Source organism: Trematomus bernacchii, unplaced genomic scaffold (genome assembly GCF_902827165.1).
Source record: "Trematomus bernacchii unplaced genomic scaffold, fTreBer1.1, whole genome shotgun sequence".
NCBI lineage: Eukaryota > Metazoa > Chordata > Actinopteri > Perciformes > Nototheniidae > Trematomus > Trematomus bernacchii.
The window spans coordinates 7,141,404-7,213,492 of NW_022988066.1; the positions used below are offsets into that span (position 1 = coordinate 7,141,404).

Sequence of the window (72,089 nt, forward strand, 5' to 3'; positions counted from 1 at the left end):
TGCTTTTTCTGTAGAGTACACAAGCAAACATGCACACAGACAGACAGACCGAGTCACAACATGCCTTTCCTCAACTTCAGGAGGAGTTCCTAGAAACAAATGCATGTCTATGTTTAAAATATTGTGTACCGTATATTACCATATGCTTGAAACCTCATATCAAGCCTGCAGCAAGTGACTGGCATGTTTAGACAGGAGGTAACATTTACGCCATTGTTAAAAGTATGGCTGGGTACAGTATGGACTCGTGTGCGTGTCAGGTGTCAAACACACACACACAAAGGTGTGGAAAGAATATGAAATGTATTTTAAAGTACAATATAACAATAATAGACAGGATGAAAAAAAACACATGTGCAAGGAGAGTCAAGAGTGAAAGCAAAATAACTTTACAGTGTAAATGAACAGATTTGTTGCCATCAGTGACGTGCACAAGCACACAGGAACACACATGTAGACACTCACATACTCAGGTTGAGGGATTTCAGTGTGTTGAATACAGTAAATGACTCATGGCTGACAGACTGTCTCAACAGCAGAGATTTCCTGTTTGAAGTTTTAGACAAAAGTGCGTTTTGAAGTTAATCATTGATCTGTACTTCCCCTCACTAAAAAGGCACATCTACCGTTTAGAGTTTTCGGCTGAAACTGTATACATTTCCCTTTCTATACAGACAAATCAACATTTATGCAAAGGTAAAAAAAACAGGATGTGAAATGGATTGGATTTATTTTGTTACTATTCCTTTGCACCACTGTACTTAAAGTTTAAAATGGAAACATAACCGGTGGAAGAACAAAAATACGAAGCAGAAATGTCAAATTAGTTGACCTCTGAATATGATCACCACTATCCAAGAGCTAACACCATTTAGCTTATTTAATCTTCAACTTATATAACAGAAAACACTTTGTCATGAAGTTTATTTCTTCACCCGTCCCTTCATCTCACTTTCTTGTCACATTTCTCTTATATTTCTTTGGAAACATTTCGTCTTTGTGTGATCAACAACATGTTATAGGATCTTTGTTCGAGCTTGTTTTATATTAATAATGACATTCTTTGGCCATGTTAGCCTTGTTGCATCCCACACAGGAGAATTAAAGACACAAGTGCAGAAACTCACAGACATTCAAATATAATAACATACATTCGAGTACAGGTGCAAATGTAACTGTTTTGTTTTTACAGTAGAAACCGAGCGGGACAGTGCTTACTCTGGGGATTGTTGTTTAAATCACATGCTCATTTATATTTGTTACAGAGTTGGAAGTGTGCTTTTTGGGGTAGTACTCAAAATACAGGCGCCATCCTTTATTTATCTTTAAGCTCATACCCATTTTTGTTCTTGTTCCATTCTTCTCTCCATTTAGGTAAAATGACCTCTGTATATTTTATTTCTATTAAAACATTTTGAATCCTTGAACAGGATAAAGGTCAAAGTAGGGAGCCATTTTAACGTCTCACCAACCTTCACTTTCTGGGCCCTTCACAAACTGCTCCTCCTCCTCCAGTCCACATTATCATTTGGAACATATTCTGATGTAGTTATGAACCCTCTGGAAGAACCAAAGGGTGGGGAGGGGAGTCCACAGTCCTGTTCACGCCCCCCTCTCTCTCTTCCACCTTTTCTGTAGCCGTGACTGTGTCTCTTTCAGAGGGCGGGGGGAGTGTTTGTCCATCGGGGGTGGAGTGCATGCCCAGGCTGGTGAGGATGTCCTGGAGGAGTTGGACGGTGCTCACTAGCTGCTTCTTCTCTTCTTCCAGTGCAGAGACGTGCTCCGTCAGCAGGACCTCTGACTGGGACAGAGCCTCCACCCGACCCTGCATGCTGCAGACACGAGCCTGGGACACCTGAGGGATGGTGGAAATGAACGGAGGAAAAGACAATAACATTCATAAACTTTATATATTAAGCACATTTTGAGAGCAGCTGTTCTCTACAAGGCCTAAATCATGATTTAGGCCTTGTATCTTAAAGGGGACCTATCATGCAAAATGCACTTTTATACGTCTTTTATACATGAATATGTGTCCCCGGTGTGTCAGGGAACTCACCAAGTGTCAGAAAACACAACCCTCTCTCTTTTCCTCCATACCCAAATCTCTAAAAACGGGGCTGCAACAGAGCTGATACAGATTTGAATTTTTCTGACGTCAGAAAAGGGGTGCTCCGCCTATATGGGCAACTCTCCACCTATCAGGGGAATGGGGGGTTGGGCCACGGCCATTGCCGCTCAAAAGCGCTGGAGACGCTGTAGTACATATGCCAGGCCTGTAAGTGGCGCTGTAGTCTGCCACAAAAGCAGCGAAGAAGACTTCTTACAGAATCAGCCCTTGCAAAAACAGGGCTGGAAAAGAGCAAATAGAGCGAAATGAGGCATGGCTAAAATGCATGATCTGTTTGGTATTTTGAAAAAAAAACTTCACAGACATGTTTTATATAGGTATGGCCCTACAATATATTATTCAAATATAGCATGATAGGTCCACTTTAAATCATGATTAAGAACACAAAACATAAAAATGGAGGACAATCAATGGAAAAAGACATTGGAAGTGTCTTGCACCGAGCAAAAGGAGTTGGAGGTTGTTGCAGAGAGCGGGGAACTGAAAGATAAGGAGATTGAAGACAGAGATTCTCTAATGGCCCCCAGAGGCTTGCTCCAAAAGCGAATATTTGTCATTAAAGGTAGGGTAGGTAAGTTTGAGAAACCGGCTCGAGATACACTTTCAGGCTAAAATAACTGGATGGCCTACCTGCCTGTCAGCCTTCCATCTGTGCACAAACTTATCTCGTGCCCTCATTGGTCATGTGCGCGTTCGTGTGTGTTGGAGGAGGGGCTCTATAAGGAAGTGGCAGATTTTCTCCGGTTGTGTATTTTCAAATTCTAGCGATCTCGAGCCGGTTTCTCAAACGTACCTACCCCACCTTTAGTGGACCAACCAAGTTAAAATGTCCAACATTATATCAGAAATAAACATCTTTAGAGCCTTGTACAAAAAGTGTCTTCATTCATGACACAGTAAATAATATTGAGGTTTAAATTAAGGACGAAGCAAATTTGAGTGACAGGTGAGTAGCATCACAGGTTGCTAGCCGCTAGCTGCTCTTCAGCTCTGGTCTGCCTCATCTCTAACGATGGTCAAAATCTTTGCACATATTTGCATTAGACGGTAGTAGGGTAGAGTCAGCCCTGCCAAGATGGCATTGGCCGGAGCCACACACATTGAGATTCACAACGGCTCTTTACAAAACATATGGGTGATGTCAGAGAAGCAGCCTCCATGTTAAACTGTCAATAGTCCTCATCCAAGATTGCAGTATGGCAGAGCCTTGTATGAGGACCTTACGGGTCCAAACATTCTGAGAATGTGCGTATGTACCTGCAGCTCCTCGCGCAGGTCGAGGTTCTGCTGTCGGAGGCTCTGATTGGTCCTCTCCAGCTGTGCTGTTCTCTGGTGTTGGTTGAGGGATGGAGGCGTGTCAAGCAGCTCATCTTGCAAGACATGGTACTCCACCTCGTAGGCCTGCAGCTGCTTGGACACATCCATCTGACAAACCTAATAAAAGTAAAAAACACATAAAGTGTTTACAATGTGTAGCAGCAATCTATAAACCCTGACATTTGACCTCATTGAATGAACATTAAACCGTTAATGTAGTCTTTGTCAGGGGTTTGGCTTGGTGTGCACCATCTTTTTATACTCTGGACTCAAGATTTTACATTTTTCCTTCTTCTATTTTTTCAAAATAAATAAATGTCAACATGAGCACTCCAGAAATGTTGCAAAACCACAGATAGGTAGTAATAATAAGGTATCAGGATATGCATTTCCTTTGGGTTTTCTTCCAAATAACACTAGGTTTTTGTACAACTTAATCGTCTGACTATTTCTGTTTCTTTCCTCCTCAGACTTCCCATTAGCAATGTCACAATGCTCTTAGATTTCTGCACTCTAACTTGCTAAGTACAATGTTATCATATCTGTTAGTAATAGTGGCCAAACCATAAAACTATCCCTTGTTTCCTTTATTATGTTACAAATAACACAGATTGTTGTTGACTGCACCTACAAATTCCATATGACTACATAAGAGAAAATAAACCACAGAGACATGTTTAACATACGTGGCTCCAAACATCCTGTAGGTCGCTCTCTGAGTCACACCCCAGGTAACATATATAGACATCCTGACATGGATAAGTGGTACTTGAGGGAAAGTACCCTCAAGCTAGAGCATGACTTAACGCCCTTTTGCTATTTCATGCAAATGACATGTTAAATGCAAATTTTCGAAACTAGAGAGTACCATGATAACACCTCTCTGCATGTCTTTGACTCATCACACACTCATGTCAGCCCTTCCCATCTCAGGTGACAGCTTATTATACTGTAGTTGAGGAAATTGCTCCATCTTGACACCAGTTTACACGAGAGTGACACATAACAAAGTACAACAAGTTAGTCTGATCATGACTGTTTTTTTAAAATTGTTAAACACATGTTCCTTATGTTGAAATATGCTAGTTTCATGTTCTTTCACCACAAACACTGACTCATGAGGATATGGTTAAATCGCTTGACCAAACTCCACCCATCAGCTGTTTGAAGGAGAGGGTGTGGTTCACTTTGATAACATATGTCACTCAAGATGAATATAGTTTGAATGTTGTTGTTGCTCATAAAGCAATTATACTGCCGCTTTATCTGCCATGAGTTGTATAAAAGGTCTTATAATGAAACACATCTGTTAAGAGAAGTGAGGAAAGTTTAGTGATGTCACTTATTCACACGCAGACATATGACAAGCTGAAAAGTCACTGATCCAATAGTTATGTAACCTATGCAAATACATTGTATACATTTATTTTTCAATGTATGTCGATATGTATACAGCTCAGAAAAAAAATCAAGAGACCACTGCCAAAATGATCAGTTTCTCTAGTTTTACTATTTATGGGTATGTGTAAAATGAACATTTTTTATTTTATTCTATAAACTACTGAGAACATTTCTCTGTGTTGGAATTCAACAGAACTGGAATAGAATGGCTTCCATACATGCAGCGATTGAGATTTAAGAAACATTTGGAGTGTCTCTTACATTTTTCCAGAGCTGTATATATGTTTCAAACTAGCCTGCACATTCATTTGATATTTAAGGCATTTGTTTCTACATTTAATTCTTTACTATGCTTCATATTTTTCAGGGTTTCATCCATCCAATTCTATTCTATTCTATATTTATTGAGTCACTGTTCAATTCATAAATTGAAGGGACTATCCTTATAATCTTTGGTCGAAAATAGTCCTTAACAAATCAACCATTTACTTCAGTTAGAGTAAAATGTGTTTAAAACTGCAGTACACAATGAAAATAAATAAGACCAGGTCCATAAAAACGTAGTATTTGATTCCAGAGAGGCAGTCTAATGATAAAAGGAAGAGCTACACATTACTGATGGTTTCTAATCCTAACCTGGTTGATGGTCTTCTCCATCTGCACCAGGCCCAGGTTGGGCAGCGTGGTCTTGATGAAGTCCACGATGGACTCCAGGCTCTCGTGTTGCAAGATCAGAGGCTTGTGGCTTCCCAGCAAGCTCATGGCCACCTTGAAGATGACCTCTGACCCCTGCAGGAACAACATATCTGACAGGAGGACAAAGAGGCGCCGAAAGGTTATTGAAGAAAGAGAAATAACCGGTTAGAAGGGCCCTGACGTGAGAGCTGTTAGCAAAAATTAAGCAACATTAAAATAAATAATGACAGGCTCTCACAGATCAACCTACTGTGTTGAATGGTGACTTAAAGTGTTTTTTAAGTGATGAATGCTTTGACGTCAATAAAAAGATTTATGCAAACATAAATATAGTTGGGAGACTGAGTAGGTGTGTGTATTTGTGTTCGTCCTTTGAATGTATCAGGGTGGGGTAAGGGTTAGGCAAGATTGCATGAGATCATTCAACAGATTAAGGAATGGGCGCGGAGTTGTAGAGCCCCACATGCTGTATGATATCAAAGACTTCACTTTGCTATGATGATGCCCCCACACACATACACACATATACTCACACACACACACGCACACACACACAGCGTTATGCTCAGATGAGTACGAGGAGCCAGAGAGTCTGGTTCACTAACTGAGCACCATGTAAGAAATTAGGCATGAAAACAACAGAAGGGAAGGACACAGAGGGGCTGTGGGTATGATGGTATTTACACAAACGATAAAAGGTCATTTCGGGAGTAAAACAACAGCTTGTAACAGAAAACACTTAATCTTAAATGTGTCTGTGTGTACGTGACTCACTGACTTTGTTCATAATAATCAACGGCATAAAATGTTGGTTTATAATATACAATTCAAAAATGCCACTCCCCTCAAATTTGCCCCATTGAAAAACGTTTTGGATAACTTATCTATGTATTAAGTACTTATCTAAGTACTATATTGCTTTCTACACCTTTTATATCCTTCTGTTTTTAACCCGCCTCCCTGTTTTGATCAAATTAGGTTTAAAATCAAATTAGAATAGTTGATTGGAGATAAACAGTATGGTGACCAGGTAAAATAAGAGTGTGAAGTATGAGTGCAGGTACAAACACAAAGCTTACCAAAGACTCTGGCCACAAAGCCAAGGGGGAAGTGCGAGGCGAAGGCGGTGAGGAACCAGGGGGTGGCGTACAGGCTGGGTCCGATCTCCTGCTGCTCCAAGTGGCTGTAGAGATCCCGGTGGTAGTCGTGAAGCAGCCGCGACAACTGGTACATCTGAATCTGATGTGAAAAACAAACCAAAGATTGTTTTTCTTAGTCTGACTGAAAGCGTTAGGTTGATTGTACATTATGTGCACATTGATGTGTGTACTAAAAAGCAAAATTATACACAGAAAAAGATACAAATGTATTTTTAACAGCTTAGTTAGGGAGGAAAAATATGCCATTTGGTTCGGAATCAGCAAATACTCAAGAAAGTGGTTTTAATATTGGTCATACAAATATGTACTGAGCTATCCCTTTTTGTAAACACAATAACTGTCTAATATATCATTCATGACTGGTATAACCTGATCATGTATGTCTAACATTGCAGCAGTTCTATCAAAGGGCTGAAATCTGATGCTAAATCATCATTCAAAACCTACAGTATAAGTTTCTCTGGCATGACTCCAGTTAACAGCTTGCATCAAATCTCAACCAAACTAATGGTGTCACATTGTTAAGACATGTAATCTGATCGCAATAAATGTAAAAACAATGGGAAAAGGAGGGGTGAGATGCATCACATTTCATTTATATATATATATTGTGAGGTGAATAGACTGATGGATAAATGGACATATACTGTAAGAAGAAAGCGACCAGCAGTCCTCTCTTTGATGTAATTCAAGTATGCGAGTAACTGTGAGAAGATTCTCAAAATGTGAGCTACTGTATATTCTGTATTTGGGACAAAAAGACTCAGTGTGAGAGTGTGTGACTTTTACCTGTAGGATTATCATGTCAGGCCTGTATTGTTTGCGGAGCCCCACGTCATACATGAGAAACTTAAGCATGTAGAAGGCGTCCTCTTCCCCCAAGTGTAGCAGCAGCACCCCCGCAATGAAGGACAGGCCCTGGCAGTAACCCACCTACAATCACAACAAAAATAAACTGGATGACCTCACAGACAAGGAGAGGGAAAAAGGCTTAAGCGTAAAATGTAGTTGAGAGTTCCATTTAGTCCATCATCGAGAGGTGGAGAGACACACACATAAACAAAGTGGAAGAAAAATAGCTATAAGAATAATTCAATTATACCTCAGGGTCCAGCAGCGAGTAGGCTTTCAGTAAATTATACAGAGACAGCTGTCCTGCTCCCAGCTGGGCTTGGAAATAAGGATGTGTGGGAAAAGTGCGACCTGGGACAAAAACAAAAGAAGAGTGAGAAATGATCTAGTTTGGAAAATAATCTACACTGTTTATATTTATTATAAAATGCTACGCCAGACATCGTCTCTATTTGATCAACCTAATACATTTGGTTTATTGGATTGTGTCTGACATACCTCTGTGAAAAATCCCAAGTGAACTATAAATAAGACCTCTGGGTGTGTATGTGTGTTTGACAGATGCATACAAATCCTGCTAAACTTCGCACTTTCCTGTTGATGTAAACAAAGGGGATGCATGAGCATGTGCCGACCCATTCCAATAGGTTATGCTCACACACGTTCATGTAGACAAACACCTTTAAGCGGAGACCTCGTACTCTATGTGGCGGTGGATGGGCAAATGCCGGACGAAATAATGACCCGGGATCAGAAAAAGGACATTCTTAACGTGGAGGGGCCGGTAATTTGTCAGGTACGGTATGTGTGTTTAAGGACTGAGGACTTCTCACAGTGTGTGATAGTGAGGCTTTATAGAAGAGAATAATGATCTGAATGAGTGTGAATGCGTGGAATGTGCTGTGGGGGGTTTGTGTGTTTGTGAACATAATGCCACGGGTCCCTCCCCTGCCTGAAGGAACGAGGTTTTGTGAAAAGGCTGTTGTGATGAACAAGCCTAAATTCTTATTCCTCTTGGCTATAGATGTTAACCTATGACTATAACGACACATTTGCATTCTCAACCTGCAAACCTCTCTGCTGCTCCAGTATCATAAACACTGTTTGCTTTTGTCCCTCGACACATAACACCTTCATGTTTTCCACATTAGCAAACTGTCACTGTCACATTCGTCCACACCCTAGTTGATGTAGACTGAATAAAATGGTTGATGTGTATCTGTATGTATGTGGGTGTTACATGGGTGGGGTGTAGGCACTGTGTGTGTGTTTTGGGTGGGAGGTGTTGGGTGGATTTGAGGGTAAAACGTTGGAAGGAGGTTTTTAGACATTTTAAATAACATTCGCAGTGTTTCTGCAGTTCACCAGAGGTTACCACATTTACTTTGAGACTTTCTAAGACCTTTTTGAATATCACAAGAGAGTCAGAGACTGAGAAAAGAAAATTCTTGACATGTAGTTTTCATATTTGTTTGTGCTTTTCAGGCGTATTTAACAATAATTATTAGTGATGGACGCAAACGAAAAATTAAAGGAGGGATCAATTGATAAAAAAGTTATTTGGTTAATGTACATTTTTGGTCAAATCTTGTACATGTAACAGCTTCACAGTTACTATTTCTGTCATACAAGTAAACATATTAAACCCAATTTGAAATTAAATGTAAGACTTTTAAAGACCTTTAAGGCTTTCTGTTGAGGTAACTTTGTTCTGTGCTTTAAGACTTTTCGAGACGAGTAGATACCCAGTCTGCAAAATGTAGGAGTTATTATTTGTGTGCTTTGTTAAGGGTGGCCGCTATATTTAATATACTCAATGTACTGCAGCTTTTTCTAAGTGGGAAATAGTAAATGACTATATGCAAAATATTAATTGTCACGTCTAAACATCAACATGTTGTTTATGAGACTTATCACTAAGCCCTCCGTTGGGTAAAGACTAAAATGTACATCCAACTGTGTTTTACTGATCATTCCATATAGTAAAAATGCATCAAAATACAGCAACACAAAATGTGTGTGAAAATGAGTATTTTCTACGTGTGTCTGAGCTACCCAGGTCTATGAGGATGGCGTGTTGCTGTGTGGTGAGCTGTTTCAGCAGATCTTTGTATGGCGTGTGATTGGCAGGTGGTCGGGACGGGACCGTCTGCCTGAGTAGGTATTGTTCGGACAGAAACTTCCAAATCTCGCCTCGATGTTGCCTGGGGACACCTGTCAAAAAATAACAAGAGATTAAGGAGTTAAAGAGTGGGGTAGGGCAGAGGGGGATGACATGTCAGAATGCGTTTACAGTAGACATATTTCTAACAGTAGTATACAAATCTAAAGGACATCTGACGTCGGGTTGTGAGAATGTGTCAAACTTCAGGGGCCTGAGGAGACTCAAAAGAGCCTTACCTTCCTGTAAACATACCATAGTAATTATTGTGACAGAGATTTACTTTCGGGCTAATTTTACATCATTACTAGCTACTTTAGTGGCTACTTCAGTTCTAAGACTACTATTTATTGTCCAGTGGCATTTCTCAGTGTGCAGGTGTGTTCTGAACTTGATATCCCCCTGTTACGTTTAAGGCAGAAGAGATAACCTTCAAGTCCTCTGAGCATAACATGCTGATACTAGAAAATAGACAGAGCAGAAAGCGATGACAATGTCTGAAAGACACTGAAGGTCATTCCTTTTGATGTATATTGAAAAAGGGCCCAAGCAGATTATAAGGACGAAAATGTAAATGTCCTCTGTCAATTTTGAGCTTTATACATCAAGCTTTGGTCAATCTGTTGAGATTAAAAAAAAAAACATTTGATATACAGTATGTATTTAATCCAAATACGTACCTTGTGCAACAGCAGCATGTATGGTGTCTGAGTCAAATTTGACCTTTGCCCTCCCAGGAGTTCCTAGCATCTTTTCCCACACCAGCGTGACGTCCTTCAGGCACGGAGTGATTTCCTCATAGTCCAGCTTCAGACGCTTGTTCTGCAGATCGCTCTCTGTGGCTACGAATATAAAAGCAAAGACAGAATACGTCAGTAAAGTAACCATCCCAGAATCCTTGGCGTTGGTCCTGTGGTGTGTGTATTTGGAGCTGAGGTGCTGAACATGTTGCTGAACAGATGCCAGTGTGTGTCTCTCTTCACATAGCACCAAACCCCGCACATTTAATGTTATCTCATTACATGTTACTTGTCTTTGGTTTAGGTTTTGCACTAATTTACTTTCATAAATAACTGACAGGCCCTCTTTGTTAAGGCAAACATTACATGCCTGTTATTACATGACATCCGTGTAAAGGAGACTTGGACTTTAAAGCTCAACTGAATAACCTTGTTCGCTAAGATCAGAAGAAGAAATTAATTACATTTCTTTTAAATAAATCCCCAACTTTGAAGATGATATTAAACAAGCAGGCCAGGACAAATACACTGTATGAGTAAAGTTGTGATTATGTAGTGGCTACATTTGTTCATCAGAAAAGAGGCTCACCAGTGCTTATTCATGATATTAATCAGAATTGAGTAAAGCACCATGTTTAAGGTTTCAGTTGATTATTCAAACTTGCAATTACTGTTATTTTCTTCTTACACTTTTGGTCTGCAGAAACCAGTTGCGAACACAACATGGATATATCTTTTTTTAAGTTGATGTATCAAACAGTGGCCTGTCCACACATCCAGCCGCTACAGTGCAACATTATCAGTCATTTGGAGTCGTGTTCCTGGCCACCTGGTGAATATAAGTCCAATATTAAACTTAACTCCACTAACTCCTGAGGGAAATATCTGGCTCTATCGCTGCTAAATATTTTAACAATGTGTTCACCAGAGGTTAACACGCCTGTATTTGTTAATCAGATCACATTCTAATGTGGGGGGTGTTACCATGTTGTATACAGTATGACCCACAGAGAGTAAACTGAGCAATACCAAAGATACTTTGGACATTACTATTAAAAAATCATCCTGCTCTGTTGTAATAAGATATTCTTTTGCTTAGCTCAATACATTTCATGACCCTCAGGTTACCACGGGTTGTAAACTGAACAAAAAAACACAAACTGTGAATTCCGTTGCAACATGTTGACACCAGTGATCAAAGAAGGTGAGGGCACACCCAGCGCCCCTCGCCTGTTCCTCTCTTTTCTGACAACACCCTTCCTCTCTTTCCTCGCTTATATCTTAAACCATGGCCTTTCTTTTTCTCTTTTCTGCCTCCATTTACAGTCAATCTTTCTTCTTATTCAATCCCACATTTTTGTTGTCCGTGAACTATTTTCCCATTTCCTCCTCCCTCCCCTTATGGACTTCCCCTCCCTCCCCTCTCATGTGTGGTGTCCACCCAGTGACCAGCTGCACCTTGGTAGAGCCTGAGAAAAAGTGACATCATCATTACGGGACAGGAAAGTCCTTTTCCTGTTACATCCTGCGATGACACTTTTCAGGAAACAGAGGCAAACTAAGGTGTTTTCCAACATGTGGAATGCATGTATTTGCATCCAGGCGTGTCGACCCCTGTTATCAAGTGGTTTCTGTTTACCACAATTTAAATTCTTAGGATAAGACAATCTATTCCTGTCTGCTGTGCGCTAAAAAAGGAGGTGTGGAAATTGATGTCATGAAAGCAATGTTGTCGGTGTTTGAGACAATGGAGTTTTTGTATTCAAAAAGGTACTATGTACTGAATGCAATAATGTTTTGAAAACTACAAAAAAAATTTTTTCAATTATGTGACTTCAAATATAATAAGATCAATAATATATATATATAAAGAAAATAACAATTAAAAACGATTTCAACTCACACATGAATGCTTGACACTACGTTGGCTTAGTGTGTATGGTTACTGTACACCAGTAACACTGACAATATGTTATTTTGTAGAAAAATAAATAAATAAATGTTTGAAGTTGTGATTTGATTTTAATCTATGAAGGTAGATAAGAAAATGGATTCTTACACAAAAATACTATTTCCTCCAACCCTACTTGTATCAGCAACATTTTAGCAAAAAGTAGTTCACACTAAAATCCAGGCAAACAACTTGATACAAGACAAATCGAGAAAATCTAAAGTGATCTAAAACTTGAATGTGGTGCTGCATATCATTGCTTTAGAAATGAAAGAAGTAGCGAGAGTAACCTGGAAGGCGTAGTCTGGATAATAAAAGAAAGAAAACTTGGATGGAGCAGATATCTGACACACCCAGAGCAAGAATAGATGCTCCCGTCTGTCTTATCAGCTGATTGGCTGCAGCCCAGAGAGCGCTCAATTTCTCTAAATTCTCCTCCTGCTCTCCATTTCCCTCCCATTCTGTCGCTGGAACACTCCACCCAAGATAATACACACCACAAGATAGGATACCCCACCCTGAAGCTGACAAAGACAATGATGGAGGCGTGCACACTCACACACACACTTTCAGCAGTTTGAGAGATAAACAGAAATAACAGATAGGGAGTTGAGCCCCACCCAGACAAATAACGGATAGAAAGGTGGAGTACACCCTGCAGGAAGAATAAAACACAAATGATAGACGCTCAAGAAAAGCCACCACATGCTGCTAATGCGTGTGGTAGTGTTTAATGTTAGTTCAGCGAGTGTGTGTGTGTGTGTGTGAAGTTATTGCCCGGACTTGTTTTTTTTCTTTCATCAATATTGACTGACATTCTCTCCATCCACACCCTGTTATGAAGCAATGATTTCTGTGATCCGTGTGATGGATGAAGTGTGTGTGTGTTTGTGTGTGTGTGTTTGTGTGTGTGTGTGTGTGTGAACTAATGGTAGGTATACGGTGCAGGTAGTTAGGGGGGTAGTGCACAGTGAGGTGTGTGTTGATCCGTGCCAACTGGGTCAGGAAAGAGGTGGAGCACTTGGCAAACCCTTACGAACGCCTCCAAGTTAAAAACACACGCACACCTATAAATTATATAACCTTGTTAAATATGCGATGGGTCCTAACATTAAGAAACAACCAGCAGTGCACTTGACAAGCCGATCTCTTTGAGTGCACATCTGGAGAGGCAAGTTGCCAAAGATGGATTAAAGAAACCAACTCGTAATGTAATTCAACATCATTAACTAATGAATAATGCGATCATTACTAGCTGCTGGTCTTGTCATCATGCAGACAGACAACAGATCAAATCCTACTTTGCAGAACCAGGCAGCAATAATACGTATTCTGACTCGATAACAAGGTAGTGGCTTAGATAAAGAATAAATATGAAGGGACTTTGTTTTATGTGCATTTGCATTTAAAAAATCTAGCTTCCAGGATTCCCTTCAAAGGCCTGGCAGATATCCAAGTATTTGATTCATTTTGAGAGGAGACATTGGCATGTACCTTGGATTTATCACTTTTACAGAAACATTCTACACTGTGATGTTGGTGATTATAAGATCAATAAGAATGATACGGCTAATAAGTGGATCTTATTTTCACTTGTCTGTAAAGTGTATATTTGAAGATTTGAGCACAGTTTTGTTTATGGACATGTTTATAAGAACAAGAAAAGGCTATGTAGGCGTGTGCATTTGTCTGTGTTTTGATCCACTTCCTCTCACCCTGCAGCTTCTGGTTCTCCCTCTCCATCCTCTGGAGCAGGATCTGCTGCAGGATGGCCTTCCTCCAGAGCTCCCTCAGGTCCTCTTTGCTCTTTTTTGTCCTCTCCTCAGGCACCAGCCTCATGGACAAGTCCCCATTTCCTCCATCTCCCTGTCCCATGCACACTCGACCCCCCTCTAGGCAGGATTCTCCCAGCTCTGAAAAACAAAGTAGAATATAATGTCAGGTCAGGGGTGATCACGCTGCATGACGTGTCCAATGCAGTAGCAGGACACAGAAAAGATAACACAGAGATAACCTGTACAGAAACAATTCTTCCCCAAACTCAATAGTAAGCATCCTCAAATATTTAAAAAAGAAAATCTCAAAATATTACTCTGGGAAAATAAAGAAAGCTGCATTCTTGCAGGACAGTTTGTCCCTGCCTGCCTCAGTATGAGGGAATCGGACTGACCTGCTACACCAGGTCTCACATCTCACGTCTTTTTGAATTTTTTATTAATGTATTATATGACTTGAATGAATTTTTCCTTCCTTGTAAAAAAAAAAAAAAATGTCAGAGTTTGTTTCAAATACAGTATGTATTTGTGTATGGATGTTGCAACTATACAGAGCTTTAGCAATACTGTATATAATTATGGTCATGCTAATAAAGCTATTGAATTTAAATTGAATTGAGAACACTAAAACCCATATAACAGTCCTATATTATCAAATATAAGAAGTTCTAATTATAATATTTATAAGCAGGTGGTGTGAAACAGCAATGTGCTGGGAGATTGGACATTTCTAGCCTGAATTTACCTTTTTATCTGGGGGAGACTCTTTTTTTTTTTACTTCAACAATCAACCCTTATCCCTCAGTCATTTCAATATGCAGCCATTCATCCGATGCTCATGCAAAATAGAATAAGAAAGGCTAAACATAGATCTATTCGACACAGTTGGTTGCAACGCATTCAGTAAAAAAAACTAATGTTTGTGTGACTCCACCCCAAAGTACAGGGTGGATCCCAAACCTCAAAATACCGTGTGTTGTTTTTGAGGAAGAACATAACAACTATCCAGATAGCACTTCTCTTTCAGTTCACAGGAACATCACGGTTCAGCTTGCTCATGCTCAAACACCTAAGCCTGGCGTAGGTATGTCAATTTGATGCTTATCTTCCAAAAAGGTATTCAGAGGAAAACTAAAAATGTGCCAGAAAGGTTGTCTCTTCAAGCATCAGAAACAAAGACAACTACTGTACCGACATCTACAATACACACACGATGGCAATACTGATCTTTGTGCCAGGTGAGGGTAACATTAATGCAGCCTTTGTGTCTGTGTCAGGGAGGCGTGCAGTCACTATACAAACATATGGCTCTTTGGTTTTAAGAGATGGGGAAGAATAACCAAACATATGACACAGACAGACAGCGGCTTTCTTAAGAGACATGACTATTTGTTAGACAAACACAGACTTCTACACTGTGTCAACATCTACATTTTCGATGTATGCATGCACACACATATACTTATCCTGCTTATGTATAGCCAGTACCTCAGTTCCTTACCTTAACCACAGGAGCTAATCGTTCTGTATACTAATCTTAACACTAAACCATGTCTTAAAACCAAAAATACCACACACGCGCCACACACACGCACTCTAACACACCGTGTCACGATCCACTCCCTGAGCAAACACTCCAATTTCACCAAAACCAAGAGCGCACACATACACAACATGCAAAGTGGGTCAACAAGGCTGGCGACTTCCTCTGGCGCTGCCTGTGTGTGGACTGTCACACACACACACACACACACACACACACACACACACACACACACACACACACACACACACACACACACACACACACACACACACACACACACACACACACACACACACACACACACACACACACACACACACACACACCACACACACACACACACACACACACACACACACACACACACACACACACACACACACACACACACACACCACACACACACACACCACACACACACACACACATCACACACACACACACACACACACACACACACACACACACACACACACACACACACACACACACACACCACACACACACACACACACACACACACACGTCCGAGTCGCTGTTTACCTGTTTCGTTTGAAAGGGAAACTTGCGTGCACAATGACTGGCCTAAACCTCGCTAATCCCTTCTGAGTTCATTGAGAATGTGGATAAAAGGTCACATAAGTGCCACATTCCTGGTGCTCTTATTATATTAGACCCAATCACAGAATATTGAGCCGTGTGTACAGAAGTGAATATATACAATATTGAAATAATACTATCTTTGTTGAAATGGAGGTGTTAATTAAACTGTATAGAGTTGTTTGTGGTTGGTGTGCGTCGAGTAGAGCATTTTAGACTTTGGCACCGCCAAGTGGTAGAATCACTCATTTGGGATTTAGCAATCCAGTTTCTGGATTTGAGTGATAATTGTTTGTATTTACTAATATTTTAGATTGTCTTAAAAAAATAGGAATAACATGTATATAAAAGAGGCATTAAAGTGTCTGTCTGAATTGAAACAGATATATTAGGTAATGTAGTGGTGGTCTAATGGCTAGCGAGGTGGGCTAAAGATCGGAAGGTTGTGAGTTCAAATCCCGCCTGGAACACCACCACTAGTGTGCCCTTGAGTAAGGCACTTAGCCCTTAGTTACTCCAGGGAGAATGTCCCTGTAATCGGTAATTGTAAGTCGCTTTGGATAAAAGCGTCAGCTAAATGAAATGTAATGTGTCAATAGGGGCAAAGTTTAAGACAATAATGATAGTGGTCACCTCTAAATGCTTATCAACAATACTATGACACTAACTTATAAAAAGTATCAATATAATAATGATACAGTCTTCATAACTGTGGTATTGATTGCAACATTATAAATTGCTTCATTATCTAAATTCATTAATGAAAATGACTCGATTTATTTTGCCATTACGCTCTAGGAGGTTTGTTTGACTGTGTTTGATACCAACCCAACTATCGCAACTGTCAACACTTATTTGGTTCACACGCAAAAACGATGATACATATAATTATCAAAAGACACGAGCTGAAGACACGCAAGCACATGCATGATCAGATTCTTACAAACACGCAAGTTTTATAGACATATACTGAAAACAAAAATCAAAAAAGGGAAGAGCAGTATTTCCAACCTCCACGCCTCTAGAATATTTGACAGGGCTGTAAATCTCCATTCAGACATAGTCTGGTACTTACTGTATACTGGCCCAAGGCTTTAAGACTGAAATTAATTGAATTTCAGACCAGCCAACAGTGTCAAACATTAACCCTATATAAGGAGATATGACTGATAACAGTCAGAGCAATGTGGGCTCTGAAAATGAAATCTTTCACAGCTCCAAAACAAGCACTTTATGCCACAGCAGCATTTGTGCATGTCAATCAATCACAGTCTGATAACAATAGAGAAATATGAGCCACTGGTCATTTAAGTATCATATTAAGACACTGAGAGAGAGACCTATGAACATTCTTGACTATTTTCTTTTTTTTTAACCAGGCAGTCATCTAGTAATCTTCTAGACATTCATTTCTCATTCCCTCCCATTTATTTAGCATACTTTTTCATTGAGAAAGCCTATGTTTAGCATAGACACATATGAATATGTTTACAGCACTTCTAAAGGCCACCGTGCCACAGTTTGGTGGTTCAGCCATAGACTCGATCCTCAGCAGCTTTTCTGTAGGACATAACGTTTTGAAAACTAGAACTATATTGTAAATGACAGCCATCCTAATCAAAAATTCAAGATTCAAAGGTTTATTATCATAACATATACACAACTACGGAGTTATTATGTTATGTATGAAAAACTTAGATCGTAGGTTCAGTGAGTATATCATGTTTTAAATTGAAGTTGTCTGAAGTCCTCACCACCAGCTGCTCTTGCAGTAACAAGTAGTGTACTTTTCTTACTGTCCTAATGTGCACAATGTAGTGACTGCTTTTTCGTCTTTTGTTTTCTTAGTTATGTTCTCTGTATTTTATATGTTTGTGTTATGTGTTATGTGTAACGTTGCTGCCTTCTTGGCCAGGTCAGCATTGAAAATGAGATTTTATCTCAATGTTTTTATCTGGTTAAATAAAGGTTAAATAAAAAAAAATAAAAAAGTATGCTGCATATATTTTAATATATTTTCCCACAGCACAGGAATATAAACCCTTTTTACTTCTGAGGACAGATTTCTCAGGATCACACCAATGATTTTTTTTACATTTGTTAACAGTAATCTAGACTTGGCTTTCAAGAGGAAAGTAAATCATGCTAAAACTGGTGATTAGACTAGTACTGGAAATAAATAATAGTGTATTATGGATTACCTATAAATTCTAATTTGAAAATGCAAGTTTATCCGGGAGAAAAATACCTATAAGTGATTTATTTTATTTCCCTTTCCTTTTCTAGTCACCTATGTACCATCACGTTAAATCTAAGAGTGGCACCAAGTGGAAATACTTTGTCACTGCACCACTGTCTACACATCAGGACCTTGTATGGCTGTTTATTTTTTAAATACACAGGTCACAAGGCACATGTGAGGTGTCTTGCTCATGCTCAGATTTTGGTAGGATGTTAAGTAGCATGTACAATATGGAGCACATGTGTGTTCTTGATCTGTTTTTCCTTAGAAGAAGACATGTTGAAGTTTACAATTGGAGCATGCAAAGAGATCCGCCCATCAAAGCTCTTTGGTGCACACAGACTTGCTTACACTCACCAAATGCATGAAGCAGGCATTTTGTTAGTTTGGGGACAAATTCTATCCGACTCTTTGGTGCCAAAAAAAGTAAAAAGGTCTCTCCATAAAGGTGTATTCAAACGATATTCACAATTGCCTTCTTGGGCAAATTGTGCAGTTATTTGTGGGTACAAAGTCACCAGTTTTAATCCAAGGAAATACTCTTATAGTAAGGATTGATCTTTTCTTTATGACTTACCAAGTAACAAAATAACTGTTCAATACTGCAGTGAACCTCCCTTTTGAAAAGAACAGTAACAGCACATAGGCCATGTGACTCTCAACTCTCTTTAGGACTGATAAATAAGTAAGACAATGACAGTATAGTACTTCAAAGGGAACATTCAAATCTATCTTTGAGCGTGTCCACTCTCACCGTTTGATTCGGTGTTTTTCTGAGGTGTCGCGACCCGGAGGAAGATCTGCTGCCTCCAGGAGTGCCGATGGCCTCGCTGAGGACTTTCCCACATCCCACATGCTTCATTAGGTATAGACAGAGCTGCTACATCTCTGAAACACAAGCAAGCACACACAGGAATAGTTACCCAATATGGCCTGGTAAACATTCAGTAGGGCGTAGTTTAAACAATATGCTGCATACACACACAGTCATATATATATATACTGTATGTTTAAAATAGAGACATAAAATCAGTTTAAGTGACCCATGAATCAAAGAAGCACAGATTACTGGACACACTTATATGGACATCACTGTTAGCTGTACATGTGTGTGTACCTGCTCTTTGGCTCAGGAAAATCGTTCTCTTGGAGAGGGGCCAGAAATGGAAATTTCAGAAAATTAGGGACAGAGGAGGAGGAGCGGAGACGAGCACGCAGACCACCCAGAGGACTGAGATGGAGAGATGGAGGGGAATAAAGGAGGAAGAAATGGATGAAAAGAGAAACCTGTTCACACAGAAGACACTTGGCTGTCAGACAATGAAAGACATGTTTAGTCTTCCTCTGTGTGAACAGGGCCTCACATAATAACATGGGAAAAAGGTCAAAATAAGGATTGAACAATCAATAAGTGTTGAACAGAAAAGCAGTTCAGTGCAGCTCACCGTCTTGTATTGAGACGAGCTCCAGCAGAAGGTGAGGAAGGATGATGAGGAAGGAGAGGAGAGTGAGATGAAGGGCAGGGAGGAACAGGAGGAAGGGTGGAGTCCGCTGGGACATGTCTGAGAAACAGTGCAGCAACAGAACCAGAACGCAAAGATACTGAAAAAGGCTGAAAACTGACAAAAGGCTGAAGACAGAAAGCAGGACATTTAAAGGAAATGCACTGAAAGCAGAGTTTGTATGTGTAGATGAAGCATTTCTGTAGATCATCACAAACTCCAGTGTAATATGATTAATAATGCTATTCCTGTTTTAAACTGCAACACTACAACTAAAACAAAAGACATTTAATAATCTGTATTTATTTGACTTTTTCTACCTTAAATATGACCCCACAGATTTAGCTTTATACATATTGTTTTCCCATCTGCAGTAGTACCTCCAAACACCTGTCAACAGAGTTCGATGTGTTATATTAGAATAGTTTCCCTTCAACTGTGAACACTCCTACATTACATAACCACACTTTCCGTGACTTTTGAACCTTTGTTAACCAAGGTTCATTTTAAGTTTTTTGTTTTTATTGTAGGCCTACAGACAAAAAAGAGGGAAGAAGCAGAGTTTGGTCCAAGAGCAGTACAAATATCAAAGCCAAGATTTTGAGAAATGATTCATCAGTTTTCTGACAGGAACTGATCTCTATTGTATGCAATAAAGCCGGCTGTATACTTCAATATTGAGTTATATTATATTGATAAGAGATTACAAGAGATGTTCACTACTTGTTTCCCTTTGCTGTCATAGAGGAAACCAAGGTATGACACGCTCTACCGAACATGCGTCAACCACCCGTGAGACTGCCGTCACAGGCTTATTCCTGATTGTCTCCGTTAATACAGAGGGATCAAATATGTTCAGGAGGATACAAGTTGTTAATACCACAAAGCCTGTGAAGACATGCAACATATTCACTTTACAGGCAACTGCAACCAATCCCCTCCAATTTACTTAAATCCTAACTTAATATCTATTAGCAGTGAGACACACGTCTTGTGTACTGCCCATGATTAACATGTGAGAGCATGTTGTAATATGTGACACTGGAAATGACGTGGAAATACTTGGGTCCAACACTGTATTTCACCTGTACGAAAACACACAAACACACAGAAACCAAACACTCTTCTTACTTGCTCTGGTGTGGAGTGTCGGTGCTGACGGAGTAGTGTCGTACGAGCTTGGGCTTGGTAGCAGCGGTGGGGTTCTGTGGTGAGTTAGTTTGTGTGAACACTGGTGAGTACTCTGCTGATGAAGGGGTGGGGGGGTGGCTGAAGGTGCTGGCCCGTCGGCGGAAGCCCTGAGGCTGAGCTTCACCGGGTAGAGAGGAAGAGGAGGGCGACAGGGTGAGAGAGGAGTCCAGGAGGTTGAGGTCTCCTGTTGAGTTGTGGCACCTGAAGGGGATGAGGTCAGATGTGAGGAGAAATATACAGTATCATATCCACTAACAGCTGTTTATAGATCCAAGGGACAAACAAGTGTGCAGTGCTTTCTAATTTAAAGAAAGTCCAGGCAAGTTTGCAAATCATTTGAGCAGCTTACTTCTGTTCTCAGAATTGTGCTATAGGGGGGTTTGTGCGTTGGGTGTTGTTTAACGCTTATTTTTGGGGTTAGGCGGTGTGAATTGGCTCTGATCATGTGCTGAGTGGGTGAGCTTATTGAAAAACCCTGACCCACACATCAATACATTTATAAGCTTTGAGCTTGAATTTAGCTCGGCATAATCCACTGTTTGTTCTAAAAACAAAAGTGTTTTGTTTGGCATAAAACTGCAGGCAAATCTCTTTGTGTCAGTAACAACGTCCTGTCCTGAAATCGTATACCGATAGACAGGTGCATGCTGGTCCACTCTGAGTATGTTGTAATTAGTTTACTATAATATAATTAGGTTAAAATAATTTAACAGGCTGCAAATAGCTTTTTGTTTATTTATAATTCATTTACCAGGCAGAGGGTACTCAGTGCACCATGGCTGATTTAGTTAATGTCTGTACTTTGTGCAGTTCTTTTTTTTGTTGGTTTAATTATCAATCTATTCTCGAGACTTGTCTTTCCCTAAAGACACTTAGATTGTCTATAAATCCCTACTTTAGACTCAGCGACATATAAACACCTATAATCATGAATTGCTGTAAAACAAGTAGAACTGCTTTGACCTTAAAATCACTGACAGGTCTTGTCCTTAAACATAAACCAGTGTGACGGCATGTGTGTGTGTTTAGGTGTGTTTACTTGAGTGGGCTGGTGGGTCTCAGCTGGGAGGAAGCAGGTAAGGGGTCATCTAGACACGCCTCGTCCTGACTGCTGTTCACTGTGCAAATGGAGGAGCCGCTGTCACTTCCTAAACTGTTGTCTCTCTGAGCTCTGGCCTTGCTGCTCCCCTGAAACACACACACACACACACACGCCAAGGTTACACAGAGCACAGCTTTAAATGTAACCAAAGATGACAAAAGATGGCAAGACTTCAAGGACATTTATCAAGTTATTCCCCATTTCTATGTTCAAAATTAACTCACTGCTACATAGTTTGGGTTTCTCCCTCTGATAAGCATGAACAATTTGTAATTTTCTGTATTATTAGTATATTATATACTATCCTATGTGTATGTACAGTATGTCTATGCTCCTGTAGTATCTTGGACTTTTTTTAAGAACATTTTTATAATCCAGAATATTTTATATTGTTTATATTTGATATACTATTTCTAATTTTCATTTAATGTGTAATTGTTGATTCTCTATTTCACTTTTTAAGTATTTGTATTTTAATGTTGAACACACTGCTTCTGTAAGAAAATAATTTCCCAAATTGGGATCAATAAAGTATATCTATCTATCTATCTATCTATCTAGATATCTATCTATCTATCTATCTAAAATGTGAAGATTAGGAATTATAAAATTGAGCTAACATCACAAAGAAGCAAAAATGATAGACAAAAGAGAATAGTTGAGCATTATTGAATAAGAACCAAGGGAGAAAGAGCATTGATACCTTCCAGATGCCCTCCAGAGACTCGGTGAGAGAGCGCTTGGCTCGGCTCTTGAACTGTTCAAGTCTCTGCCGACTGCTGCTCTGCTGCGCCTCCACTGGGGCGGGGGCTGCCTCCTCACTGACCTGCACACAGAGAGCAAGACACTTAGGAAGTTGGTAAGTGTGAGAGAGAGAGAGAGAGAGAGAGAGAGAGAGAGAGAGAGAGAGAGAGAGAGAGAGAGAGAGAGAGAGAGAGAGAGAGAGAGAGAGAAGGAGCGAGCGAGAGATGAGAGATCGAGAGAGGACGGAGAGAGAGAGGAGAGAGAGAGAGAGAGAGAGAGAGAGAGAGAGAGAGAGAGAGAGAGAGAGAGAGAGAGAAAGAGAGAGAGAAAGAGTCCTCTCAAGTATAGTTATCTTTTCTTGTTGAACTACTCAGTCATAGGACTGATGACCCTTTAGAGCAGGGTCGTCAAACTCAAGGCCCACGACTTCATTTGATGTGGCCCCGCAAGAGCTTGCAAAGAATATAATACGTTTATTATACGGTTACATGCCACTTTACAGAAGTACGTTGTCCATAAACTACATGTCCCACAATGCATCTCATTTTGTGACATGCGCACTGAAGAGACTTGCAATTATTTGCCCTAGACTTCTACTTTCAGACGTAGTTAATTATGAAGTTATTACCCTATCCGATAATAATCCAATGCAGAGGCAATAATGTCATATAATATATTATTTTATATATATTATATATTTATATTTATATAGTCTTAAAGTTGCAACCATAATGCTAATGTAGCCCGCGATGAAATTGAGTTTGACACCCCTGCTTTAGAGGAAATGTAGAACATAACTGGAATAAAGGAAAGAAAAGAAAAAGAGAAAGAAAGAGGTGCAGTAATGTTTGTGTGTGAAAAGAAATGTAAATAAAGTTACCCGTCTGTCTCCAGGCAGGAGGTGCTGATGGCTCTTCTGCTTCTCCTCATAAAGATTCCTCAAAGAGGCCATCACCAACTCGTTCTCTTCCTGATCACTTTTAGGACGAGCCCTCTGAAACACAGACAATCATTTTTAAATGACATCCTTTTGTTCAACCCCAAAAAAACGCAGTGGTTTTCTGAGCTGATCTATTGATAGTTTAGCACTGTTTGAGTGTTGCAGTTCAGCTACATCACCAACAGGTGTCAGCAGAGCAATACAGGAATATGTGTGTGCATTCACCTCCCAAGACTTATCTTTAACTGTACAACAATCCCTTGAAACAATGATGGATAAAAAACATAATTAGGCTCAAAGGTCCATTTCCAACAGTAATATTCATGTGATTTGACCACAACACATCCCTACTTTACCGTGGGATAGAGATTGATGTGTTGAGAAAAACATGAAGAGCAAAACAGACCAGAAATATAGAGGGGTGAGGTGGCAAAAATAAACAAGTTACATGTAAAGATGAATCAGTGCGCCATTATATATTCCACATGACAGACATGTGATTCAGCAGTGAATTACTTCTGATGGAAATTGTAGACTGAATGGTTTGTTTGTTGTTTTTTTACACAGAGCAGACACGTTACCATGGTGTTTTCGAAGACTGATGCTTGCTCCTCATTGTCCAGAGTGGCGAGGTGTCTCTGAAGCTCCAGCTTGGTTTTAGACGGGGAAAGACCTGAAAAATATTGTAAAGACAAAATAAAAACACACTGCCGACAAGAATAGCTTTATGTCGGATTTGTTCTACCTAGTAAGTGCGTATTTATAAAAGTATGTAGGGTACTACGGGTCAGTGGTGTGGCCTTCTCATATTGTATACCTCTTAGTTTATTGGTGAGCAATATGACCTTACACCCAATGTGATGCTGTACTACTCTATATAGATATTAATATACATACATTTGTACACATTAAGAATTGAAGGCCTTATTACAAGTATGTGCATACAGACATAGCATATTCACTTTTCCTTCATTTAAAAAAATGTTGAAACATTCATCAAATTCAGATGTCAACTTTCAACTGTGTCAACTCGCAGAACACATTTAATACACATATCAAATATTTATGAAATCCACTGCTAGGTTCAGCCATTTGCCACTACATTTCAATTATTTAACGAAAGTAAATGTGATGGTGGAACCGAAAGTCTCTTTTATTTTACTACAGGCATATTAAAAGGTGTATACAAATGTATAAACTTGACCTATCAACATTACTCCAACCAACTACGAGTTCAAAATGCTTCAGTTTTCTACCTTCTATCCTCTCACACAGTCGGTGGAGCTGCTGCATGGGACAGCTGTCGCACTGCTGACTCTGGGTCTTTGCATTCTGCAGCAGGGCTGCCACAGAGAACGCCTGCTTCAAAGTCAGCATGATCTCGTCCACCTACAAGAGCAAAACACAGTCTTCTTTATGCTTTTCATTTATCCACCTTCAAAAGAAAGCCATTCAATGCCTTTATCAGTTGCTTCTCCCAGTATTTGTACACACAGGCTGCTTTTGAGAATTGTATTCCTCTATGAAAAAAATATTTTAACACATTCACCCTATTAGGACTAGAGGATTTATTTTACGTTTTTATATTTAATATATTTATTTCCATTCTGTGCCTAAAACAGCCCTGTCCTACTGAAATGTTATGTAAGTTTCAATATATGGGGGAAATCTACGTCTGTGCAGAAACATCTTATGCAGTATAAACCTGGTGGAAGTAACAGAAGTAAACAGGATATTCAAATGTTCCCACAGGTCGTTCAGTTTACTCTGGCAGCAAATGTTCCCACAGGTCGTTCAGTTTACTCTGGCAGCAGTTATTTACTGACCCAGTGACTCATTGTTTAGAATAAGAATAGGTATCTATCTAGTATAAGCTAATCACAATGCAGCATTAGCTGACTTTTATACAATAGACTGCATCCGTCTAATGACAAAGGCCTTTTATCAAACCGATTTATTTGTCCATTTGGCAGACCGTGGACTCAGTGGAGCACAGAGGCACTGAGTCATGGGACTGAAGAGTTCAAGCAGAATTTGATCTTGATTGACATTAAACCATTTTTGGTTAAAAATATCAGCTTAATGCAGCTTCATGCCCAAATTCAGAGGTGACTTACTGTAGGTGATTTTAAATTAAAATGAGTGGGATGATTTAATATGAACACCGAGTGGAATTACCCCACCATTTTTCTGCAGAAAATGTATAAAAAAGGGCAAATACTCGTGAATTGTCATGTTATACACTATATCTCATTATTTTCTAGTTCTACAATGCTCTCGCTACATTATCTGTCTCTCACCAGTGTTTCGTCGGTGCACTGGAAGATGTAGCACACAAAGTGGCAGCTCCCTCCTTCCACTGTCTCCCTGCAAATGAAGCCAAAGTGATCCACGTGACGAATACCCTGGAAAGTAAAGATCAGCGGATTCAGGATAGGTTTAAGAACATAAAGACAAATAATAAAAATGGTAATGTTGTAAAATGCAATGATTCACACCTGTGAGCAGAAGGAGATTTCTTTGAAACTCTTCTCTATGGCAACTTTCTTGGTGTCCGGACTAACCAAGAAGATCTGAGACCTGCCCACCTGAAACAAAGAAACACAATATAGTTATTGTCTTAAATGGAAGTGTCTGGGCCTGCGGTCTATAGAGTGTGCTGTGTGTGTGTGTGTGTGTGTGTGTGTGTGTGTGTGTGTGTGTGTGTGTGTGTGTGTGTGTGTGTATGGTTTGTGGTGAGGTTTTTGACAGCAATAATGAGCTACACAGGTTTAAATAGATACGAAACCAATCCAATTTTCAAACATTTACGACATTAGCCTTTTTAATAAGGTTTTATATAAAGGGGAGCCTAAAAATAATACCTTTAGATCTTTTCTTAATAACCGGATTTGTCAAATTAGGCAGTTTCATTTCTTTTTTTTTTTAATCGAAAAACGTAAAAAACTATTTTTGAACAGTTCCGCTTTCGGGATTTTCCTACGTATGCCATCATTAGGAAATGAGTCGGTATTACTCCTAAACCTAGGACTCATATGTTTGTAATAAACAAGGGATTTCATGTTCGTTAAATCCCATGTCCTCACATTCCACCAACACGGCTATTCTTTCTGTGAACATGTGGCCCTTCACTGTTATTCTGATCCCAATATGAATCACAAAATGAGACTTTTTCTAGAGGAGATGGAAGATTTCATCTATGTCTCTTAAATGTAGGTGATGATGTCACCAGGATGAGGTTATTCTGTCTACTCTCCCCTGCCAGCAGCGGGATGTATCATCAGTGTCAATAACATGTGTGTATCTGCTGAGGGGACAGCTACAGGCCCTGGTGGTTCCTGTGCCACTGGTCACCATTTCCTGTCTGGAGGACAAACAGGAAAAAGGGTTGGCAGCAGGTCACAACCCGTTAAATAGAGGAGAATGACTGAGATCGTTTTGAGCATCAGTCAGCATTTGCCCTAGCTGAGTCACTAGGGGATTCATTTATTTGACTATTTTGCTCTCACCCTCTCTGCTTTATGAACAACTGAGTATGAGGACTTTTTTATTTATTCTAAAAGTGCACTTCACAGCACTATAAAAAAGAATTGTGTGGGAGCTGGAAGGACTCACAAATTATATATATTTTTTTAAACCAACCTTATAGTAATGTATGTATCCTCTGTTCATCCTGAAACCATCCAAAGCTATGCTAAATGACCATTAAAATACAGAGCATGAGACTGCAGCACCATCCAATTATGTTTTTTCTTCTGTTAGTCACACACAGTCGGCACCAAGATCATTAGAAATGCCATATAGGTAATAATGCCTTATATGTATAACTGCAATATTTGTTATCTTACCAACCCACTGATGACAATGTGCAGGAATTAGTCATTTTCTTTTTCATGATTATATACATTATTTTTTGTAGGTCAATCTTTACCGTCATCCTTCTGCGACACAAATGAAGGTCCTTAGCAATAATGTCGAGTGAATAAGTCGCAGACTATCGAAACATGTGTTTGACAACAAGACATTGTCTTCTGTAATATACAATGTTTTTGGCTTTAGTGACTAGCACACAACCATATTTGGGGACATATTAAGAGTGTGTGTGAGTGTGAGTGTGAATGTGAGTGCGAGTGTGAGTGTGTGTGTGTGTGTGTGTGTGTGTGTCCATTCATGAATATTACCGTAAACAGCATGGTCCTGTTCTCCTGCAGGCTGAGACACTGTACTCCAGCAGAGTGTGTGTGTGTGTCAGTGGTGTTGGTGTGAGAGATCTCAGGTGAGAGTCCGTTCTCATCCAGGGCCTGCAGGCAGGGGAAGCTGGGGTCTCTTTTGAACAGGACAGGACGCTTCCCTGCGGTGGGGCTCCCTGCAGCGCCATTATCAACATCGCCACACCCAAGTCCATTGGACTGAAAGGATAATGCCTTCCTCAGCCCACCCAATGCCCCACTGTTTCCTCCTTTATCCTCCCTCCCTGAGCCTTGCAACTGGCTGAACTTCTCGATGCACTCATCTATCAGGGCGGGGGGGGCTTTCTTGTGAGCAACACTAACGCGGCCGCAAAACAGCACCTCAAACTTCTTGGAGAACGCTGTCGGAGACAAAGCAGCACAGGTTGCCACGGAGGTTGTCGTTGTGGAGACCGAAGAAAAGCTAGTTTCAGAGGAATCGCTGCCTCCAGAGGAAGATTTGTTGGAGATGGGAGCGATGTCATCGCTGCGGGCCGAGCTCTTGCCAGCCTGCCTCAGCGTACTGATGATCTCAGGAACCTGCAAGGAGAGCAAGCAGAATTTGTAATTACAGTAATAAAACACTTAATCACATGACAGTTGAATGGATGCATTTCATCATATCCATTGAGCATACACTCTACTGGAAGTCTACTGTAGAGCACAACAATGAAACCTCAGTAAAGGTGAAACTACACGTGATGCGGGTCCCGATCTGTCTTCATTCCTGAACTAAGACAATGTCTCCAAACTCATCCATGCAGCTAGGCTCTGTGCTGTTAACAGCAACATGACAGACTGTTCTGTTGCAATTTCTTATGTGTATAACCTATGTGTGTCTTCTATTTGACTCTTTACATTTGAAAGCTTCTAAAAATACTTGAAAGTTGCTTTATCAATGATTCACATTTTTTTTGTCATTTGTGCAACTTATATTAAGAAGAATGTTGCTTTTTCTACAACAAAAACAATACCAATGCACAGATTTTGACCCAGTAAAGTATTTGTGGTTGTTTTTTTGTGTATGCATTTGTTGATGTATTTCTTTCAAAAGTTAGGTTTACGTCCTTATGACAGGTGTAGCAAATTTGAGTTTCACGAAAAACGTCCATAGTCCATCTGGTCTTTGTGCATTACTTTATATGACAACTCTAATGCTACGATTATGTTTATATCAAATAAACTCATTAACTACCTAAACGTACAAACTTTATCCTCAAGCTCAAGTTTCTGCAAGTTATTGAAAACACAATATCTACTGATGGACAGTAAAGTGCCATGAGCCATTGCCAGTATAACGTCTCTTCAGCACTGATGGCTGCCCACAGTGGCAATAGTAAGTAAACACTGGGATAAACACTGAATATACAGTAAAGACACCAGCTTTTTGTTGTTACAATGTAGATGTCACACCTCACTATGAGCTAAGCTGTCATATGCTGTAATGTCTTATGGTTCCCTGACATAGTGAAGCCCTTGTGACGTCCTGTGTTGAAAAGAAGCTTTAATATTGACCTTTAGTCTAAAAGCAGGCTTTGTACTCACTTTCACTTTATTTGAATCCCTTCTTTCTTCCTGACTACCCCTTTCACTTTTTCCTCTTCACTCTCTGTCAATACACTTTTTTCTCTTGCTATAAAACTATTTACAACTGAATTTTACAAGTATCTCCATCTCGAAGTGTTTTTATTGTGTATATTCTAGATCAGTGGTTCTCAACTGGTGGGTCGCGACCCAAAAGTGGGTCGCGGACCCGTTTCGAGTGGGTCGCGGATGTGTGAGTGAAGAAAAAAAAGTTGGAAAAAAAAAATTGGAATTTTTTTTTTTTTTTTTTGGGGAAAAAGTCAAACTTTTATTTTGAAGGCCCGATTTTCTTCTCAGAGTGTACCAGAATGCGTAGTTTATGTTAGTATTTCTAAAAATCTCCTGGGGAAAAATCCCCCCAGACCCCCCTGCTGGGGTTGGGTTTCAGCATGTGTGCCTTTTTATATAGTTCAGCTTTGATTCCATCATCTCATTAAACCTTTTTTAAAAGCATACTTTAGTTCTGTGAAGGGATATAAGGGATATATGCACTGTACTTCACTTTTATTAATATTGTATGCTCAAAAGCGTATATATTACAGCACGATTTTTTGTTGAATAGATTTGAGTGCTTCAAAATGTTGGGTCGCGATGTATTGACCAAGTAAAAAGTGGGTCCCGAGGCCTGACCAGTTGAGAACCACTGTTCTAGATGTTCTGCTTAAAAGCTAAATATTCTCAGCGCCACTATTTGTGTTTAAGTGGGAGAAACAGACTTTTGGAAAAAATGGATCCATCTATTCCTTGCCTAGTTGCCTGCTCAGAAGATTCATGAACCATGACCATTTCCATCACCTACACATACTCCTCATCTTGGCATTTACACAAAGACAAAAATCCAGACATGCAAACACACTCACACCAACTGTAACAGAGACTAAAAAAGCACATAACAAAAGAAAGGAAAGCAGAAGTATGATAAAAATGTTGTTACCTTGGGAAATGTATTAAATACAAACTGTTTCTGAAGGGTTGCAAGTCCTTCTGAAACAGATATTTAACTTAACACTTGGACAAAAAAGCATATGACACACTGATGGTTCCATCTTGCATGAACTACATTTGAATGTTTCAATGTTGGGGGAAACCAGAACACTTTTTGGGGGGCTTAGCTCATCATCAGGGGTTTAGTTAGTCTTTTATCTAGGGATGCTTGTGAGGAACAAGCAGTAGGACACAAGCAGCACTGTTGGTTCACCGCGGATAGTTTCATGTTATGTTTACTCAGCAGCTGAACATGTATTTTAATATCAACTCTCAAACAATTGCAGTTGCATGGCAGCAGAGAGAAGCACAGCGCTGCCTCTCTGTCCCTCCGAACCCTGTGTCTCTCTCTGGCTGATGTCCCAAAGGATACAGCAGTCAGGATGTGAGCATGACGAGCAATTATACACACTCACTGCTACCCAGACACTTTGTCCAGGAAACTGTAGTACAGAGAGAGATTATGTGTTATATTGATTTATATGACTTGGCTGTGAATTTTGTTTTAACAATCTATCTAAACACAAATGTTCATACTTCATAGATACAAGCCGGTTTGGTAAAAAAAACAAAAACAGGCAGAATTGGAAACAGAGCAGAGCAGCAGAAAAGGCTTTGTTGCTTTTATCCGACTTCCTGGATATAAATGTTCAGATTATTATTTCTGTATCCAACAGTTACAAAACAATTGCTCTGTAATAGAAGGAACATTTACTTGCTACAATATATAATTTCTTTAGTTTGTAGAAGGGTTTTTTGTATATTTTTAACATCGAATGAAACAGTACTTCTTGTCCTGGTCATTCAAATATTTGTTATTTTTGTATCTAGCAGATACAAAATAATGATTCTGTAAGAGCAGGAACATTCACTCGCTAGAATACATATTATTTTGCTTTGTAGTAAGAAGTGCTTCTTTATAAATGTGCTAAATCTAATGTAACAGTACTTCTTGTCCTGGTAATTCAAATATTTTGTCTATAAAATAGACAAGTAATGGACAAGTAGAAGAAGAATGTTTAAGAAAAGAAAAAAAAGAGGCTAGCTAAGGTTAGATAAACAGGCTAGGGGCAACCAGGTCAGTACTTCACCAAAAATATATAATATAACATTTTAGTATCAAGACTGTAGACTTGAAAGGTGGTCATTCTGCTTCTTATATCCAGTCAGTTAAAACGAACTCAAATGCATGTCTAAATAGTGACATGCATAGCCTTTTGAGGCAATAAACCAATTCTCATCTATCTGAATATACTTTGTGTGTTCCAAACGGCCATCGTCTCACAGAGATATAAAATACAAGTCTTTATTTGTTAAGCAAAGCTGTGGCAGTTTTGAGGACACTTGTGAGCCATTCCAAGCTGTTTCAATATTGGTTTGATAAAAACACTTTTCATTCAGATGCATCCCACTGTGTTGAACTATTGAGTCAGTTTAAAAGAAATACAGTAACATGCTAAATCTTAATCCGCCAAAGTTCCAAGAGTGCATCAACAGAACATTTGGGTGTGGGCAATGGATATTATTACTGATACAAATAGGTAAAAGTGGCTAAAAAAAGTGACACCGGAAACATTTCTTATAAGCTGTCGCTGATCATTGTCAACCAAAATAAAATATCAGCAACAAAAACCAGCAAACGTGTGTTGCCCTGGCCGGTAACTCAGCTGATAAAGCTGATAACACGTGTTTCAATCAGACCCGCAGCTCTTTGTTTTGGTTTGTAAATACTCAAGTACAGTAAATCTGATCTGTGTGCTAGATAACCTTAAGATCATTGTCACGTGGAAGAGCTATACTGTGTTTTGTTCCTTTCATCATTGTTGATCTGAATACAGCAGGAACACTCTGTGCTGCTGACTTGTACCATTTTGCTGATCATTGACACTTTATCTTAAGGCCATTTTACAGAGAATACACTGCTCTCATCCTAACTGATTACATGCAGACTTTCATCTTTAGAGTGACTATTATTATTCCTGCAAAAAAAAAGAAGAAGCAAGCCGAACATAATATCACAGCTAACACGTTTTGTTTTTACTTTTTAATGTATTTTCTACTTTAAGCACAGGACCAATGTCTTCACCAATTACGTAGGCTAAACAATATAGCTATGGGGAAGTTGTAGTGGGAAGTTTGAACTCATGTTGTTTTGCGATTGTGTGCATATTGAGTTCATGATGCTAAATAATGCAGAAATGTCAGGACAATGAAAAAAAACAACAACCTAAACAGTTCTGGGTAATCTTGTTGTTTTTAGTTGTACTTCCTTTTATTTATTTAACTAAAAAATAAACAACGGACAAAATATATCAAGCTACAGAAATATATCATCAACAAAAAGGGTGTAACGTCATAATAGGCTATAACCTTTGTCGGCCAACGTACACCTGCCTCTCCTGTTGTGAGCCTGGTTTGTTTCAGCTCACTGGCAGTGAAGCAGACAAAGGAACAACAAGGAGGAAGTAGAGGAGCGAGGCAGAAGCAGTGGTTGAGGCAGAAGCAGTGGTTGAGGCAGAACCAGTGGTTGAGTCACATCAGTGATGTCATGAACCAGAGATGCCTGAGCAGCTCCTAAAACTGCCGTCTCACAGACTGACACTCACACAGTCCTGTTGGGTCTTGCCTCAACATGAGATGTGCACACTCCTGTTTTTTTTTTATCAAAACAATTCTGGCCTCATTTTGTTCTATCACAACTGCTGTGAATAACTGCGTCAGAGAAATGGCTCTAGTGTCAAGAATGGGCACTCTTTTTCAAGAAATATCCAAACAGCAAGTTATTGGTAAGACTTGAGTAAGTACATTAACTCAGGTATTGAATTTGCGTACAATTTTGAATTACTACACTACAATTCTGAGGAAAATATGATACTTTTACTCCATTACATTCAGCTGAAATGATCATGAAAGTCATTCCTGGGGATTTAACCACTTTATATGACCTAGTAGAAATGAACTCCACCACAAGCAGCTCCAACATTGATATACTGCAGTAATGTATTGGTTATTATAATAACTCACACAGGTGTTCTCAGTTAACTATTTGGACCAATGCTCAGGCTGAGGTTGGACACAATTATGCTTATTTTGTGGGGTGGCAAATCCCAACGAATCAATAAACCTTTTTCACAGAGCAGGAGAAACACAGGTGTGTTATTATTTTTGACACTTTTGAAGCCAGTGAAGCAGAACTATAAAAGGTCAATATTTTGGCTATTTAAGGCCCTGTCCAGACAGAAAACCACAAGGCACCCTAAGGACAATAAGGGCATTGTTAGAGGGAGAGGGAAAGAGAGAAATCAGCTGGGACCAGCGTCTACAATGAAAAACTAGGCAGGAATGCAGTTTTGTTCCTTGACCCATTTTCAATCCTTGCTTACATGTTTTCTTTTCACAGATGATTTGCACCATATTTACTTTAACTTCAATGAATATTTCCTTCTCTGCAACAAAAAAAGCACAGGTGTATCTCAACATTTGGTGGACCTCTGTGATATTTCCATTGGAATACATGGAGTGCAAAAACTTTCTCAAGCATTGGGGCCTACATCTCCAATTTTTCCCTACCATATTTGTTTATCAATTATGTGAGTAGGAACGTAGAGGATGTGCATGTTGAATGATATCTTGAAAAATATGTTTTATTATACTTATACGGTAAACATTTGGTCTATTTTTTTTTTTTTAAATAAGCCTGTAGTAAGTTTCTACTACACCTTTACATGTACATTTTATGTTTCCTCTCTTCAACCTTTCATTTTTATAAAAATAAAGGCAACTAAAACATGCATGCTGAGTCACTGCCACTCTCACTTGGACTAAGTGAAATAAAACTGAGCCAATGTTAGTGTTAGTATTAGGAGTGCTCTTCCTACAATGATAAGTCAAAATGTCTGATGTGAAAACAGCCTACCATTCTGGCTTTAGAGTAAGGTCTGCTATCTGTCCCCTAACAGCAGACCCCTCTCTGTTTTGCCTTCCCCCCTCCTTGTACCCCTTCCTCTTCCTTCTGCGTTCACTGTTACTTTGAAACACTTGAACCAACAGATACATTTAGCCCTGTCCTGCATGTGCTCTCCTCTCCCTCCCTCCCTCCGTCATTGAAGACACAGAACAGCCACGCAGAGGAGGAAGAGGTGTTTACTTTATTGTGCTGGTGGAGCCTTTTCTCATTTCAGCCCACCTACCACAGTGTCACTCCCTCTGCTCTGTTTGGCTGATAACGGCTCCTAACAGCTCAGCATGATGGCGTTATAATCTCTACTGTTTTCTCATTTGGTCCCTCCCTTCCGAGAGCATTTTCTGTAAAACCCCGTCTGTATAAATAGATTTCAATTATTTAAAAAAATGTCAATCTGACATGCAACATTTCAAATTGATATAATTTTATTTGGTATGGTTCGTCTACTGAGAAAGGTTACGCTGGAAGAAAAGTAGAGGTGAAACAATTGGTGAATTGATTGATAAGTAAATAAATATAATATTAATCAGCAACAATTTTGATAATGGATTATTTAAGTCATTTGTAAAGTAAAACAAAGCATATTTGCAAAAAATGTTTGACATCAGTTCAAATGATATATAAAAAATATTGCATATTACACCAAAGATTATCATTTTATTTGTCGGAGCCTTAAATCGACAATGTTATTACGTTTTTGTGATCAAGCAGAAAAGAAAACGAATCGACCGTTTTTAAGAAAAATCGTCTATATTCATTCATAGCATGCTGGTGATTTCTCCAACTGGATGAATGCAAACAACACGTTTCTTTTCATCAATTCTTAGGTTTCTTATTCTGATATTTTCCCTCTTCAGACTGCTTGAACAGGGCTGATCTGGAGATGTGGATTGAAGGATTAGAGGGGAATGCAGAGGGTCGCTCCTCAAAGGGCAGCGTTAGCTATAGACACACAGTATCTTGTTCAGTGTAACATTTACATGATCTCAGACAGGAAGGCAGTTGGGCACAGCCTCAGGCTGTGACCCACAACCTTGGCCTCTCTCAGGGGAACTACATTGAAAAAGCATGTTGTTTCCCACTGAGCCAGAATTAAACAGAACTACTGTTGTCCTAACCTCGAAAAGAGGGAAGTTACACAAGTGCCACTGGTAAAAGAGAAGCTGCAATTCAGTGGAATAAACTAAAGTATGTGTAAAACAGTGAAAGAGGAGGATATCATGTGAAGGTTAGTCAGTTACCAGGACTGATGGGGACAAAGAAGTATCATTATAAAGAAACATTTCACAAATGTGTCCACTGCAGTACAACATCTCTACTCTTTGGCTACATTCAGCTCCTCTCTTTCTAGACTTTTTTTAAATATAATGTTCCTCTTACAAGGCCCTAGTGTCTCCACTACAGCAATGTCTCCCACATTTATTAAACAGCTGTAGGCTGAGTTGACAAGAAGTTTGGCCAACGAAGCAAAGAACAAAAACAACATCGCACCCCAATTCTCTACCCAAACATGACAAATTGATAGAACGGTCAACTTTTGATGTTGAAAAGAAAACGTAGTATCTTGTTTTAACCAAACAAAATTATCGGAATTTACGAACAATTTAGAAACATGGAATAAAGTAGTGATACTCCAGCCAGCTTCAAAAACAACAATGACAAGCCTGCAAAAAGTCCCACTTCTGCACTTCCCATGGTCATGTGCCTGAGTCTTGTGCCTAGTGGAGCAAAGCCAGGCCTCAAAGAAGTTCAAAGTACAGAAGCCATACCACACAAAGTAAGGCACACAATAGAGAAAAAGGGGCACAATATTTTGAGGTAGGGGATATTCATAGAGCAGATGGTAATACCCACGCATTAATATGACTTAAAAAGGGACTAAGGAGACACTTCACAGCACAAAGACAATATATGCAGAGATTATTAACTCATTATAATGTAATCACACAGCAGACAATAGGTGGGCTTGTTGTCAAAATGCTGTGCTGAGTAAGGAAAAGGATATCTTGGATAAGAATAAATGAGGTCAAATAGGCGAACAGATAACACCCATGTTCTCATCTAAGAGGATTGTGAGGTGCAGCTCTGACAGGATGACAGGTGAGGCAAGCAGAAACTTGGATTAACAAAGTGGAAGACAGACTGCTAGACAAATAGTGGACTAACAAGAGCAGACTATACGTTTTACCAAAATACACAGACAGAAAGGTGCTTTCAGTTTATATGTTGGTTTTTACAACAGTGCAAAGACTGTGTCACATGAGGGAGGTAAAAGCATGTGAGACCAGGGATTACAGGAGGAGGGTATGGCAGGGAGGGGGAAAGGGGAATCCACACACTACAGTCACTTTTGGACAATATGGTTCATCATTAACCCCAATTACTTTTGAAAGTGCCTTTTTGTAAAACACATCAAAACCTAGGGTACTTTCCAGGATGAGAAAGAAGGCAGTTGTTTTAACTAAGGAAGTTATAAGTTGTCTTTTTAAGTCGAGTCATTTGAGTCAGCAACATCAAGCTAATATAACTTTCCATCACAACCCAAACTATATCACAATCGCTTGATCAGAAAAACAAAAAGCAACTGCAAAAAAGGGCCCAATATTCTTCAGGTCAAATGGGAATATTGAATCTCACTTTATCGCACAAGGCTTTAAAGTGGCATGTGTGTAAAAGCAGCCATGAAACTGCTGAAGTGAGAGCTCAGATTAACACAGCGTGCAGATGGACTCGCACCTACATTTGGTTTGTGTTTACAACGGCTAAGCAGACCAGATTTGAATGTACTCAACTTTAAAGAGGGTCTGACAGTCAATAAGCCACTGATTAACAGAACCGGCAGCTTTAACAACATCCAGTTGAGGAATAGTGCCGTATTCAATAACAGATATGATTATTCACCGTTTCAAAAATCATGTTGAGCAACATGTTGAGCTAGGATGATTATGCACTGAGCAGTTTTTTTATGATACAAATAAGACCATGCCTACTAGTCAAAAAGAGAACTATGTTTTATTTATATAATTCATTCATGTTTTTAAAAACTGTAATAAGTTAATTGTATGCCACATTTGCTTAAAAATGGTGGTCTTGCCTGAATAGAAATGATCAAATAAACACAGATTATGTGACTGTATGCCATTCATCAAATAATCTTGTAGCTCTAATAGACTTTACTTCAAATATATAACCAAAAGCAGTAAAGATGTAACAATATTGCTTTGACTCCCACTGGTTTGCAGCAGATAAACACATAATAAACCTGATTTAAGGTACATGCTGTAGTATAATCCCCATTCAAATGAAATAATATACTCAAACTCCAAAGGAAGTTTTATAAACCAATGGTTTCATCATTATCGAATGTTAATACAGACTGTCTACTCTAGATGCATACAGTACATTCGAATTAAACTGCTGTCAGTTGTGGAAACCTTATTGATATTTATTTTTTTAAAACAACAGCACACCAACAGCAACCATACAATGATGCCATTTTCCACTCATGATTTCTTGACCAGTTATGGTAACATTAAGGTACTTGACCAACAACTGCAGGAGCCAAACATCACTTACAGTTAAAGAGGAAGAAAGCAGCAGTTTAAAGTCACTTGTAATTCAAACTGTCAAACAAACAGGCACATTTGACATTAAGACAGGTCTTTGTAGTAAGCTATATAAAAAAAGTATAATAATTTAATTAATTTATAATGAGAACTAGTAGGTCAAGACCACGTTACGACTGTACTGCTATAGTCGTGTTATTTATCTTGAGTTAATGTAACAGAGTGCTAACTTGTTGAACTGGGCTAACAACAAGTGTCGCTAATGTGTTGTGGCTAATGCCAATGCTCGCCAACAAACCCAGTTAGCTTACTGTCCACTTAGCATGGCACTGAAACTAAACACACCCGCAGACACACACAGCTTTCAGCGTAACTTACATCTTTCTGTTCTTGTTTGATGTTAAACAGTTTGAGTCGCTGGAGCCGTGCTTTCATCCCATCCGCCATAAACTTTACAAAAGCGAGATCTGAGGGGTTACTTCTCCGAGGCTCGCCCTTCTGACAGTGTGGGACACTTCAATTTAATTTCATTGGAAAGTTGATTTTGCTCCCTGCGGTTAAATATCAAGTTTGTCAACATAAAATTACAACACATCCGGTTGAAGTTTTTCAAAGTAAGATAATGAAAATCACTTCACATGGGATATCATTTACACACTACTTGATTGGCTCTTGTTTTGAAAGCCAAATAACCAACTTCAGTTTTTTTCCCAGTTAAGTGTGGTTATCTTGTCGCAGCTAGATCCGCCAATGCGTTTGGACAATGGGGTGGACACAGTTCCTGTCCCGGGGCAGTCAAACTTTAGGCGGTAGACTTTTGGGTGGTTTTCCCTCTGGTGTTGCATGACTTAGATTGTGTCTATTATCTTCGTTGGTATGACTGAATATAAACAGTATTTCCGGTGTGTAAGCAGAGCAGACCTAATCAGCCAAGAATGATTGCCCTGGGGAAGCACTGCTGCTGATAGCTGGAATATGACTACTAAACCTTATGGTCTCTAGAAGTTACAAACCGTTGTCATGTCAAAGTCTACATTTGACAACGTTTTATCTCAAGTTTCACAGCATTGGTGCAGAACTGGTTACAATTTGTATTAAAATGTGTATAAAATTACTTTGACATTGTAGTTTTACACCCAGGCAGCAACTGCATTCCCATGTTTTCATATTAAATAACATGAAAACTACTTTAACTAGGCAATATCTTATTAGCATTTATGTTTACCACCATTTGCTATTAAAGAGTGATTTTAATCAATTTACTTTTATAATTGAAAAACCAGAATACCCAATCCTCATGATGATCATACAGTCTTAATAAAATAGGTTCAGTTAGTAATACTGATATATATTATCTCATTACCATCTGTTCACTTTCTGAATAGTGATAAACAGACTAAAACATTGTGAACTTTGTACAATTCATTAGTGACACCCAGTGGTTACTTATTTCCCACTGCAGGAGCAGCAGAGTCAAATGACTAGTGAATGGTAACATTTTACCAGACATTCAATAGATAACCACTGTTGTTTTTTGGCTGGTAAGTGATACAGTTATTCTAGACACATATTTTACCAGCACTTGGCGATTGTATGCTGCTGGATTTACTGCATGGTAGAAGGATGCTAGTGTACCATTGGGTTCATTGGTTGCTAAAATGTGTAGGTTTAACTTTCAAACATTTTTTTTAACTTTATGATAGATAAAAAGGACACATATTTATCACAATAAATCATAATATGTCTGTTATACTACAGTCCAGACAGTCTTTTTAAATTTTTAAATATCATCATTAACATCACCCACATCTTTTGCAGCAATATTTTCAAATGTGAGCCCATAAACACGATGCAAATAAATCTACCATCACTTCCCCCACTTGAAAGTGACAGAGTGTGGTGTGTGTGTGTGTGTGTGTGTCCCAATGTGACAGAGCTAGAGCAACAGGTGGTCAGCCTGACATCATCATTGCATTCTTCAAAGGGCTGAAAAGAGACAGGGGAGAGAACAACAAGCATACAAAGACACACACACACACACTTTCTCCACAACAAAAACACATCACAACAAAAGCTGAGCCAAAGGAAGTGGTCGCCTTGGCAACATGACATCCTGCTTGGTTAATGTAAAGCAAGCTATTTGACTTACACACAAGAATACACACACAAAACATCCTATGTGTGTATGATAAAGTAAAATGAATCTGAATGTGGGGATTGATACCAAATACAGTACATGTAGTGACACATATGCACATATAGAGACACATGTCACTATTTACAGTACATCACAGAGTACATGCTGGCTGTTCATATTTTTTTAAGGTTATGCAGGTATTTGCCTGTAAGCCGGGACTTGTGGAAAGCAACACAAAAACAGTTGTAGATCGAGTTCGAGCTGACATTTGTAATTCTTACTCCTAAGATTTATTTAGTATCTCCATCTCTATAATGTGGCTAACTCTTTTAATTCTTCGGTATGTTAAGCATGGCATGCAATGAGGATGCTATCAAATGTCTCTGGCTTGATTCAGGCACCAGCTGCAGCTTCACAGTGCAGAGGCTGTTGGCAAAGCCCAGCATGTGGAGGAGAGGTTAAAGGATTTAGAGGTCAGGAGTGTGCGAATGTGTGTTTTGTATGTGGACGTGTTTGTGTGTATGTGGTTGAAGTGAAAGCACAGTGAACATAGACTTACAAGGTGCCAATTCAAGATCCAGTTTCTCTCAGTGGGATGTGGTAATAGATAGTGTGATCACACTGAATGATCTGGCTACCTTTTTGTCAAAATGTAAGGAGAGTGTTGCCAGGCTGAATCCTGATTCTCATGTGATTCTATTAGTTGCCTGTCTGCTCTAGATTCTAAACTGACATGCAAAATCTAGGTTAAGTTGAATTAGCTCTGTGTGTTGCTTTCATTATGCTTTATGAGACTGTCCACTTTGACATGCAATAATCATGATGATTTGGGAGCTCTATTACTGTATGTAGATAGTAACCACAATGTCATCGTTACAGCTTTTGCTTGGGCACCTTACTAAATGTTGAGGCTTTGTGTGGCTAATCTGCAGATATTAACTTAACTTTTATTGCTGTGTTTTCTAATTGTGATAATATTTAAGAAGAGTACACTTATCCATTGTTTCTTACTTTGCATACATATGTATATAATGCCTGATACAGTAGTGTTTAATCTCATATAATTTCATTTATAAACACTCACTCACCTTGGTGCTGTCCTGGCACTGGAAGACATAGCAGGAGTAGTTTGGTGCGTCTCGGACCAGGCAGCCGAAGCTGCTGGGCTCCTGGCTGTTGTGAATCAGCTTGGTCACTTGGTGAGGACGACATTCAAACAGCACTGTGTGAGTCAGAGGGTCCCAGACAACTCCCTCTCCCAGAACAGACACACATCGCACCCGCAATGCTGACACACACAGGAAAACTGTCTGATTACGGGTAGAAGGGTCCACCTGTCGTCCAGACCGCAACCCAGCACCCACATTCCTCTCTGCAGGCCGACACTTGCTGATCTCAGCCACCACCCAGGGCAGCATGGCCATGGTGGTCAGGTGGTGGACCGGCAGAGAACCGATCAAAATCAGTTTGTATCGTATCTCCTCATCTTCCTCCTCTCCTTCTTCCTCTACCTTTTCCCCCTGTGGTGAAATCCATTTTCTTGTAGAAGAGAGCTTGCGCGGACACAGTGTGGAAGAGTTGCGATGTGAAAGTGATGGATATGAGCGGTGGTTTGAGGTCAGGTTAGGAGGGGGGTTTTCAGAGCTTAGAGGGCTAGAGGGTTCATCTCTTCTGGGCTTCACTTCAAAGTAGAGCCCCTCCATGGCTGGTGGGGCCAGACGCAGCCGTCTGCCTCCGCTTTTAGCTGCAAAAATTCAGTCAGAGGACAGAGACTTTTAAAGAAGAACATTTACTGTGTTCCACTTTGCCATGTGTAGAATCTGGACACTGTTAATCATCCGAGTCCTGCAGTGTAGTAATCACAGGGTCATTTGGAGGGTACTAAACATGGACCACCTGGTGTTGTTTACCGAACCCAAAACACATGACTACTGACCTACACTTTTTACAGTCTCAAGGACACACAGACAAACACAGGACAGCTAAACTCTAAGGATCATACTTGGCAAGTGTTGAGAGAAAAGCGGGTAGCTCATCTCTCCTGCCCCACACCATCAACATACGTAAACGACATTAAAATCACTTTTATAACTATTACCGTAAGAATAAGTATACATTCACTGTGATAATGTGTAACGTGTAAGTAACTACGTCAACAACATTGATAGCGGGGCATGATGGAAATGCTTTAAAAACAGATAAGCCAGCTATGAAATGAAACGTTCCCGTGAAGTTAATAGAGAAAGAAAAGGAAGACGTCCAATACGTACCTCATATTTGACCTTGCAACATAAATCATTTCTCAATTTAAATAAAATGAGGCAGTGCGGCTGCCATATAGGTCGGTCTGCAGTAGAGGAACAACGGAAGTTAGAATGAGGTTTTATTTCCGAGGAGCGCAGCCCCACTTGCCTTCTTTTACTGGTGATTGTAATTTTACGCACAGGGAAGTTATAGGCTATTTACGCACGAGGCTGCGCACACACTAAATCGACCACGGTTTATGTACGTTTTCCCCGATTTTGATCGATTGACCATCATCTGGCTGATATTCTCATGCCGGTTCAGTCTTACCTGTTCACTGAAGTCTTGTCCGGTGAATGTCAGAGTCTACGGACGTACACAGAAATAAAGAGCGAGGGAGAGCTTCACGGAGCACCAGCAGTCTGTAGTTTGAGTTAAATATAGAGACAGGGCAGACCCGACCTCCCTCCTCTCTGTTCTCAGATGGGACATGACCAGTGCGTGCTGCATGCATGCTCTCCACAGGATGCAGGGGGAACGTGTCCGCACGTAGCGTGAGTGTTGGTGCTTTACCTTCGACATTTCACTCCAGATTCACCGTTAGCAAGCGTTTTTATTGAGTTTAACTGTATTTTCAACAAAGCATTTGAAATATGAGGCACATAAGGAAAGGTGAGGTGCTAATTCGACAATTCTATAGTCAACATCTATGAAAGACTGGGGAAAAGGGTCTTAATTGTAGATGTAATATGTTGTGTCAAGAGTCCCTTTGAGTATTAACTATTCATATCAAGTAATGAGCAGTGGGAGCATGTGAACAACACATGTATAATATTTCCACTTGGTGGTGCTCCAAGCTTTTAGGCGTGGTCATTTTACATATCAGCAACTCTGAAATGACAGCTTTAAACTTAAAAATATATTTAACTGTAACTCTCAATGCCATACTGTTATGTAAGATATGACACTTCAAAGTTTAGCAACAATTTACAACATCAATTAAAGGTATAGCTAGTTTTAAAGTTAAGTTTCAGAATTTCTCTTTAACATTTGCACACTTATGTAACTCTTCATGTTAGCAACCTTGCAGTTGATGCTAAAAAAGCATCGGATGCATGTTTGTTGAATACAAGAGAATATACAGCATGTGTGTGAACCAGGGGCGTCGCCTGGACCTGAAAACATTCGGGGCTTAGCCCACAGTGGCGGCGGCACTACAGTGGCATTTTTCACTGCAACACTCCCCACACGCACACACACAGTACACCCGCGACTGTTACAATGAAGGCTCCATAATCAGCTCACGGCATATAGGCAGGGGTAAAGTGGTATTTTTTATGAGTGGGGGGCTCACCTCCTCTAGGGGGGTCCGGGGGGATGCTCCCCCGGGAAGATTTTTTTTTAAATATTGAAGTTATATGCATCAATCTGGTGCACTTTGAGAGCAAAATGAAGAGATCTATGGATACCTCTCTCAACACCCATATGAAGCAGAACTGTAAACAGATGTACTAAAGCCCCGGATGCCCAGGCCAGGCGACGCCACTGGTGTGAACCTAAACATCACAGTGAAACAGCAGGAATGACTGAGGAAGGGGGGACATTGTAAAGATGTGGTTCCAAATCTCCAGCGTGAGGTAAACTCAATCCAAACCATGTAACTTTTTAGATGTAAAACTGTCTCTGGATTTATCCCTACACCCAAACATTTGGCATTTACCCTGTAGATTAGATTAAGACTAACTGGCAGAAATGTGTAAAATTGTCAATAAAGTAATGTCAAGCCTGTATTAAATCAAAAGTCCCTTCTGGAGTAATTTAGACACTCTGTGAAATGCTTAGACATATTAGTCACAGTTGGTTCTGTAAAGTAATGTTTGTCTATCAGTGTTACTCCGGCTTGGGCTGCAGCTTATTCTTCTCTGGCTCAAAGAAGTTTTCAACAATAGCGTCAACCAATTCATCCAGCTCCTTCTTCAGGTGCGTCACATCACTGTTGAGAGAGTCACAGGGGGAACAAAACATGACAATGAAGTGACTGGGTTGCCATTTAAACGTAAGACATTTAGAAGTGAAACAATTAGTCAATTTATAGAAAAGTAAGTGCCAACTATTTTTTATAATCTATTGATTGTTTAACTCACAAAAGGTGAGGTGAGATGGACTAAACAATATTCACCATTTTGGGTTTTACCGTAGGATATTGTAAGCTTACTTTTTTCTGTCATTTTACATTATAAATGATTAAAAGATAATCAAAATAATCAGTAGTCATAAAGCCACTTGCTGGCCAGGGGCCTCATTTATAAAGCCTTGCGTAGGATTCACGTGGGAAGGTTGCTTACGTAGGACAAAGCAAATAAATATGCACAGACATTTTCCGATTTATAAAACACTGCGCACGCACGTCCTACGCCGGTTTCCCTTTATAAATCACAATCAACTCGAAATGCAGCGCAGCTTTTGCGGGCTTCACGTAACGCCCATATTTGCCTACAAATAGTAACAGAAACGCCCCGTATTAATATTCATTTTTGACTGACTGCATGAAGAAGATCGCAGGAAATGACGACAGAACAGCTAAAAAAATACATTTTACACCGTGTCAGATTTTGGTTCTTTTGGGGAGGTGGAGACAAATCACATTGTTTGGTGGATGCAGTTTGAACCAGAGTAGCAGCATGGAGGTCGGATCGTTTCCATACCTCCTGTGTTTTATGAGCGACTTATCAAGTCTTAGCAAACGGCATAAAACATGATTAAACATGATAGTATATAAAACCATGCTCGTATCTATACAACCTATAGAAAAGCAAAACGGACTCAGTTTAGACGTAATTCTGTCCTTCTGCTTACCGCATCAATTATGAGAATACATGTCATAACATTAAGACAACATATTCGAGGTGGTTTTCAATAACATTTCCGTATTTATTTATTTCTCCAAGTTATGTTTTTGTGTGCACTGAGGAGTCTCAAGCTGGCGTTTGTTAGAGGAGAGGTGTCATGGCCATTTCCACTGATCATAATTCCATTGTTGAGGTCTACTAAAATAGATTTATACTGTGCATTTTTCCAAACTCACATTGGTTTCTCATACAGCATCTCTGTAAACTACTTGTATTCACTATCTGCCTTTAACGGCTCGTTGTAGCTCCAAAAGCTCCAGCCCCCAGCCCCCACCCTCCCTGTGAGCACAGTGTGCTCTGATTGGTCGGGACGTTGTGAATGGCGCTGAGCTCCGTGGAGGTGTCGTTTCCTTGTTTAGGATACATAGCGAAACACAGCCAAATTCATCCTGAGCACACACAAACTCACATCCGAAGTAAAAACAATAAGTGTGGCTTGATATTGAGTAAGAAAAAGGTTGATAAACGCTGTGAGAATGGGTCTGCAGAGAGAATTTAGAGATCCCAACTGTCTGTTATCAGCCTGCAGCCAGGGAGGAGAAATCAGCTGAGCTGCCTGCTCCCTGCACACAGATGTGTGTGTGAGGAAGTCCGTGGATCGGTCAATTTGGACCAATCAGCGGGGGCTTAACGTAACGGCTCCGCGGACGTAACGTAACGGCTCTTCGGGATTGGTCCATTTCGTTCCGGGTACCGCTTGACATCATGCCGTACCCGGAACGAAATGGAAGACTCAAATGGCCAGTGACGTATCTCCAACGAGGCGTTTTGGGGAGGTATTTTCTGTGTTAGAGTTTTACTCGCTACAGGGTGTACTTTGAGGGTTTTGACTCTGCACACCGTTTACATGCATAAAAACCTTCATAACACACAAGGGGACGGGTAATAACCGGAAAAGCATGACACCTCTCCTTTAAATCATTTTAAGATTGGCTTTAATCAATTTTTGCAAATTAATTCTTCATACACATGAGGTAACATTTTATTTATGGTATTATTTCCACATATTTCTCTCCATTCTTCCTTCTGCCAACGGTGTCGCAGTTTCTCGTCTCTTTCCCGTTTTTGTGCGTACCGCGTACGGATGGGTCAGAGTTTGCGTGGAGGACCGCACATTTTCCCGTCAAGTTTGTTTTTTATAAAATCGCAAACATTGCTTAGAAACTGGCGTGCGCCATCTTTTGAGCGTACGCACCGTTTATAAATGAGGCCCCAGGTCTCTACAGTCCCCTACCTGTTTCCAGGAGCCGCACACAGTTCAGTATAGTATTTGATTTTCGGCTCCGTGCCGCTGGTCCTCATGGTGGCCACACCCCCGTTGGCGAAGCTGAAGGTAATCATCTGACTGGACCTGGAGGTGGGAAGAACCTAAGAAAGAGAAAAGAGTGATGGATTAATAAAAAAGAAAAGAAAATACAAAAGGGAAGTTCTGTTCCAATGGACAACTTGAAGGAAATTATTCATATACAAACTCATTTGCATAAAATACAGAAATGGAGCTCACATATTCAGTTTCTCATAGGATTCTGAAACCTTAAAAGCCCCTCAACAACAAGCAAACAGTCACTTATTTATGGTAAATTAACATTATACATAAAAACGATTTGCAAGGTTGTAGGAACCCTAACACAAAGCACACAGCAAGGGGCCAACCCTGCAGAGTGAAGCATTGTGGCTCCTTAAAAAAAAGGTATGACATTATAACTTTAGTGAGTAGTCAAGTTTATTATAAATATACACCTTTTTCTAAATATAACGACACCTGCACCATCATTATTTCCATTTTTAAACCCACAGTAGCACTAATAAGCCGTTGTTTATTTCCATATCCAGCAGTTAGAAACATTATCACAAGTCGTGACTCTAACTAACTTTTCCATATTTATGGCTGCAAATATTGGTCAATATTATCATTGGTACATAAACATTTGGCATTTATCAAAGCACGGATTTGTCCCCTCTAAATGAATTACTGTACATGTGTCCATGTGTATACTTACAGCCTTGTTGCTCGGCTGGTTGCTGTCGTAGCCGGTGGTCAGGTCCCGTACAGCAGAAATAGCGAAGCGGCCACATTCAGTGGGATACGAGTCTTTCTGGCCACTGTGGGTGCGCAGGCGCTCAAACAAGCTGCGGATCACATCCTGGTCATGGCAGATGAAATAGGAGTTCTTACTGATGTGGTAGCCGTACCTGACAATGAGGAGGAGAGAGAGTCAGAGTGTAAGTCTACAGCTGAAGTCTATATATTTTTATTATAAAAAGTCCAAGCCATATGAGTTTACTGTATGTTGTCTTACTCTTCATAGATGTTAGTGACTTGTTGAGAAAGGCTTGAGCTTTTCGTGGCCAGATAGGAAATCATCTCTCCTGCTATGGCTGCAGCACTCACTCCATCCTTGTCCAAAACAGAGGGACTACACATATACCCTGCAACACACACACAGTTCACTCTTGGTATGCGTCGGCTCCAGCTGCTTCTTTTTATTAACTGTGTGTGCAAAGGCATGCGATTTCAATTACAGCACCAGAAGCATATTATATGGAAATGCTCCAAAGTATGTGATGTTGTATTTGTGAGTTTATATGAACATTTGTCATATCCTCAAACAACGTTTAAAACAGTGCATGGTGATTAACCGCTAACTAACTAAGACCAAAGTGCATGTCTGATATTTTAAGGCTTTCTCCAACTTCAATGATTGATTTATTCGCTTAACAAGTAACTATACTTTACAACATTGTAAATGCTCTTGAGTAACCATTTGTCAGACAGCTGGCCACAGAGGAAGTGCTTGAAGAAGTTAAGTGTTAATCTGTCAGGTATTATGAGATGTAGTAGTTAATACAACTTTATTGCAAAAGGTTAAGGATAGGAAAATGAAAGATTTTATTTTATAGTTTTATTTAAGTTTAGTTTAATCTAAGAGTTGATTACTGTCTTTGCGCAATGACCAACATTAAACACTAGGGGCCTTCCCCTCCTATGACACACTGACACAGCAGTGTGTCTGTGTAGACACATTTATCATGACACAGTGAGACCAAAGCATGCTTTGTTGGCAGCCATCTAAAGGCAGATTGTTGAGGAAACTACATTTAAGTTTTTACACTGTATTATTTTGCTTTTACTTTTATGTGTATGCTTCTTGGTCAGTTTCTATCATTGAACAAGGTTTCTGCAATGACCATTATCCCAACTAAGATCTTGTGAACTGGAAAAAGGATTTTGTTAAGACTCTAATTGTGCTTGCCCACCAACTGACCCTAGATACATTTACATCAGATGAATCCTCTTAGCAAAATCAAATCAACCTATCTGGTGACATTGTGTAGATCATTAGAAGAAAAAATAATGTGATGCAACCCCAAAATTAATCAGATATGCTGTTATTAATGAATGTACATTTGTGTGTGTGCATGTGTGTATACCTATGGCCTCTTCAAAGGCAAACACCACAGTCTTGCCCTGGTCCAAAAGGTCTCTGGCTCTGTTTCCCATCCATTTGAACCCTGTAAGCGTTTCCTGTGCAAACAGTGGACACAGTAAGCGTCAAGTCTAGTTCGAAAAAGTTCAGAAATGTGAAATGGTGAAGTCTACGAGTGCATTTTACTGTATAATTAATATGTCTTAGCCACATTTTACTCACAATGTTCTCTTAATGTATTATTGCTAAAGTTTTCTAAGATTACAAGATGACACATTCAAGGTTCAAGGTTCTTTATTGTCAATCTGACATAGCTACAGAGTAATTATGCAGTTGAAAATCTTATGTCACAGGCTTCTCCAACAATGCAACATAATAACATAACATAATAACAATAAGAGCAAGAGCAATACAAAAATAATAATAGTTATAAAAATGAAATAAAGTTATGATGTGGAATAGTGCAGTATGAGTCTATATACAAGTTATTGGAATGATATATATATATTAGGTATTAGATACATACTACTGAGTAGCAGTTGAATGTTTGAAGTTGTTTCAACAGTTCAATTTTTTAACAGTCTCACTGCCCGCGGGAAGAAACTGTCTCCGAATCTTCTTGTCCTTGCCAGGATGCTGCGGTAACGTCTGCCAGACGGCAACAGAAAGAACAGTTTGTGGCTGGGGTGATGGGGGTCTTTGATAATCCGTAGTGATTTCTTCCTGAGCCGCTGGGAGTAAAGGTCCTCCATGGATGGCAGCTCCGTCCTGGTGATGTGCTGTGCAGTTTTCACCACCCTCTGTAAAGCCTTACGATCGAGGTCGGTGCAGCTGCCGTACCAGGCCGTGATGCAGCCAGTGAGGATACTCTCTATCGTGCACCTGTAGAAGTTGCAGAGTATCCTGGAATCCATTTTGAACCTCCTCAACCTGCGGAGGAAGAAGAGCCGCTGTCGAGCTTTCTTGGTGATGGTGGTGGTGTGAAGAGACCATGTCAGGTCCTCAGTGATGTGGACCCCAAGGAACCTGAAGCTTTTGACTCTCTCCACCGTAGTCCCATTGATGGCGATGGGGGCGTGTCCCTCTCCCTGCTGCTTCCTGTAGTCCACAATCAGCTCCTTTGTTTTGCTGATGTTGAGATGGAGGTTGTTCTCCTGGCACCAAGATGTCAGGTTTTCGACCTCCTCTCTGTACGCCGTCTCGTCATCGTCTGTGATCTGGCCGATGACGGTCGTGTCATCAGCAAACTTCACGATGGTGTTGGAGCTGTGTGTGGCCACGCAGTCGTGGGTGAACAGGGAGTAGAGGAGAGGGCTGAGCACGCAGCCTTGAGGGGCACCGGTGTTGAGAATCAGGGTGGAGGATGTGATATTTCCCACCCGCACTGCCTGGGGTCTGCCCGTCAGGAAGTTCAGGATCCAGTCACAGAGGGCGCTGTTGAGCCCGAGTTCTCTGAGCTTGATGGCCAGCTTGGAGGGCACAATGGTGTTGAATGCTGAACTGTAGTCAATGAACAGCATTCTCACATATGTGTTCCTGTTCTTCGGGTCCAGGTGTGAGAGGGCAGTGTGGAGGGTGAGGGCTATGGCGTCGTCTGTGGACCTGTTTGCTCTGTAGGCAAACTGCAGGGGGTCCAGAGATTCAGGGAGGGAGGAGGTGATGAATAATTTGACTAACCGCTCAAAGCACTTCATTATGATGGAGGTGAGTGCTACTGGGCGGTAGTCGTTGGGGCAGGTGATGATTGTCTTTTTGGGGACAGGAATGATGGTGGAGTGTTTAAGACATGTGGGGACTACAGACTGCAGCAGGGACCTGTTGAAGATGTCTGTGAACACCTCTGCCAGCTGAACTGCACACACCCTGAGAACACGGCCAGGGATGCCATCAGGTCCAGGAGCCTTGTGTGGGTTAACCCTTTTAAAGGATTTACACACATCTGCCCTATTTAAAACAAAAGGGCAGTGTAGCTCCTGGTCCCTCTGTACCTCCACAGCCTGGCTGCTCTCAAAGCGTGCAAAAAAACTGTTTAGCTCATCTGGGAGAGATGCGCACGCAGACACTCCCGCAGCACCCCCCGCTGCTCCTTTGTAGTCAGTCATTGTCCTTAGTCCCGCCCACATATTCCTAGTGTTACAGCCTTTGAAGTCAGATTCCACCTTCTCTTTGTACTGTCTCTTTGCATTTTTTATTGCTCTCCGGAGATCATACCTAGACTTCCTGTACTCCTCCAAATCTCCCGCTGTGTGCGCGAGAGTGCGCGCTTTCAGTTTGCCGCGCACCTCACCGTTTACCCAGGGCTTTTGATTTGGGAATGTCCGTACAGAAACCTTCGGTACCACGTCATCGATGCATTTCCCAATGTAGCAGATGACAGTGTCCGTGTGTGTGTTGATGTTATTGTCCTCAAACACACTCCAATCCGTAGATGCAAAGCAATCCTGCAGTGCTGAATCTGACTCCTCGCTCCATCGTTGTACTGTCCTTGTTATCGGTCTGTCCCTTTTAAGTTTCTGCTTGTAAGCAGGCAACAACAGTAGTGAGATATGGTCTGATTTGCCGAAGGGAGGGCGAGGGAGAGCCTTATATCCATTCCGGAAAGGGGAATAAACATGGTCCAGTATGTTTCCCCCGCGCGTCGGGAAGTTGATGTGTTGGTAATATTTTGGCAAAACCTTCTTCATGTTGGCGGTGTTGAAATCTCCGGCCACAACGAACGCCGCATCTGGCCGTGAAGTCTCGGTTTTATCAATAAACCCAAACAGCTGATCGAGTGCCGTGTTGTTGTCGGCGAGTGGCTGCGGCGGGATATACACTGCTGTTATCACAACAGATGTGAATTCCCTCGGCAGATGGAAGGCCCGACATGAGATCATGAGGTGCTCTAGCTGTGCGGAACAGTCCGATGAAATAATCTTCACATCTGAGCACCAGTTGTTGTTAGTCATTACACACACACCGCCTCCCTTACTTTTCCCCGAGTTTGCAGTCCGGTCCTGACGAAAAATAGAGAATCCGTCAAGGATAATAGCGGAGTCCGGGATAGCGGGGTTGAGCCAAGTCTCAGTGAGAATTAACACGTTACAGTTCTTAATGTCCCGTTGAAAAGCAATCCGGCTTCTGAGTTCATCTAGCTTATTTTCAATGGATTGAACATTAGCCAGAAGAATACTCGGAAGAGGGGGCCGATTCTCACGTTTCCTCAGTCTGACCAGCAACCCGGCCCGGCATCCCCGCTTTGTCTTCTTCTTGCGTCTCTCAGGTAGAACAGCAACAGGTAGCCATGGTGAATCTCCATTGTCTGTCGGAGGGTTAATATTGTCCACGAAGTTTCGCAATTGGAAAAGTTCCTCTCTGCTATATTGTATGGCAGAGTAGGTGCGGTCGGCTAGCATGTTGCGAACCATGTTAAAAGTAAAACGGCAAAAGTAAAAGAAATATGTACAAAATACGAAAATGGGCAAAGTTGGAGAGGAGCACAAAGACGATGCGGCCATCGTCACCGGCGCATCACTAGACACATACTGGAAAATGCAGTTAAGGTTGCCTTTTTGTACCAGTAAGCACAACAACTGTTGGATGCATGAGGACATTAATGTCAGATCTGCGCTTTAAAAAAAAACATTTGGCACAGTATGTTTTTGCTTTCGAGTTTCGCATGTATAAGAGATTTTAACCAAGAAGTTGACTAGGGTTACCTCAAAGTGGAAGCCTTCCTTGAGGGCGATGGCGCGCAGTATCTTGGATGAGACGGTGCTCGCCAGCATGTAGAGGTTTTTCACCTCAGCAGCAGCGTCAGAGTTCTGCTCTTTCCAACAGCGGAACATCCACCATCCAAGCAACGCACCCAACTCATTACCAGTGAACACTCGCCACTTTCCACTGAAACAGACAGAGGGCAGAGGTCATTTTAAGTGCGGAATTGCAAACAAACATAGCCTTATATATCAACGTCTGTGTTGTTTAAAATGTTGCTTTTGCATCGCTTCTGGAATTGTAAAGGTGTTCAAGGTGTGAGAAAAAGTTAACAATCTGCAATTACACCAACAAAAGAACATGAACATTATATTTACACAAACCTCTCCTGCTTTTCAGCGATGGCCAGGCGATCAGCATCAGGATCATTGGCCAACACAAAAGCAGCGCCCTCCCTGTCAGCCAGTGCAAACGACAGAGTCTGCAAAAACACACAAACGTTACATCTTCATCCTAAAACCCACCGTGTTTATATGACTGTTTGTGATGTGAATGTTCAGAACATACCAGGACTCCCTCTCCTTCCTCAGGATTGGGATATTTGACAGTGGGGAATTCAGGGTCTGGATCTTTCTGTTCCTCTACAGCGTATGGAGGGTGGAGGTCAAAGGCCTGAAAAGCTGACTGGACAAATGTGTGGCCCACGCCGTGCACAGATGTATGCACGATTTTCACCTCTGAACTCTTGTTTATGTCCCTGTAAAGACAGAAGCCAGAGTCAAAACATTGTTTTTATTTGAGTTTCAATGCGTACTTCCTTTCAGCTCCGTAGTTTTCTGTGTTTGTCCCCTGTATGGCCAACAGTTTTGTCTCGTACATTCATTTAAAATGTTGAGCAGCAACACGCAATGATTTATGCAGTTTTATGTCATGTCTTTCTCTTAAATACATGCTGCTCAATGGGTAATCTCTAGTTATTTATGGAGCACCTGTGGTGACAGTGTTTCTGGATGGCTTTGAAGTATTGTGTGTGGATGTCCTGGTAGGGGTCTTTGAGCAGGGGGCTCTTCAGGGCCTCCTCTGTGCTCCAGGACTTGGGCCAGGGCTCCAGGTTCTCCTCTATGGCCTTGGCGATACCTTTATCATGAGGAGAGATGATCTGGGCCCCATTCTCCCAGTACACCTGAGACACAGACAAAGCAGCACAGGAAAGGAAGAACAACAGAATTAGGATTGTGACTTGTTTAAAATATCGATAAATGTGCTGATTATATTATATTTTTGTATTGGTTAAACATTTTTCTTTAAAAAGTTTTAAAACTAAAAACAAAACATAATTTCATGGAGTCAAATGTTGAAATTACCTATTATGTCAACAGTCGGAAACCACTAGACATGACATACAAAACAGGAACTTAAAAAAACTGGAACCAGGAAATAGCTTGTTTTCATTTTCTGTCGATCAACTAAAAGTCATTGTTTTGACTTTACACTGAACTAGATGTTACAACTTAAAACAACAGGGAGGCGGTGAGGAAGTTACCTTGTAGCCATTGTCCTGTTTGGGGTTGTGCGAGGCGGTCACCATGATACCAGCGCACAGACCCAGCTGAGAAACTGTGAACGGCTGCAGGGAGCAGAGGAGAAATGTGTCATATTTCCAATCATTTCAAAGAAATACTACACAATATAAAATACTGTGTACTGCAAGGCCACAATGTGTCAATGTCGACAGATAAACATTAGCCCAACATGACATGCATTAGGACATTTCCAGGTGAAAATCTAGTAAATAGTTTCAGAGAAAAAAGGAGTGCGCGCCTCATACAGACACACAAACTTTTTGTTTTGTTACCGGCTGTTGGTCATTTTAAGTCCAGCAAACAGAATACAGAACAAACTGGGAATTTTGAATTTAGGTAAATCTAACTTGATTTATGCTAAATGATTTGAGTCCTGTGAGAGACGACAGCATTATGACCAACTGGGCGTTACCTATGTGACTTATGCAATGTGCACTAAATGAAGGGGAAGTGTACGTTTTGAATGGAATTTGCCCTGTGGCTTCTGTCCCACTGTAGCAACGCAACACTTACACCAGACCAACTGATCTGACTTAATATGTATTCAATCACAAATATACCTTACAAATTTGATTGTGAGAATGTTTAACTGATGTTATTTTCATTTGATAAGGTACTATATCATCTGTGACTGCAATAAAAAAATGAGGAAATTACAAAAGTTTAAGTGATTACCACAAAGGGTGTCGGGGTGATATCAGAGAACAGGTGGACCGGCACCCCCCGGCTGATGAACACAGCAGCGGCCAGGCTGGCGAAGCGTTTGCTGCCGCCCCCGCTGGGGGGGTGGGCCCGGGCGTCGTACCCAATCACCACCCCACGCTCCTTAATGTTATCAAAACTGTCCTCCAGGTAGCTACAGAAACCCTGTAAAAAAGAAAAGATTCAGAGAAATAGGAGAAGAATGTTTCTAAACTTGCATTGTGTGACATTTAACAACACCTACAGGTAGTCAGTAAAAAAATCGCTGCACTGAGATACTACTGTGACATGTCTTTTCAAACATCAGAGAACAAAATCAATAACGTCATGTCTGGCTTTGCATGTGACTTGATGCTTAATGTGTGGTAGTAGTTTATCCATTAACCAACCTGTGTGGTCTGGATGATAGTGAGGTCATTCATACAGCATGTGCCGGGGCCCATAGCTGCTCTCAGACCTGCTGTACCAAACTCCATCCTGGAGGAGAAGCATTTCTTCAAAGCCTCCACCGCACCTTCCTTCACCAGGTCCTGCACCATTGACACGGTCTTGGGATTCTGGGGAAGGAAAACATGAACATATTTGAATAAATCCAACATAATTAAATGTATTAATAACAGTCAACTGGAGATTAGGTTTGAAAAGTTAGTTTGATAGTCAATAAAACATCAGAAAGTAATGTAAAAACTGCACATTTTCCCAAATCTCAAGAAGATTTGACTACATTACAATACTAGAACATTTACTTGAGCATTAAAGTGTTTGGCAAGATATTTGAGAATAGATCTATGCTGAAGACTGCAGTTGAAAACTGGATGGCTCGCTAAGGACATTTAAAGAAACATGTGGTTTAGGTCTGTTAAGTTAGTCAGTGTGTGTATATGGTTACGTTTATATAGCACTTTTAAACAAGTGCTTTGCTGCTAATAAATTGTTATGTGTAATATAATATAAAGCTACTATAATATGTGCAGTTTCAAGGAAGGATGTACTTGTTCTTCTGAGGGACTTACAAGCAAAACGCAGGAATCTTTATTAACTATATTGCATTAAGTTGTGAATTAATATCGTGTCCATTTTCCCAAAAAGATAATAACTTGTACTGAAGAATAAGTCTGAGGAGAATTGGCAGCCATAAACACAGCATGTGGGTCCACATGATGGTTCCTATTAAAATGTGCCGTTTGACAAACTGCCCTAACACAATTATGTGAAGACTAATGAACCAGGGTCCCTTTTCTAATGTGACCTGATGAGAGGCATCCCCCGTCTCTTTAAGGCCATGAATGACTTGGTTTGTTTAGGTCTGAGGGCCGGATGCACGTTAGTCTGATTACACGCCAGTTTGCTCTTTTACACGAGACCTGAGCTTTCTCTCTGTGAAATTACTAATAATCAGAATATCTGTCTGTTTAAGTTCCTTTGTCCTTTTGATGAGGACAGTAGGGAGGCAGAGAAACATAGCATGTTAAAGATGTTGTGTTTTGATTTACAGCTAAATAATTGTAACTTAACTAAATAAACGTATACACCGAGAACACAAAGCTTTATTTTAAAAATGCATTATTTCCATACATTTTCCTTGGAGGTTTCCAGAGAACTATGATTTTGGTAGGGTTAAAAGGTAACCTATATTAAATAACTGCTCCAATTATATGCATTCATTATTTATGTATTTATTGGAGACTTGCCTGTTGACAGATTTTACATTTTGCATGTTAAACTTACTTGGTAAAACTACAAAGGATTTGTGATTATTTATTGGTTTGGGAGGGGAGCAAATAATCAATGTCTCTGTATTCCCTTGAATAATAATAGTCATGCAGGATTTGTTTATGAGCCTAGAATTATTATGACAATTACAGACCTGTAAAATAAAGCATTATTAAAGGTCACAGTAAAGTGTTTCTATTAAAAGCTTATTATGATATAGCCTTTTTGTGTATGATGTCACTCACACTTGTACCTGAAGCCACATTTGCAGTAAAAGGTAGTTAGTGATTCTTGTGAAATGCTATAAAAAACTATGGGGGAAAGTAAATGTACTAAAGTTGCTTACTTTGTATTACTTTTAACTTTACTTGAGTAACTCTATTTCTGCTCCTTTAAAATGATACTCAACTAAAACTCAGAGGGATTTTTTTATATTTTCTGGCATAATTCGCTAATAAACAGATTCAGATTATTAATACAAAATATACTCAACTAATCAATCATGATGTATTATTAAGATCAAACTACCAAGCATATTAAACTAAATTAGCTTCACCTTAACCAACTGCAACATTAAAGTGATGAACATATGAAATCAATAGTTATAATCCAATAATATGATAAACACATTGGGACATTGAGTACTCAATGCATTTCTATGTCCATACACTGTAGTAAATCAACTTTTAGTAAACAGATCAGACAACTTCCTCCACCACTCTAAACATATTATCACGCTACACACTATATAATAATAGCATACAGTAGAACAGAACAGTGGCTGTAAGTTATAGTTTGACAGTGAATCCCTTATAACCCAGCAGGTAACAGACTCGGTACATGCAGCTAGCAGCTAGCTGTCAGCTCACCTTGTCAAACTGCAGCCACTGCCTGACAGCCTGCTGCAGCTCAGAGTCTCCCGCTATGGATGAACCGTTCTCCATGTCGCTGCTGTTCCGAGTCAAGAAGCTGTCCAGCTCACCAGATATGCTCAAACGAGGTGAGTATGCTCACACTGAAGCCTTTAACAGCACATAAAAGGAAAAATGCAGCTGAAGATGTGATGACTGTCGACAGCGCGGGGCGGAGCGACGTAACGCGTCACGAGTTTCTCATCTGCTGCCTTCACAGGTTTCCGCAATCGTGGTAATTATGTGATATGACGCAAGAGGGGTTCAATGACTGTTTCAATACAGTCTATGGTTTCAACTAGTAAGAAACTAAACCGAGATAAGTCAAACCAAATCTTGCAATGGTGGGATGTGAATATTCATGTTACTAACTATCATTTAGTTATTTCCCATTGTTTGAACTGTGGTTTTAGTAGCAAAGTAGTATTTAAAATAGTACACAAAAGTTGTATTGTAAAGTGTCTCTTTCAAATTGTTAAGAAAAATACACGAGTTTTACTTTTTCTATTGCATAAATGAAAAATCCGGGTTTGAATTTAGAAATCTGAATTACGTTTGAATATTGTCCACTGACTCTACACGTTTTTTTTAATGACAGTTAAAATATGAAGAAATTATACATGTGAGCTCATCTTCCTCTACTTTTATCCAAAACTGTAAAATAAACAAAACATCCATATTTTAAATGGTCATAATCTCGGTCCTCCAAGGCAGTATTTTTGTTTTTACTCTTTCAAGCCTCTGAATGAAAACATGTATTCTCATCTTTTCTATACAGTTTTAAAAAATCTGAGATAATGTGTGTCTCTTCATCTTTTTTGACCATACCTTGGAAATAAATGTGGGATCTACTAATATACAAAATACAAATACCTGATATTGCAATACGTTGCACATCTGGTGGGAAAAAAAGAGACATTTAGGGATTGGAGCCATTTTTTATGTATCATCACCATAAATTACATAAGAAATTAATTGTGAGCAATTATTAGACAGTTACTGAATACACCATGTGAACAGGTCTTAGATAAAGCCTTACATGATTTCTCTTCTGAATCACAGAACTCCAGCCATGCCAGAGCTGATTCAAGTTGTATCAGTACACAAAACTTCAGGTAGCCTTGTTTCACAAAATAACTGATGAGACAACTTTCTGCAGATCGGCATTAAACAAGTGTTATTCAGGTATTTATAGTATGTTCACATGTTTTAAATCTCACTCACTAGAACAAGGCATCTCAGTCATTGAGTAAACAAATGAACATTTCAAAGATTTAAAACAAACCTTCCCATTCTTTGGTTCAAAATGCACACAACTTCAAAGACTGTGTTCAGAGCTGAGGCACTATGAGATGATCCTTCTTTCCTTCAAAGAGCAGAGTCTGTTATTAATTCAATATGTAATAAGCAGAAACTAATGTGAACAAAGAAATTGGAGAATATGATAACTATGACATCCATAGATCAATTTCAGCCATTACTTATTAAGCAATCTAATGATAATTGATACGTTGATGCAACTGAATGTTTGGTTTGTTTTGAAGACAGTAATTGCCCAAAATGGACAATTTACCTACAATACAAAGTGTAGTGCTATGAATCACTCTAGACTGTTTTGGGGATAGTTGTACAGTGTTGGAGATTTAAACTGGAGAGATGTCTGCCTTTTTTTTTTTTTTTTAAATATATTGGTACTAGATGGCATCTGGTTTGTGGTGCTCTAAACAGCAACAGTTTTTTTTTTTAAATAACTAACAGCAATGTCTGTTTCAGAAATCAGAAATCATGACCCAGTTAGCCAAGATAATCAAAATAACTTGTTGTTGGGAGGATTATTATCTTTCTAACGGTCTACTGTACACATGCCAACCGCATCGTCGCATATAAAAAGGACTGCATCTGCTCATAGGCTTGTGCTTTTAACGGGGTGAGATTTAAACATTGAGGGTGTCCTCCACGGCTGAGCTGCAATGAGCTGATTGAAACATAGCACTTAAGGTAAGAGGAAAATAATGAACTTTCCCTTTAAAAAAACTGATCTTATGAACTCCTACCTGGTTTCTTACTTGTCTGTCTCCAGATACATTAAAACAATGAATTAGTTGTTAAAATGAGGCCACTGTTCGATAAAGGTTATTATTCACACTAACCACAAGGAGAAACTGTACAAAAGCAACTCCAGAATCAAACAGAAAATACCTTTTTTTTTTATAAAATACAGCTCCAACTTTTAAGGAAAGCTTTGCTTGTCATGATCATCCCTTCTGGTTATACTGCATATACCTTTCTAAACTATTCAATGTATCAATTCAATGGTCAAGGATCAAATATCATCAATGCAAAAATAAAAACATCAACCAATCCCGTTTAAAAAGAAAATGTCAAACCACATTTTTGTTGTTTTTCGAAAGTTGATATAAATGGGTATGTAAGCTTCACAGGCCCCTGAATTTAATTTAAATGAATCAAAAACATCCTTCAGATTTTGTGTTATCAGCAAATGTTGTTGTTCAATGAATCAATATTGTATTATGATGACACTATAATGATGTATTAGGAGTGTTTCTCAGTATGGGACTTGTAGAAACACGAGGAAAGATTCAAGAGAGAAAAACCTGTTTAAATGTTCAAATAGAAACCTGACTATCACAACAACAATGGCTCTGTTCTGCTCAAGTGGGCTCTTTAGTGTGAACGTGAGTCAACATGCACAGTACCAGGACATGAAAACTAAAGCAGATCAAAATATTCATTACTCATTTTATTAATTACAACTGTGCTCTTCTTACTGTGACATTTGAAAAGGTCTTCCATAAAACAGGGCTATGAACCGTCTCCAGCAGCACTGGCAGTCTAACAAAATGCCTGAGACTCCTGAAATGTCCTGACCACACACGATGAACTGGTCATGAAGATCACTGCCGTCACACACACACTGGTGCTATCTGTGGCGTTTCCTCTGTTTGATGGTAAACAGGTTCTCATCCGTTGGGTACTGTGAAGCATCGGAGTTCTTCAGGTATCGGTTCCTCTTGTTCCTCTTTCTTTTCTCTCCCTTTGGCACTGACCCCTGCATCTCTTCAGTTTGAATCCAACTGTATTTTGGTAGATTTTCAGGAGCATGATTCCTTTTCCCCAACTTCTTCCCCTTCTTCTCTGTATCTCCTCTTTTGCCTCCTCCTCTGGGAAAGTCATCCGTTTCATTCAAAATTATTTTTTTGGGTGGAAGAGGTTTTTTCGAAGTGGGGACCGGTCTCTTCGGTTTCCATGGTTTCTCAGTGCCTTCCTGTTGTTTGGGCCTATTGTTCAATCTCGCTTTGGGTGCTGGAGCTTGAAAGTCATCGTCATTGAAAAAGATATGGCCTGGTTTGTGGTTGCTAGGGCTTTGGCGAGGTGTATGGTGGGTCTGTTGGTTGCTTTTGTGATGGCTGAACTTCTGTCTCTTGTTTGGCGGTCCTGGAGTGAAAGGGGTCTGAGAACTGTTAGTTAAAAGGCCATTTTTTTTCAGCTCTGCGAAAAGAACAAAAAGAAAAAAGCATTAATTTATTATGTATCTAAAATTAATACAACTCAAGACCACAGGTAAGACAAAAATGATGACTTCATTTAAGTGAAAAGGTGTCTGTGTGTTTCTGTGTGTGAATTACCTTCAACCTTCGATAATATCCACTTTCCTCTACTTTTGATCTCCTTCTTAGTGTCGTAGAAGTTGATAAACGGTGTGCTGGGATACGTTCCGTTGAACATCCTTTTTCGTGTACACACCTGAGGAAACCACACCAAAGCATGACCGAATGTACAAACACAAATATCACTCAAATACGTAAAATATATTTGTGGCATCATATTCAAATAGAAATTGAAACTACAAAGATGATATGGACTTTAGACCAAAATTAGATTATCCCTATGGTATCACTACGGTTATTCTGTAGAGTGTGTAATGGAATTTAAACAAAACCAATGGAGCTAGCTTTATCTATCACCTTTAATGGTGGCGATTTGATTGTCAGCATTTCCAGGATGCCAATTTTTGAAAACAATTTGACAATAACATTATTGTAGGAGTTAAAGATTTAAAGAAATGCAAACTTGGTGGACATTTGTGTTGAAAAAATAAATCATGTAATACGAGAGATGAAGCCTGACAAAATAACCAAAACATCTAGTCAAATCGGTGCTAACAGTGACAAAGATTTTACTATTTTCTTTCACAATCTAGAAGATAAAATCCTACTGTATGACAAATCTCTAGAAATTGAGCCCGATATGCACACCATAAGAAAGTAAGGGAAAAAAAAAAGGTCTACTAAAATAAGGAAATTCGAAATCTGGTGTATAGTACGAATCAAACAAGTTTTGTAAAGCAATTAAACCAATTGATGTGCCTGGAAATCAATTTGGCCTTTAACTTGTCCATGATACAAACTAAAAAATGCCTACAAACTAAATGAAAGGCAGTTAAAACAAGACAGAGCGAGATACTCACATGTCCAAAGTGTCCTCTCCTGGAGCAGTTGTAGCAGTAGGCGGGGGTCCGACCCCGATCTTTTCCCTTTGGCTTCAAAGGAGTGCGTGTCTCAGTCTACACAGAGAAAAATCAAAGGAGCTTGTTAAAATTAAATTAAATAATTGTATAAGGAGGTGGTTAACCTCCCTCTTCTCATTCCCATGCTCTCTACCGATACAGGCTGCTGTGTATTGTACGGCGAATATGGGTTCTGATACAAACCAGTGATTACTAGGCTATAGTTAGAGGCCTGTAATGACCCTATATGATAAGTAACCGTGTGTGTGTGTGTGTTGGACACAGGGTCCCGTCCCCTATGGGCCGGTGTTCTGAAAGCCTTCCATGCTCCAGCGCACACAGCAAATATACACTGATAAAGAGAGAGAGAGGAGACACACAGGCACAGTGTATTTACTGCTAATGTCTCACACACACACACACACACACACACACACACACACACACACACACACACACACACACACACACACACACACACACACACACACACACACACACACACACACACACACACACACACACACACACACACACACACACACACACACACACACACACACACACACACCTAACTAAGGTGCCCCCTCCTTCCTCTCTCCCCCCTGATTCCAAGATTACAAATTATTTGTGCCCCACGTCATTTCTTAAACATAGCTTAGCAACCTCCCCTCCCTCCCTGCTTCCCTCTCTCCCTTGTTCCCCTCCTCTCCCTCTGTCTCTCTCTCTCTTTTCCGCTTGAGTAGTTTTGCGGCAGAAAGGATGAATGCTATTAGAGCGTCGCGTCATTATCGGGTCAGGCCGGCCGGGCCCATCTCCATCACAAAGGCCGGGAGATCACAGACCTCTTGCGAGCGCGCACACACACACACAAACAAACACACATGTGCACCCTAAGGAGATCACAGTACCCGGCTCAAGCCCCCTTCACCCTTTTCTAACCCTCTTCCCATTCATCCTTCATGTAAATTGGCTGTAGGTCTACCTCTCTCTCCCTTACTGACCTTGGGCTTGCGTTATCTCCACACACTCTGATCCAGCACATCAGCAGAATGAATGAAAGCAATAGAGAGGGGAGGAAAAAAGAAGAGGAAGAAATGAAATCCCCTCCTATTCTCCCATAAACCTGTGATAGTGGTCTGGAAACCTGGCGTGAATGTGTGTCTGTATGCGTGTGAGGAGTTGTCTGCCTCATACAATATTAATTAACTGAATGAACCTTCATCCCACTCTGTTTTCATCCGCCGCTTCCTATCGGGGGCATCTAAATTGCTAACAGGGCCAGGGCCTGTGGGATCAGATCAGTTTGGTGTCTATCTTTTTCTCATGGGAATGAAGAGGAGAGTCTGGCTGTGCAGTGAAGTCAGTATGGCACATTGAGGTTTGGCTTTGACTCTCTTGTCTTTCTCAGTAAAAGCTAGAGGGGATATTTTGTGATCACGATGAAAATATGTAGCCGGACAAATCCAATCCATTTATTGTGGTCCACTCACACAGAATTATGATAGTAGTGCACGATAAGCATTTGTTTGGATAATAAATCATGGTTTAAACTTGAAGAGAAACAATGTTGTATATAACCAGAATCAATCAAATAAAAATCCTCACTTATATCCGCCGCCGCCTACTTTCCCAGAAGGCGTTAATCTCTCCATTCATAAACTTGCTAGACATACAATTCCCAGCATGGGAGGCAGCATGAAAAACGCTGGTGTGTGTTTAACTAACGGTCCTGTGAATGACGAGACAGCAGGAGAGATCCAAGTCTGATCCACTTCCTGCTGATACGACGTGAAGAGCTTCTGCTTCTTCTGCTGTTCAGAGACACTTTGCCAGTCCGAAAAAAAGAAGACTGAAGCTGGATGAGGACTAACGATTTAGTGTGTGTGCGGGTGTGTGTATAGAAGGGTGTTTGAGAAGGTCCTAAGGGCTTCCCTAGGTGGACGCACACAACCAGCCATCCGTGGCCTCTCATGCAGGCACACACTGACACATGAGCGCACTCTCTCTCTCTCTGTCAAACACACACACACACACCCTTATTTCCCACAGTTGTCCCGACACATGCACTGTGTCTCTCTAAGCCTTGCTCTCCTCTGCTCCTTGCCTTAGCTGCTGGTGGCAAAGCTGTGATAATCCTTTGGCCAACACAAAGCTCAGACTGTTACAGACTACAATCTGAAGGAACACACACACACAGTCATCAAATACAATCCGAGAAGCAAACAGGCTTGTGTGCGTGTCTGTATGTGTGTGTGTGTGTGTAAGAGGAGAGGGGGTGGGATCCGAACGGTAACGGGCGGTGGGTGCGTGGGGGCTGGGGCCAGCGGCGCTGTTTTGCATATGTTATTGCAGCAATGGAGAGAGGTTTGCATATGTTACTGGACCCACAAGGGACCAACTCTGCATGCTTTATCATAGAAAACAGCCTCACAACACAACACCAGACTACTGGGCTCATACCAAAACAAACAAACGGACCCTTGTGGTGCCCGTGTGTGCAACATGCCAGTATGTACATATTAGGCTAACAGGGAGGGTTCATTAGACAGTTGTGAAACGGCTATAAGGTGAACATTTTCTCAAGGAGAATATACAAGAAGCAATTACAGAACCTCTAATCCACGTATCCATTTGGGAATTTGAACAGTTCAAAATTATAAAGAACTTATTCACATTGTTTGCTCCTACTCATGAAGAGGAAATCAGTCATTCTCATGAGATACTTTAAGGTGGAGGTGTGCAGTTAGGGAGGCTATGGAGACGGTAAAGGAAGAGAGAGAGGGGGGGGGGGGGGTCCTCCAAGTAACCAGATGTGATTCCTGCCCCCTTTGTGTCTGCCAGTTCACAAAGACTCAGGCCGAAGCCCTAACCCCGCGCCCTGCGAGGACACACACACACACACACACACACACACACACACACACACACACACACACACACACACACACACACACACACACACACACACACACACACACACACACACACACACACACACACACACACACACACACACACACACACACACACACACACACACACACACACACACACACACACACACACACACACACACACACACACACACACACACACACACACACACACACACACACACACACACACACACACACACACACACACACACACACACACACACACACACACACACACAAATTCCCAGAGGCTCTTCCTATCTCCTCCCGTCAGTCAGTCAATCAGTCTGAAGACAATCAGGAGGAGTCCTGATTTTCTCTTTAGAGGAGGAAAATGCTCCTGGAATGTAATGATAATATGATGCAGGGAACAGCAGTTGGGTTGCCACCTCTTGAGGAAGACCCCCCTTTTAGGGCAGCGACTGGAGGTAATCTGGTCCCACCGTGGAAGGCGGAACAGAGGATACAAGCTAATCTATTCAAATCTCGGTCTAAGTTATTTGATTTCTTTCCACTGCTCAATGGCCTTTTTCTATTGTTGCCAGTGTTTATGGAAACATGTTATTCAGTTTTTCCCCCCAGCAATTAGAAAGAGACAACACCAATGTACATGAGAGACAGGGATTTGGATGCACTATATACAGATGGACTTCTGTGCCCTGGTCAGGATGTTAAATCCTGATTTTACATCTAAGCCAACAAATCACACACAAAAACACACTTCCAGGCACACACATACTCCACAAAAACGACACTATCCAGCTAAGCGGAAAGGCACAAAGACCTGCAAAGCCTGCAAGACCTCTGATAACGCTGCACCTGTGTGTGTGTGTGTGTGTGTGTGTGTGTGTGTGTGTGTGTGTGTGTGTGTGTGTGTGTGTGTGTGTGTGTGTGTGTGTGTGTGTGTGTGTGTGTGTGCGTGTGTGTGTGTGTGTGTGTGAGCATTTGTGGGTACATTCCTGCGGTTTTGTACATATGTACATATAGCAGTGTTTTTTAAGACACCTGAACCAACATTTAAAAAATACTATCTGATATCTAAAAGTAATGATTACTTTTATCAGCAATTAATTAATTCGTCATGGGAATAACCTGCTGTTGTAAATCTTGGTCAATTTATGACCGACTAAATCGAAATCTAAATATTATATATAAGTAAGAGTTTGTTTTCATGTAATGCAGCAAGCCAACTTTCCCATGCGAGACATTAAAGAATGAACTGTACTGATTTTAATTTTGAGTTGCAGTAAGGCTGTCAGAGAAAAAGGATATATACCAATTAGCTATAACTGCTATAAGGTGCCATGGTCTTTCTACACCTCTCCTTAATGAACTGCACCACCCAAATTACTTTAACCCTGCAAAACTTTCTTTGACCTGGTGGCTGCTCGATGTTAATGGAATTAGATTTAAAACGTACAAAAGACATTTCCTTTTACAAATGTACCCTCCCCTGCCTCCTGCGCCTTCAGTGTCTCAGTCTGTGGAGAATAAAGGGCAGAGTCTTTGGCATGGCGGGGGTGAGAGGTCTGTACTGTACAATGATGAGGCAGCAAAAACAGCTCACTGAATGGATGTGGATTTAAAGGATTTTCACAAAGCACTGTTTGAATTGAGCCCTTTCTTGTACGAGAAATAAGAAAAGAGGTCAGCCAGACAGAAGGAAGGACAGAACGAGAAGTGGAATAGAGGTTGAACCCTAAACCTGGGATTTGAAGTTCAGCAGAAAGAACTGAAGAGTTAAGACCGGTATTATCCTTACTATTAGAATTATGGGTAATTTGTGAGGCTCAAGTAATGTAAAAAAGGGTGATGTGCATTAGATACGGTTTCAACACGCAGTGCCTTAATGACAAACCTTGAGAGGCGGGTTAGTGTTGCAAAGATTACCCTTCACCAATGTGGAGAATACATTTTAACTACACCTTTTCTTTTACACCTCACATTCTTAATCACCATGAATGAGTTGCGTTATTTTTTTAATTCACTTATTATGTTTATACATTATATGATTTATTTTGGTTGAAGAGGGACAACAAAATACATTTGACCCTCAGCTAAAAAAAACATACAAGCTGGCTACAGATGCACAGTTGCCATGTTTCTGCATAAAAACTCCCCAATGGATGAAATTGAAAGAAAAACTTACATTTTGCAGTTCTCTGTTTAACCACTGCAGGGCACTCTAACACAGAATGCTGAAAACGTCCTACAGCAACTTCACCTGTGGTCAATTACAACTGCTATACTGAGACTGGTTTAAGGTTCGAAAAGATGCACTCTGACTTACTTATTAACTTAACAAATAACATATTAAAACGATATATATAATTTCCCCACAAAAAAAAAAATCAACAGAGCTGTTCGGACATTATGCTGGGATTCAAGGTTGTTTTGTGTTCTAGTATAAACACTATTGTGCCAAATACGTGCTGTTTATAATAAATACATATAAACATGCTAAAACTATAAATAGTTATATATATTAATGATGTTATTCTGAAGATCAAGTTTGTATTTCAGGTATTTTTGATTCCCTGTAGCCAAACTTTAGGTGAAAATCTATCCCTTGGAATATAAATAAAAACATTTTTAAAGGTAATGTAATTTGGCATTAAAATTAGTTTGTAAAAAAATGTTTTTGTTATCTGAGGTACATATCTTACACAATGGGATGAGTATGTAAGAGTTGTGAACGGTGTGAAATCGGATTTATGTATTGTTTATCCTAGTTGAAGAAAAATAATTCACCACATTTGAGTTATCTTAAATATTAAATATTTTGAAAACAAATGATGCTTTTAATTGAAATGGATGAACTGAAACGGTCCACTTGGTTAAAAAGTCATTTCAATTTATTTAAAAAAATGTAAATTTAGGATTAAAATGGGGCAAAACTTCCTAACCTTGGGCCAACAAAGACATGTGTGAATCGAGCATGAAAAGAAAAAGGACCTTCTGGAGAAAGACGGTGAGACAAAAAAGGTATAAAACATACTAAATGAAAAGGGAGACAAAAGGCCAGTGAGGTGAAATAGAGGGACACCAAAAGGAGAGTTAAAACGGCTTAATTTCTATAGTGAACAGAAAGGTCACACACTGTTTTTCATCGGCGCCCCAAGAGACACTGACACACGCACACACTCACACACCTGTCCCAGAGGAAAAGATCGATACACACACTGATACCACCGTGAGGAGAGAATCCGCTCGATACATACACACACACACACACACACCACGGGCAGAGGTGCCGATCAATAAACACACACACGTACAGGTGTCACCCCTGCTATCTAAAGAGAGGCCAATCAATGCTCACACACTGATATACCTGTACCAATCAGCTGCTCAGATTCACTCTCTCGTCTGTCTCACCCTTTTTAATACACTCACCCCTCCTCGTTTCTCTCTCTGTCTCAACTCCCATCCTCCTGAATCTCTTACAACACCCCTCTCTAGTTGTCTCCCCCTCTCTGTATCTGTTCCTTACAGAGCACTTTCCTTCCATGTAGGTAAATCATGTTTATCTATTGCCCCATGGTCTCTTTTTGCTCCAGTACTACACATAAAGCTGGCAAAATTAAACCTGCTAACTACATTCAGAGCTAAATAATAAAAAACTTTATTCAGCAAGGATATTTAAAGTGAGAGCCTACACTTCCTGCAGCAGCCATAGGGTGGCGCTCTTGTCTTAACCGGCACAGCAGGGTCCTGAAAACACTAACAGGAGGAAAAACTGTTGTTTGATCAAATGCACACATTTATGCATAATCTTTACATGCATTGAGGCAGCCTGTGTGTGGACAGCAGCTCGCTCAACATGCTCTGACCTTCCTGCCTTTACCGACCGTTTCCATTCATCCACACTCTTTTCTTTCCCTTTCCCTGACTTCAATTTCTGTTTTTCCTACTCTTTCCTGGTCTACTTTCTGTTGTGGGCTGGTAATTGTAAAAGAGATAATTTGCCTTTCCATGCTACGTCAGAAATCTCTCAAACAAAACCACTATGGTGGAGTTCAAATACACTATGTGACAGAACTGACAATTACGGTAATATATTAATTCTTTAAATCCTTTCGTCAAGCAGAAATGCCAATTATTCGCTTGTTTCAGCCTCATGATTTGCCGCTTTTCTCAGTCTTATTTAGTTGTAAACTAAACACCTTTTGGCTTTGGCCTGCTTGCTAGACACACCCAATGTGGAGATGTCATCCTGGACGTTAGAACATTTCGATCATATAGGCAAAAATATGTATTGAAAGAAAAGAAGATTACTGACAGATACTTGATGGCTGCAGCCCTATTTGCTCTGTCAGTATTTTTGGTATTCCTGTTATTGATTGGTTGAATTTAGTCAACATGCCATCACCGTCATATATTCAATGCTGCTCTAATGCTGTCATAGGAACAGAAACCGTTTGAGCTATCCAACATACCGACAATTAATATCCTACTCGGCAACACTCACTCAGAGTAACAGAGCCATTCTCGCTACAGTCTCCATTTTGACAATCAACAACCAGTGGAAAATTCAAAGCAGAAGAGGCATGATGCAATGCACCCACCCGTCTTCATACCAAGTTCACATCTGTTCTTTTTGTTTTGTGGAGAGGGTTCTGGGAAATGAAGGAAGGCACTTACAAGATCAGTCGATGATGCTGGCTGGTAGTTAATACGTGCAACAAAACATACGAATAAACAATTAAATGGCAGAATACATTCAATAATCAAAGAGAACATTTTTTGGGGTAAATGATATTTGGCATGTATCGTACTGGCAAAGACAGAAGGCGGTAGGCTGATAGGGTATGACCCCTCACTGTAACGCTGTATGCAAAAGAAAGAAAAGTCAAACCAGGTTGTCTGCAGGCGTTTGTGTGGGTGAGTGAAAGAGAAAGAGAGACTGAGAAAGAGTTATCAAAGGTAACCTGTTCCCCCAAGCAAATTGTTCTGTGTAAATATTACTTCTGTGTAAAAATGTCTTCAAAACCATATGACACAGACAAGATGAAAATGTTGTGTGGATAGCTTTTTACCCCATTTACTTCTCTATATATATTTGTAGAAGTGTGAAGGTATTTGTGTGTCCATGTGTGTCAGTATCTTACTTTCTCAGTAAATACCCCAGGGCTTTGTGGTCTATACTGTGTGGTTTGGAGGAGTTTGTTAGTTGAGGGCCAGGTGCAGGCAGACAACACATACACTCACGGAAGATAAACGGACCCAGCACACACACACACAGATACACACACACACACGAAGGATAAATGGACCCAGTAGCAGGGAGGTCTGACAGAATGCCTTTTCACACCTGGCTGAGCCCAGCGGAAGGTGACAGAGTCACATCTCCCAAAGCAAACACACACACACACACCTCTTCTCACATTGGGGAGTTCAGGGTCATAAGCAGCATCATGAATAAAATGAGGCTGTCTTAAACAGAAGGAGCCCTGTGTGTGTGTTGGTTGTGTTTGTGTCTGTGCGAGCCCCTAACCCCCATGCCAGTTTGGATCTGTAACGACCTTCTGTTCCCAGTGCTTAAATGGCTTAAATACTTCAATTAGACCTGGGTCACAATCCTCCACCCGTTAAAGCACAGCATCACACGCAAACACACACACGAAAAACACACACAATAGTTGGCTGCATCATCTTGCCAGGTGACAAAAGATATTTTTCGGTGCTCCTTCATCAGCATCTTTGCCTGTTTCCCGTGGTTTAAACTCAAACTCTATAAAGAAAAATATCCCCCACCAACACATGAGCAAGTATTAAACTTAACTCCCATCTTCTCTACCAGCTTCTCCCCTGGAACTTCTCTCTCCCGTTCCCTCCTCCTTCCTGCGTCTCTCCCGCCGTGCTACCCTGCGCTAACGATGCTGCCTTTTCATTAGACAGCCCCTGCTAATTAATCTCCATAGAGGAGAGTGACAGACCTCCCCCAACACACACGCCAAGTGCACGCCAAGATATATGCAAACACACACTGTTCTTCCCTCTCTCGCACTCCCTCGTCCCGAGTGGCGTTGGCAGCCCATTTCATGCTTTATCACGTCTTTTAATTGACAAACAAGCTGCTCTTTTCTCTTAGGCTGAGGTCTATATCGCCCCCTCACTCAGATGCACACACACACACACACACACATACACGTACACACACACACACACAAATACATACATAAGGAGCCAATGAAACTAGTTATCGTTTCAGTTTTTGGATAAAGAACACACACACACACAAATAAGCAAATGCATCCCTGCTGACATATGGCCCTAGTGACTGTCACACAGTTTTCTACTCTTTGACACATGGTTTCTGCTCACCCACCCACACACACACACACACACCAGGTTGAAAATGAAGCCTAAATAAAGTAAAAGGTTCCCATCACTCAGGGCACTTCCTTAATCTTCAGAGATTTTTACCGCCATGGTTCACTCCTCTGCTACAGGGCGAGTTCAATACCATTCACAACTGACTTATTGATTCTGAGTGATCTTGTGACACCTTTCCCTCATGCTTATGGAAAATACTTTTTTTCTGGTGGCTGTCCACATCCACATGCTAAATTAAAATGATCTGGTTCTGGTCACATTCCTCAAATCACTATCACTGTTCGGTGGATTTTAATAGTAGACGTTTAAGACACTGAAGAAAGCACATTGAGAGAGTAATGCGATGGTCATCACCCGAGACTCTGGTGTTATAAGAGCTTTGTTTGATAAATGCAGCTTACACCTACTAATGCACTACCACACTACTTCAATTTTTTCCTTTAAGTTGACCAAAAACTGTAAATGAAAACACAGAGTGAATAATGTGTGGTCCTTGAAGAGTTTAGAAATGAATATTGGTTATAGCATATCACTACAGTAAGATTTAAAATATTTCTATTCTGATGAAGAAAGGTTCTGCTT

General features: G+C 40.4%; 3 protein-coding genes across 6 annotated transcripts in view; all 3 read right to left on the reverse strand.

The window, feature by feature from the left end:
* Nucleotides 1-366: 366 nt before the first annotated feature.
* Nucleotides 367-43,176, reverse strand: tbc1d1 (TBC1 (tre-2/USP6, BUB2, cdc16) domain family, member 1). Of its 4 annotated transcripts, none has more exons than XM_034120489.1 (23): nucleotides 43,090-43,176; nucleotides 41,604-42,259; nucleotides 28,233-28,820; nucleotides 26,550-26,639; nucleotides 26,352-26,456; nucleotides 25,308-25,440; nucleotides 24,633-24,724; nucleotides 23,992-24,105; nucleotides 23,071-23,193; nucleotides 22,305-22,453; nucleotides 21,206-21,466; nucleotides 20,018-20,134; nucleotides 19,690-19,803; nucleotides 19,327-19,460; nucleotides 14,125-14,322; nucleotides 10,399-10,560; nucleotides 9,613-9,771; nucleotides 7,808-7,908; nucleotides 7,495-7,638; nucleotides 6,625-6,784; nucleotides 5,486-5,655; nucleotides 3,389-3,565; nucleotides 367-1,855 (listed from the first exon to the last, which is right to left on the reverse strand). In XM_034120489.1, the coding sequence occupies exons 2-23, from the start codon at nucleotides 42,216-42,218 to the stop codon at nucleotides 1,550-1,552; spliced, it is 4,212 nt and encodes a 1,403-aa protein (XP_033976380.1). In that variant the 5' UTR covers nucleotides 42,219-42,259; nucleotides 43,090-43,176; the 3' UTR covers nucleotides 367-1,549. The 4 variants fall into 4 exon arrangements, with proteins under 4 accessions (XP_033976380.1, XP_033976379.1, XP_033976383.1 ...); XM_034120488.1 differs by lacking the exon at nucleotides 43,090-43,176 and adding an exon at nucleotides 42,786-42,868; XM_034120492.1 differs by lacking the exons at nucleotides 41,604-42,259; nucleotides 43,090-43,176 and adding an exon at nucleotides 38,757-38,911.
* Nucleotides 43,177-44,233: 1,057 nt separating this feature from the next.
* pgm2 (phosphoglucomutase 2) lies at nucleotides 44,234-57,890 on the reverse strand. Its single transcript, XM_034120778.1, has 13 exons — nucleotides 57,660-57,890; nucleotides 55,467-55,634; nucleotides 55,051-55,242; nucleotides 54,336-54,419; nucleotides 53,782-53,975; nucleotides 53,360-53,549; nucleotides 53,176-53,273; nucleotides 52,795-52,978; nucleotides 49,101-49,194; nucleotides 47,969-48,098; nucleotides 47,669-47,861; nucleotides 46,903-47,036; nucleotides 44,234-44,752 (listed from the first exon to the last, which is right to left on the reverse strand). The coding sequence occupies exons 1-13, from the start codon at nucleotides 57,732-57,734 to the stop codon at nucleotides 44,650-44,652; spliced, it is 1,839 nt and encodes a 612-aa protein (XP_033976669.1). The 5' UTR covers nucleotides 57,735-57,890; the 3' UTR covers nucleotides 44,234-44,649.
* Nucleotides 57,891-59,449: 1,559 nt separating this feature from the next.
* zcchc7 (zinc finger, CCHC domain containing 7) overlaps nucleotides 59,450-72,089 on the reverse strand; it is a 45,544-nt gene continuing 32,904 nt past the window's right edge. The window contains exons 8-10 of the mRNA XM_034120739.1: nucleotides 62,191-62,286; nucleotides 61,349-61,466; nucleotides 59,450-61,211 (exon numbers count right to left, since the gene is read on the reverse strand). Of these exons, the coding sequence (XP_033976630.1) occupies nucleotides 60,643-61,211; nucleotides 61,349-61,466; nucleotides 62,191-62,286 (783 nt within the window). The 3' untranslated portion in view covers nucleotides 59,450-60,642. The remainder of the gene's footprint in view (nucleotides 61,212-61,348; nucleotides 61,467-62,190; nucleotides 62,287-72,089) is intronic.

Coding starts and splice junctions, on each gene's coding strand:
- tbc1d1 (XM_034120489.1), bottom strand. CDS start 42,218: ATGGAGGGGCTCTACTTTGAAGTGAAGCCCAGAAGAGATGAACCCTCT. Junction 28,821..41,603: donor AGTGCCAGGACAGCACCAAG/GTGAGTGAGTGT, acceptor CTCTCCTTGCAG/GTTCCTGAGATCATCAGTAC. Junction 7,639..7,807: donor ACTCGCTGCTGGACCCTGAG/GTATAATTGAAT, acceptor TTGTGATTGTAG/GTGGGTTACTGCCAGGGCCT.
- pgm2 (XM_034120778.1), bottom strand. CDS start 57,734: ATGGAGAACGGTTCATCCATAGCGGGAGACTCTGAGCTGCAGCAGGCT. Junction 53,274..53,359: donor AGGAAGGAGAGGGAGTCCTG/GTATGTTCTGAA, acceptor GTGTTTTTGCAG/ACTCTGTCGTTTGCACTGGC. Junction 52,979..53,175: donor ATCGCTGAAAAGCAGGAGAG/GTTTGTGTAAAT, acceptor TGTCTGTTTCAG/TGGAAAGTGGCGAGTGTTCA.